Source organism: Eupeodes corollae, chromosome 3 (genome assembly GCF_945859685.1).
Source record: "Eupeodes corollae chromosome 3, idEupCoro1.1, whole genome shotgun sequence".
Classification (NCBI taxonomy): Eukaryota; Metazoa; Arthropoda; class Insecta; order Diptera; family Syrphidae; genus Eupeodes; species Eupeodes corollae.
Window position 1 is genome coordinate 33,807,308 of NC_079149.1, and position 72,089 is coordinate 33,879,396.

The following is a 72,089-nucleotide window of genomic DNA, read 5'->3' on the forward strand; positions in this document are numbered from 1 at the left end:
TACAATGGCTTAAATTTGTAAACATTTAAAACCTACCATTTAAAAAAACGTTTTTAAATTCGAAGTGGACTCTTAAAATCAGTTTTAGAATGAGGTTTGACTGTTTGATAATTTTAAATCATAAAAAGTATACTTTAATGCTAAAGCACTCGTCCAACTCTAAAAGCAAAAAATGCTTCATTTATGTGTCTGAGTTTCGAAGATGATTTTAGGGAAATACACAGCCGTAGTACGCCCTATCTTAACATATGGATCGATTGTGTGGTGGCCTGCTCTTAGCAAAGCCTATAACATTAATAAGCTAAAGAAGGTTCAGAGAACAGCTTGCGTGGGCACCACAGGGGCCATGCGTACTTGCCCAACGGACGCCTTAAACGTTATTTTGGATCTTCTACCAATCGAACTTTTTATTAAATACATAGTTTCCTGCGGCGCTATTAGGCTGAAGGAATCAAATAGCTGGTTGTCAAAACCTTACGGTCACAGCAACACTACGAAATTAATTCCCTCAGATATTATCTCGGTAGACACTGACTACTGCACTCCTACTTTAAACCTTAGTAAGGATTTAAAGGTTATTTTTCCATCGAGAGAAGATTGGGAGGATGACATCGTGTCGATAGGTTTCGACACAACCATCTTAACTGACGGCTCAAAGATGGAGTGCGGAGTTGGTTCTGGGATCTTTTCTGAGTCCCTAAATGTAGCCAAATCCTTTAGGCTTCCTGACTTTGCTAGCGTTTTTCAGGCTGAACTGCTGGCAATAAGGGAGGCATGTAAGATACTTAAACAAAACCCAAACCAAAACCGAAATGTGGCTATCTTTACAGACAGTCAGGCAGCTGTCAAAGCCATTAACTCTGCCATATCTTCATCTAAACTGGTCCAGCAATGTCGCGATGAGCTTCCGAACCTGAATATTAACCTCGGTGTCACCCTGATCTGGGTTCCGGGCCATAGTGTATCGTGGGAAATGACGGGCAAGGATCGGCCCTTCATAGCTCACTTGCGGAAATGGTTAACATTCCTCTTGGTGCTATGAAGGGTAAAGTCTTTTCTATCTACCAAACTGAATCAAACCGAAGGTGGAGCAATTTACCCAACTGCATTATATCTAGGAAGATATGGCCCACCTATAACAAAACCCGTACAAACGATCTTCTATGCAGGCCAAGGCAAGACATAGCCAGGATTGTTCCGGTTTGTACCGGACATTGGCCTATAGGAGTTCATGCAGAGAAGTTAGGTATCTCTTACAATACCTTTTGCCGTAGCTGTAGTGACCAAAGAGAAAGTGAAACCATAATCCATTTCCTCTGCAAATGTCCTGCTTTGGCAAACACCAGAATGAAATGCTTTGGAAAAGCATTCTTTCAAGAACTTGATGAGCTATCTGAGACAAAGATTAGAGACCTAATCTTTTTTCTCAATGCGACAAAATGGCTCTAACATAATCGCTATGAAGCTTCTCTATAAATCTATCCCTTTCAATCAAAGGTCAAACGAGTTTTTGGTATCAAAGCGGAGCACTACAGCGCTAACTGGATCTCAGGCTAGGTTGCCTTGAGATCGCCATTTCTACCTACCTATCTATGAGTCTGAGGTTTATCATTTCATAAAAAATAATGTTTCCCGAAAATAAAGACTCTGATATTTTCGAAGATTTTAAGCTATTTGGAAAGCCAGCCAAAATTGTTTAAACCTCAAGATTGTCCTTTAAAAAAGCGTGAAGATCTTGAATTTTACTCAAGATACCGTTTTGACAAGACTACGGTCTTGAACAACTAAAAAAGCAGACTTTATTTACAAATTGCATAATCACATCTCAGGGACATATTTCCTGTTGACCTATGCTTAATGAATGTGCCAGAAAATAATTGATAATTGAAGCTAATAAAACAATTTATTCAAATGAGGGCAAATTACATAAAATTAATTTGTGTTTCCAAATTCAAGAACATTCCATCGTAATCTAATAATAATCAGTAGTTATATTTACAATGTCCATTAAGTCCCCTTTTCGATCACCTTAATAGTGTCAGCTAATTCAATTCATAGGACTTAAAGGTATATCAAAAGGTACAAACTTCTCCTTGGCTTCTCTACAACAACACCATCATCATCATAAGAGTTATCAAAATAAATCTTAATCTTTGTGGTTAAACATTTCATCGCCCACAAAAGCTCATTCCTTTACCCTCTTTACTTGTCTCTCTATATTAAATAATATATTTACCCTCTGGAAAGCCCTCTTAAACCCCAATGACAATGTTGTGGGTAATCATAAAATTATTTTACCACTTTGTTATCGCCCACCCGAACACCCTCTGGAGAGCACTTCATACACTATATATGTATGTATCTATAAGAGTACGTAACGCACCAACAATCTAGTGAATGTTTCATTACGATAAGCTCCATAACAATCATTATTTGGGGGGTGTTTGTTTAGATGGCTATAATGGCTGCTAGCTCCTGGCTGTTGATTTCATCCCCTTTTCAAAAGTTCGGGATGATGATGAAGTTTGGCTTCCTTGGAGATTTTCCGTTTATTGAATTTTAAGGATGTAAGTTGAGTCAACAACAGCACAAAGTAAATTGTAGCTGTTACAAGAAGATTATGCCACAACGCTGCAAAAGGGGGTGGCATATGTTTCACGCCTTCATAAAATATATTACTCACCCAACATAATAATATTTACACTTTATATTTAGGACATTTGGACGACCGATTGACAACGTTACATACGTACATTGTATAAGGGAAGATTTTGTAAGGGAGATTATTTGTGTAAGCTCAAAACCATTGAAGTGATTGGGGACATGAGAAGAAGGGGTGGTGAAGTATGTGTTCTGGTATTCAATGCAATTAGTTTGAACATGGATCAAATATTATATTACAAATCGATAAACCAAGTGTGAACGGGGTAATTAATCTCTACAAAGATATAAACTCGCCGCCTTCACGAGATAGTTGTATAGAAGGTGTGGGGTATTGCCATCATAGCCATATAACCATTAGCCGCGTATAACCATCAAACGTGATATTTCTATTAAGATAGAATTATTATTGAAGTCAAGTTGTTTCAGCAGGGGGTACATAAAGCTTCTATAGTGACATTTGCAAATGCTGCTAATAAAACATAATATCGGCTGAAACCGAAATAACTGATAGCTTTTGTGTTGAATTTGCATTTAGATTTGAATTTGTACAATTTATGCATATTTTCTCACGAATTTGTTGCAACAAACTTATTGCTCTGATAGATATGGAGGCTTTTAGAATAGAGGTATGGGTAACTGTGCAAGGTGTGAAAAAGTGTTTTGTATTTTTTCACGCAATGAGATAAAGTATATGTCTGAACGTGTAAGATACTTTTTAGTTCACACCTGACGAAGTGGCGATGCGTTTGAAATAAGTTTTTTGAAATATAATATCTAACTTAGGTGTTGGATAACTATTTCTTTTTTTCTTGCGTGATGCTCTGGTACATGCGGGTCTTGCAACTTTTGATCTCAGTACTTCACAATATGCGTGCTTGATTTCTTTGGTTGCTGATGTCTGGATTGTTGGTTAAAGTTGAAATCAACCGTGACTTAATTTTCAATGAACTTTGATAATATTTTAAACTAATAATTGTTTCAGTAAAATGAGATTTTCTTAGAAGATTTTTTTTTGTGAAAAATAATCATTTTTAAGAATATATGGTTAATAAACAGGGTTATTTTGTTTTGTTGAAACTTACTATTATGGGATGTGGTAAATGTAATAGTAGTTTCAAGAAATATCGTTTAACAGCTTCCAAAAGACTGACTTTGCAAGATCAATTTTTGAACATGCTACAAATTTTTCCAACATTATGTTGCTATACCTTGATAGGTTAAAGTGGCTCTCCGCGATGGAGTAGGACACACTTAGGCCAGTTTAATAGCCTATTGTGATATCACATAAAACTTGAGGCTTTCCTCTAAGCTCAAAGAAACCCAGTTTCCCTTACGAAACGTGAGCGACTGATTATGTAAATATGATTGAAGATAGTTAAGATCATTGTGGAAGAATTCTCCTAGGTAATTCTTCAGTTTTTGAGCTAGAGAAAGGCATGTACAGAAGAGGTGGAAAACTGTCCGGAGCATTGTACAAACAAGGTACAATGGGTTGTACTGTACTATTTCTGCCTTAAAATTTTGTGAAATGTTTCTATGCTATGGCCCAGCACCCAGCAAAGGTGAATATTAAACTGTTGTGCCATTTCAACATGTTCAACAGTTGTAAAGTTTGTAAAGACAAAGTCTAGAGATTTGATAGCGTCCTGAATATTTGAGAAAATACGGATATCAGATGTTGTTATCACATTTTCTTTAAGCTAACTCAAGACTTCTTTTATCGCCAAAAGTTCCTGGAACACGCTACAGTGATTGAGGAGAGGGAATGAGAGACTTAATTTCAGTCATTCAGAATACTCTCTTCTCTCTTTGTTCCCGGCTGCTAGTAGCAGCACTTTAACTCCTACTGGAGCATAGTTCCTTCCATTTCTCTCTATTCCTAGCACGATATCTGAGTTGGGACCATGTCTCTAAGTTTTGGGACCGAGCTTCCTTCATGACAGATGGTCTCCATGTTTCTCTTGGCCTTCCAGGCCACCTTCTACCTTGAAGATTCCATTGAAAGCACTGCTTTGCTATGTTGTAGTCCGGCTTCCTCAATGTATAGCCAATCCAGCGCCACTTTCTCTGCGCGATGTCAACATCCACTTTTGTTTGCTCAGTCCTGAGCTACAGTTCATCGTTAGATATGATTTGTGGCCATCAGATGTTCAGGATGTAACGTAGACAGCGGTTGACAAAAGTTTGCAACCTTCTCGAGATGTTAGCAGATCACTTCCACGTTTTGCAGGCATATAGCAGCACGGATTTTACGTTGGACTCAAACAACTTTAACTTGGAACGGAGCGTTATTTTCCAAAAGTTCCACACTTTAGAAACCATTCCAAATGCACTACGGGCTTTATTTATTGTATTGGTGACATCCAGGTCCGTTCCACCATCAAGTGCCAAATAGCTTCCCAGATAGTTGATATGGATGACCTCTTCTACTGCGTTGTTGTAAGAATCTTTTACTATAGCAACAATTTTATCAGGAATGCCTCTAGCACCAAGCGATCTCCAGACAACTCCACAAACCAATTTTTTTGTTTTCGATCCATCTTTATAAAAGTGGACAGACTTGTGTACCAGTAATGTCCTATCCTTCACTTCAATTCTTCAATTGGATTGCTTAAATATTAACCCTCCCTAAATGGGATTTTGTAATTCCTCGAAAACAGAACTAATTTGGTTTTGTGTGTTAACTATCAGTCCACACCGATTAGCCCAAAGTATTAGTATGTCTAAAGCATTTGGTAAGAGTTCTTTCAGGGTGTTAAGATGCTTTCCTAAAACCGCTTTGGAAACGTCATTTACAAAGGCAATCACTCTGAAACCCTCTGCATCTAGACCAGTTAGGATTTCATTTACAATCAGGTTCCAGAAGAGAGGTGATAGAACACCACCTTACGGTGTACCTCTACTAACGAAGCTTTTGCCCAGTTTTGAGTCTCTTCTAGTCATCAGCAGAACCCCAAGCGAATTTTCTAGTTTAAAAGATGTTTGTCGACCTTTGAAAATCATGATAACCGTTTTCATGGCGTTTTTATGAAGATCGTATGACTTGGAGTATGTTTCTAAGCTATTTGTTTGAAGTTGGAGTGCCATTAGCAAAAGCAAGTCGTTGTTAGATTTTCAGCAAAGTTAATTCCACCAAGAAGAAAATCAGTGACATTAATAATGAAGAAGGCAAATAAAATAGGGCATAATATGCATCCTTGTGGGACTCCTGAATAAGTAACAAACCAATTTGTCATCTGTGAACCATCCCACTCCGGAACACTTGAAGATGACAGAAATTTTAAAATACACCATTTAGAACTTCTGGAATACTTCAAGCGATGCCAAAATGATAAAACTTCCGTTAGGAAAGACTGTGAAACTAGCTCTTATATACCTATACCCCTTATATGTTAAAACATCGCTGGATCTCCTCGACTTCACGCTGCTCATGGGCTTTCTTTTTCTTCTCATCTCTTCTCTTGTCGACGTAGAGCTGGCGGGAAGATCGTGTCCTCCTTTGCTGCTACAATCTGTATGACTCTGTTTTGGCTTTGTTTGCCTGAGCACAATCGGAGTCAAACTAGGGGTTCCTTGGTGGCGGCTGTGAGAAACCTAGCACCTCTTCTGCAGCATTAATGATGGATTGTTTGCAAAGCTGCCAGTGGGTCTCTGGGCACATCTCGTCCGTTGTTGGGTTTCTCGTAAGGTCTAGAGATATTCGGTCGACAAAGGAATTGGTTGTATCCTCCTGATGTAGTCTTCCAATTTTGAATCTTCTCCTCGAGGTTGTTGTGCGCCTAAGAGGTTCCATGGATATTCGTGAGCACAGTTTAGCACCAACTAGTTAGTGGTCGGAATCTAGTTGGCTGATCTGTATGTACGAACGCTAAGTATGCTAGAGGAGTGTCTTCCGTCAATAGCAACATGATCGATTTGGTTGCATGTTCGATCATCGGGGGACCGCCAAGTACCTTTGTGGATATCTGGCCGATTGAATCTATTACTACTCAACACTATGTTGTTCTCTGCTAAGAAGGCGATTAGCCTGAGTCCGTTTCCAGATGTGATTTCGTGTAGGCTATGTCTTCCGGTTGACCTACCAAATTCTCCCAGGAGTATTTTAACGTCGTTTTTTGGACATTGCTCACATGTTTTGGTGGGGAGCTCGTAGAATTCGTCTTTGGTATTGTCATCCTTCTTTTCCTTCGGGGCATGCGCGCTGATAAGGCTCAGGTGGTAAAATTTGGCCTTAATGCGGATTGTCGTCACTCTTTCGCTTACTTCCCAAAAGCTTAAAACTCCTTGCGTTAATTTTCTTCTGACAGGAAAACCACATTCAAATAAGCGTAATTGATTTACCTAAGCATAAATCAATAAAGATTAAAATCGAAAAAACTTTTACAAAACGTGAAGATGTATTCCCAAAATTAAGGGTCTTTTATCCAAACTTATGTATATCACTTTTATCATCAAATTATCTTCTAGTACTCTAGACTCCATTAAATCCAGGGAAAAAGGTATTGAATGGCCTGGAAAAGCAACAGCCTTGTCACTCAATGGTAAAGCGTCAGTTCCTGACGATTATCGAAGAATTCAATGGAAATATTAAGGAAATCTGCAATTTTAATGACTTAAAAGTTTCCCACAAGAGTGCTTCAAATCACAACCCATGAGACTATTTACTCCCAATAATTTCTCTTCCTCAATCGCAGCCTAAACAAACAAAAAAAATCCACGTCCTTATTCCAATCATACCAAAGATACTTTTCAAATTGTTTCATTACATTCCGAAACATGATATTAAATGTCTATTAATCTTACAAATTCCTATTCAGTCACTTTGCCATTTTGTATATTTTATTTCTTCCATTTTTAAAAGAGAGAAATCCGGTGTAACATAAAATTTAAAAAAACAAAAAATCACACAATTTACTTTTACGTGTATCTTCAAGACTTTACTTTTTCCATTGGAATTTTTCCGACATTTATTTGTTAAACGTGTAACACGCCTAAAACAAAAAATAGTATTAAATCAACTTAAATAATATTGGAGACTTGCAACTTTTTCAATTCCCAAAGTGCATGAAATTACCAACTTGTTGGCTTGTATACCTTTTGAAACATATGCTCTCAGCTCGCCACACAAATCTATTGCTTGTAATTCGAACATCATGTATACGAGTGCAATTGCATCCTAATGAGCTCATTACATCCAGATTCATAGAGCGCTTTGTGCGTTGAGAGTTGGGGCTTCAAATCCAATCACAGAAAACGCAACATTTTTACTCGTGGTTGATGATGAGAGCAGAGCGCAGATCCCAACACAAAACTGTTCCTCTATATAGCCGACCAGTAGTTTCGCGGTATCTTGCAGCGGAAAGAAAAACTTGTCAACATCACCACCACATTCCATATGGAGTCAGACGTCTTCTTCATCAGACTTCGGATCGGAATAAAAGAAGAACAAAAACCAAAACAAAACTCCTTTGCTTGCGTTTTGCAGAGTCGTCCTTTTTATTGTGGTTTTGTTTTAATTTTATTTGTCTGAGCTTGAGAGCAGCCGATTTGGCCACTGATACCCATAGTGGCCTTATTTCCCCCCGGGGGCAGAGCAATATAATTAAAATGCCATCGAAATACAAATGAACGCCTGTCATAAATCCTCTTACGGGCAGCCAGTGAGTTGCTGTGTTCGGCGGCGCGGCGGCGAAGACGATGACGATGATGACGACGACGGCGATATGGCAATGACTATAGCTATGTCCGTCGTTATATGAAGGTACGAGTATATGTACCATGGATATCCTCCTATGGATCCGTGACATACCACATCAGTGACTGGGAATATACAAACAAAAGCAGCGACAGACTCCCGAGAAAACATGAGCAAAACCAAATCCGGACCTCCCAAAAATGGATCACATGGACACAGATGCAGTTTACTGCTGCTGCTGCCGGAGTTGTTGTTCCCTTTGGTATACAACCAAGCTTCCTTAATAGACCTCTTGGGAAGATGTGTGAGATTCTCAAAGGGAATCCCATCAGTAATAGCTCGGACGAGACCGAGACTGAGACCGAAACCGAAACCGAGACGAAGACGACCCTCACTTGCTCTCTGTCCAGTCCATAATTTGATGACGAAGAGACGACGACCGACGACGATGAACCAAACCAGACGGAATAAGATTTAAAGGGGCACGGGAAGGACGGTAGAGCTCCCACCAAACTTAACATACATCACAATCACCACACAGATGCTGGGCTGCTGCTGGCCGCTCCTGACCGGCTTTCTTCTAGCGACTTCCATTGGTATGATTGATGGGGCACATATACCTTGGCGAACAGGTTCACTCTGGCGGATAATCGGAGCAATGTTAAAACCCATAATAGAGCGACAGACACGCTCTGTGAGAAGATGTCTTCATTTGGTCCAGTGACTCTTGGTGGAGGCCTTCTGAGTTCTGATGGCTCTATGGCTCTTGTATATGCCTTCAGCCGCTTTGCATTATTTATGTGCGGCCGAAAGCAGCGCACAGGTAGGTCAAAAAAACGGATATCTGAATATGTGAATGGTTTGGTTTGGTGGTTGGATCTGGATTAGGTGCGGGCTCCCGAATAGAGGATATGCTGATGATGCACTTCTGATGCCAACGTCAAAACCATAGCAGTATGGTGGCGCACACCGAATATGAGATATTAATTTGTTTATGCGGCAATAGGTCGGCCCGTTGGAAGGACGACCAAGGTCCGTCCGTCGTCATGGGTCTTAGGGGATTTTTAAATGGAGCAAAAGGGAAGAGGAGTGATGCCATGGGCGCCAGTGTGTTTAGATGGGCTATAAAATGAGTTTTCGGACTCACAAAGAGCGGTCTGATATGTGTGTGGTTTGAGGTCTTTTATATTTTTGCAAATTTTGGCTCTGCCCAAGGCGGGCTGAGGGGGAGGATTTTAAAAACAGCTATTAGTGTGGTCGAATTTATAATAGTAACCAATTATCAGTTTTTGCCCCAAATTGTGTGTATTTTTTTTTGAATGGAAAGAATTTAAGACTTCAAACAATTTGTTTTTGGTTCTTTTTATTTTTAGCAAGAAAGTGATCGTTCAAGTTCTTTTCGGGAACACAATGGGTCTGTAGAGATCCGAGGAAGATGTGTTTTCAGCAATAGCTGATGAATCACTCTTTTAAATTTAGTTTTAAAAATAAAAGGAACATTTTAAGTTCATACACTTAGAAGATAATATATTCTTTGTGAATCTTATTAAAAGCGTACGGTGGCGTATGTGGAACATTTTTTCATTCAATAATAAAATCAGTAAAAGTTATGGAGTTGTTTCGTAAGGTTCTTTATATTATATAAAACAAGCTATTTGTAGATTAGATTAGCTTAAATGAGCTGGTATTAAGAAGCTTTTAAATCATCCTGATTATTACACAAAAGGTTAAGTTCCATTTCACATTCACTTGCCAAATTTTTCCAATCATTCCACCAACTTGTTTTGGTTTGTATTACTTGAAGCGCTGCTATCTTCGGAAGCCTATTATTGCTTATCTTCAGAACTCTCAAGATGTAATCGACTTGCATTTTTAGAGTTCGTACGAACATAGTTAATAATCCTGGTTCCAACATAATATCACAGTTGGGTGTATTTGATTTCAGTCTAAAAATTCGCTTAATAAAGTATCGGAGAAGTTTCTCAACTGTTTCGTATTGTTTCGTTCCCCAGACTCAGATACTGCTTGAAGTATCTTAAACTTGCTGCTATGTGCTATACTTTTGTTAGAAAAACATTTTTTCCAAGTTTTAATAATTGCAGATTAAGCTTTAACTAGTTTCTCTATTTTCATGCTCGAAGTTTTCGTTAAGTGAACTCTTAGATATTTGAGTTCCTTGACAACTCAATGACCTCTCAATTTTAGAACCATTTTTCTTTCGCTGAATTGCGGCCTCCTCCTCGTCTAAAAATCAAAATTTTGGACTTATTAAGATTCTTCATCAAACTCCAAAGCTGACAATATTGACACAAGCGGTTTATCATTAATTGCAATGAGTCAGGTGATGCTGCCAAAAAAACAGTGTCGTCTGCTAACAGCAATACCTTTATTATTTGTCCCGCAAAGGATCTTCAATAAACAGGGAAAACAGACTCGGACTCAATGTGCAGCCTTGTCTGACTACTGAATGTGTTTCAAACCCTCTCGACAACTCTTCTGAACTTTTGTGACATTCGCTTACTACAAAGCTTGTAGATAAGCGCATGTCTACCGATCATATCAAATGCAGATTTAAAGTCAACGAAATACGTTTATAGCTTATTGTCTTTATTCAGGAATATTTCTGCGATACTTTTAAGGGTAAAAATGTGGTCAACTGTCGAACAATCTGTCTTAAAGCCTGCTTAAAAACTCCCCTAAGAGCTTGTTGTCTTCTATCCATTTATTAAAACGTTTTTGAAAAATCAGCGTGAATATTTTATATGAAGCATTTAGAAAGGATATTCCTCTACAATAAGACAACTCGGCCAAGCTCCCTTTCTTATAAATCCGGAAAATGATGGACTCTTTTCATTCTAGTGGTATCATTCCTGTTTCCATGTCATTGTTATATTATGGTTGTCAGTCGATTGATTAGCTCTGCTGTGTCATACTTATAAAATTCTGCTGGTATGCCATTCGGTCCGCAAGCTTTCCCATCCTTAAGTTCCATTACAGCTGAAATCACTTCTTGGTGTCTTATTGCATCATCAAGTTTCCCTTCTGTTGGATTCAACAAACTCTGAAAGTGATTTACCAGCTAATCAGAGCCTATAATAAAATGGATTGAAAACTTTTTTAGGTTTAGCTGCTTTGCCAGGTTCCAAAACTTCATTCCGCTTTTACAAGATGCTAATCTCTTGGATTCAGCTTCGACGAATTCTGCTTTTTTTAGCGTACATACTGCCCTGAAAGATCTATTAGCCAACAAATATTGATTTTTGAAGTAACTATCATTCGAACTTCTCTATGCTCTAAGCCAGCTAAACGATTATTCCCGTTCCTTCCAACAGTCTACATAAAACCATGACTCTATGAAGTTCTCCCGGGCTTTACCGGTGGCAGCTACACTCCTTGATACGACTCCTTGATTATTTTATCCAGCTTGGATAGATCACAATTTCTTTGACTCAGCAGTGAGATATCAAGTCTTGATATTTCATCTCGTTTGTCCGTTTCTATTTCCCTGGAGTCTTGAGCTTCTCTGGAAATCAGTCCGAACGTTATTATCATTGGAAAGTTGTCTGAATACGGTACAGTCTCTATTTTCATGTCAATCGTATGCTCAACCCATTCGTTGCCTAGTATTTCACAGAGCTTCCCTGACTACTGACAAAATCTGACAAGCTTGTACCATTTTGTATTCTTAACCCGCACGCGTAACAAAGGTCAATAAGCTTTAAACCTCTTGCGTTTCAGACTAAATCCTTCGATTTTCTCTCGATTCCCAGTACACTGTTCTCATTTCCAGTTCTTGCATTCATGTCACCCACAACAAGCAGATTAGAAACACTTGTAGACATTATTCCTTCCATTTTTTCAGAATCATTGTTCCATTGATTGCAATTGATATATGTTGGAAGGATGCGATAAATCTTTCCATTAATTTCTAGTTTAACATACGTAACGCTTTCATATACTTCTAACCTAAAATATACATGTTTTAGAATTTTCTTGAAACCAAATAAACATCCCCCACTAGCTCTTCCCTGTGATTGTTTTCACATAGCTGGTAGCCATTTTAATTCATAATTAATAACTTTGTTTTCATAAAGACTAAAGTTAGTTTCAGTATTTCGATCTTCAAGAGCTGTCAAATCATAAGTGCCACCAACCATTTTCTTCATCAGAAATTAAATTTCCATTTTTCTCGAAACAAAACTTTTACCAATTGCTGTCTAGATAACATCGATCCTGCTGACTGCATGTCACTCTATTTAGGCCAAATTGGTTACTTATTATTATACAAATCGTTGACTTTTATGGTTTTACTGACGTCGTTTTTAAGAAGTTTCTACTAATGAATATTACCGCAATCCCAAAGTTCACATCAAATAGGTTTTTATTCTTTCCAGTTTTAAAATAAGAAGTTCCATTTTTATCCTTAAAAAATGGAAAAAAAAAACATCAACACAATTTTCCAATGGTACCTTTCTTTTAGCAGAAAACGGACTATTGCAAAAATTTCTCATACCGACAATACAGCTTTCAATTCTTCACATAACCAACTGCTCATATTCGAATTTCTGTCACCAGTCCTCAGGACACCCCACATCACGTCAGGTACCATAGTTAGCCAACTTTACTAGATTAACAAAGTCAATCTGAAGTGGAAGAAGCACTTTTAAATGTGAATTATGACTATCGTCCGTGTGCTGCAGTACTAAATCCTTCGATTTTCTCTCTTTCTAAAAGTGAATTTTTTTCCGAATGAAAAAAATCTTTTATAATTAACATTCATAAAGCAGTACCGAAACATGAAATATCTAATTACCGTGAAATCTGCAAACTGTCCACCTTTCGCCTTTTCAGCATGGCTTTGTATCGGGCAGGTCAACAACTACTAATCTTTCCATTTTCACAAGCTACGTTCTCCATAAAATAGAGGCAGGGTATCAGGTTGACGTCATCTATACTGACTTTGGAAAAGCCTTTGATAGAGTCAGACACGCTATTCTACTGAACAAACTATCAACAATATTTTGCAATGGTTGAAATATTATCTTATAGGACGCATTCAATTTGTTTCCATTGGTAATGTTCTCTCTACTCCTGTAAATGTGTCATCAGGAGTCCCTCAAGGTAGTCACCTAGGACCCTTACTTTTTCTTATATTTATTAATGACGTTTCGGATATTTTTCATAGTCCTCTTTTTTTTTTGCTGACGATCTTATTGATGCATAAAACAAACTGATGATTGCCTCCGTTTGCAAGATGACCTTAATATGCTTATTTATTTCTAAGTGAATGTTTTTCATTCTATCGTTTTTACTATCCTACTTTCTTCGAATATAAAATTGGTATTAGTGTTCTTCAAAGAGTCAATGAAAAGAAAGATCTTGGTGTTGCCTTTGCACTCAAACTCAATTTTATCAAACATGTTTGGTTTCATTAAAAGAAATGCAACCGATTTTTCAGACCCTTTTACTACTAAATCTTTTATTTTGTTCATACGTAAGATCGATTTTAAAATATTGTTGAGTGGTTTGAAACCCATTCTATAGAATCTATTTTTTAAGAATTTAAAGAGTCCAAAAAAAAAATTTCACTAGGTTTGTTGTATGGAAACTTAGATGGAATATTGAGTTTCCTTCATATGTTACGAGATGAAAACTTATCGGTTTATAGTCACTTGAAAATTTTCTCTGTTTTTCGTGATATTCAGTCGCATTCTTCTTCTTTCTTTAATTGAGTTAAATATATCTTCTCGTCAACTTGGACATTTTGATCTATTTCACGTAAAATAATAAACAATAAAAACTAAAAGGGGCAATTACCCGATTTCAAAACATTACTTATTTCTGTTCCGCTGGTATTAGTCTTAGTATGATGTTAGCCTACAAGCTTCTCCAATAAATGGGCTGTATGGTACTGAAAAAATTTTTCTAATCGGACCAGCAGTTATGAAGATAAGTGCGTTCAAACAAACAAACAAACAAACAAGCAAACTCTTCAACTAATGTAATGAAATACAAGGATTCAAAAATTGAAATATGGTCAAATAATGAGATTGTCTATTTATAAAACTTGTTTTCTGTCTATAGATGGCCTTAAATTTACAAACTTATTAACTTAACTAGTTTGTATCCCAATTACTGATCTAAATCACCATTACACAAATACTTTGTCTGTTTTATATGAACTAAGCAACATAAAAGACAACCCACATTATCTACATACATCTTCGTGTTTATAATTGATGTCTGCTCCCTCAATAAAAAAAAAACTATGTATGACAACAAAATCAACTAACTATTTATATTTTCACTAAAAAAACAAACTGAATAACCAACAACAACAACAACAACAACAAAAATCACATAATAACTCATTTAAAGTTCGCCCTTTAGCAAAATAACTCAATCAAATGAACACAGCAGCGCATACAACAAACTATATACTCACTATAATAGTTGTTCTTAGGCTTACCCACTAAAGCCTACTTGTGTATGCTACAACCTCCGACAAACTGTATAAAACCTGACGATTATATTTATTTTTAACCGTGTGCACTGAATTACATCAATATTATAACCAAGTAAGTCGGTCTTTGCTTTAATTTTCTTTTTTTTTTCGAACTTCTATTTTTCAAAGCAAGCTAAGGTAAGGTAAGGTAGTAGAGTGGTTGCAAAGTTTAACTATCAAAGAGAGATAAAATCGCTTTGGGGTGATAGTGTGATAGTTGAAGCGCAGCAGTCACAAGCAACTGAAAGACTTACATACAACCTCTTACCGACATACCTATTCATCGCACGAATGCAGAATAATTAGTTATGCACAAGAGATTAGCTGTGCAGTGCAACAAAATTACCGACGAACGACCAACGACAACAACTAGAAAAACAACAACAATTATCTACTTTTCTATATGCAATCTTTTCTCAAGCTGTATTTAATAACAATGCCTCGTTCACCGCCCATATTTAAGCGTTTTTTTGTATTTATTTGTATATAATTAGCAGAAGCCGAGGCACGGCTCTATAGCGATTAACAACTTTCAAACCATCACTAAAGACAATCCATTATGATCCTCAACTAATAATCTTTAATTTATAAAAAACAAATCACTTTAATTGTTTAAAAAAAATATGCTTTTATAATAAAATCAAGCCCAATCGGTAATTTATGTCCATTAACAAAGGCGGGACAATTTCTAAGAACTTCTAAGGTGAACTCTTCAAAGTATCATAACACGACATATTATAGGTTTTGACAGGTTTTTGACAGCTAAGTATTTGTTTGATGTGTGCGGTATGCCTTAACTCGACACTAGTTTTATAGCTTGTAGAAAATAGTAAAAAATAATGTATAACCAACCAACATAGTTAATGCTGGCATACGTGCTTACAAGCACGTGCTTTCAATCTTCTATAAAGAGGTTGGTTCTTGTCGTAGCTTATTAATGAACAGAATTAAATGGCACGTTCCTTAGCAAGCAAGTCGGCGATGGTAATGTTATTCATCCGGCAACACAATTGCAACATTTATGTTTAGCTTTGCACAACTCCCATGGAGCCAAACTAGGAGTTAGAATTTCTTTAAGGACCGCTAGAAGATTCAGTCACGTTGTATAGAGATCTAAAGGTTCCGGCCATACAGGGGGTTTTCAAATTATCTTTTTTTCTTTGTTTAAAAGGATCCTTGAGTCTATTTTTGAGACATTCAAACAGATCAACACATTTTTTGTAGCATTCAAAACTTCGGGATTGTTTAAATATCAACGATCTTTTGGCTCAAATCGATGCATGTTACGATACGACAAAATTTGACAAAAAAAAATTGACATTTTGTTCAGTTTTCATGAAGTCCAATACATTTTTACAAATAAAACTTGTTAATTAAAATGCTATTGTCAATTTTTTTAATAGCTCTTAGCGAACCAGGGCAACTAATTCTGCTTGCAAGTCATGTGAAAGATGACCTACAGTTTGTATGCAAATCTGAACGACTAATTTGAGAAAGCCATTTTCATGACAAGAATAAGTCTTGGAGGATTTTGCAAATTCTTGCAAGAGGCAGTAACTTCGAAGAAAACTTTAGGTGGCACAGGTAGGAATTGAACCCAAGATTTCTTGCATAACAGACCATAACGCCACAGATACTACAAAACAATGAACTTACTTCTTTCGAAAACCATATTTTTCTTCAAAATCAATCATATTTGTTTTATTAAGAATCAGTGACCAATTTTGAGTTTTGTTATAGCTATCATTGGTTCTCATCATTGAAACCAATTATTGAAAATTTAATGAGTCGCTTATAGCGGATATTCAAAATACCTGTCATTATATGGCTCCCCGTTCTTGGAGTTATACTAAGGATCTGGCCCTCCAGGTCGGGGGTTGTGTCGTCGTCGGGGTGATTTCCTGGCCACGTAAAAACCTCAAAGTTGCGAAGCACCAACAATCCTCGGATACGGACGGATTAACTGTTGACAACCTACGCAAACAAATTAAGGACAACAAACTTCGGATAGGTATGCACGTGGAATGCTAGGTCCCTTAACAGACCACGTGCGGCCGAAGAATTAGCGGAGGCCTTAGGCTGCTATAAAGCAGGCATCACCGACATCCTAGAAATACGATGGGATGGGCCGGGAAAAAAGAGGATACAAAACTGCGACATTTACTGCGACTGCTACCGAGAAAACCAACAGCGCTTATTTTGATGCGGCTTTGTCATTGGAGCCAAAGGAGACCCTCTAAACTGCACCAACTATCAGTCTACTTAACATCGCCTATAAAATCTTCTCTGCCGTAATATGTGAACGTCTAAAGCCCATCGTCAACAACCTGATAGGTCCTTATCAGTGTGGTTTTAGACCAGGAAAGTCCACAGTTGATCGAATATTCACATTACAGCAGATCCTGAAAAAAAAAACAAAAGAACACTAAATCGACACCCACCATCTTTTCATCAATTTCAAGGCAGCATATGACAGCATCTATAGGAACGAGCTGTATAGAGCAATTTCGAGTTTTAGCATCCCCGCCATTCTGCAGTTTGTGCAGAATGACCATGGAGAATTCACCCTGCTCCATAAAGGTTGGAAACAACTTCACAGAACCTTTCGATGTCAAAAAAGGTTTTAGACAAGGTGATGCGCTGTCATGTGATTTTTTTAACATCGTGCTTGAAAGAATAGTGCAGAGCTCACACGTCAACACTAGAGACACTATATTTCAAAAGTCTGTCCAATTTCTAGCATATGCTGATGACATTGACATAATCGGAAGATCTCAGCGTGATGTCAATTTTGTGAGTATTGAGGCAGAGGCGGGAAAAATAGGTTAAACGGTTAATGAGGGCAAAACAAAGTACATGCTGCCATCAAGAAAGGACATACAACACCGACGTCTTGGTCAAAACGTCACAATCGACAGACGTAACTTTAAGGTAGTCAAGGACTTCGTCTACCTAGGCTCCGCTGTAAACGCAGAAAACAACACCAGCGCTGAAAAACGCAGAATTACTGTTTCTTTGGGCTAAAAAAGCAATTGAGTGGTAAAGTCCTCTCTCGAGGGACCAAAGTGTCGCTATACAAGACCCTTATCATTCCCGTACTGCTATACGGTGCAGAAGCATAGACTATGACAAAAGCGGATGAAAACACCTTGGGTCTGTTTGAAAGAAAAGTTCTACGTGTGATATACGGAGGAGTGGATGAGAAGATGAACGACGAGCTGTACGGGCTGTACAGCGACGAAGACTTAGCCAGAAGGGTAAAAGTCCAACGACTAAGATGGCTGGGTCACGTAGAGCGCATGGAAACCAATGCTCCGGCCCGCAAAGTCTTAGAATCCACTCCCACAAGACCGCGGATCAGTTAGTACGCACAAGTAGAAAGTGACCTCACCCAACTTGGAGCACGAAACTGGAGACATCTAGCTAGGGACCGAGCTAGATGGAGAAGTTTGTTGGGTGAGGCCCTAGTTCACACAGGACTGTAGAGCTACCATAAGTAAGTAAGTAAGTAATTGAAATCAAAATTCCTAGGTAAGTATAGAAAGGGAGTGAAATGCCTTCATAAGAAGTGATTTGATCTTTAAAAATATTAAGTTAAACTAAGAAAAAAGTTCTATTTAACCTCGAACGTATTTTCATTGGTCAAAAAATTCTATAACCATTTAACTTGATTTTCATAACAAACATAACAATTTTATAATTCTTAATAGTTTTAAGATCTCAAAACAAAATTTTAATGAATGGAAACCAAAAATAAAAGCTCGACCCTTACTATCAGTTTTTACCTCATTTACATGGGGTATTATCGATTATTACATCCGAAGCCTTCTATTACTTTTTTAATTTTGGAGAACTTATTTACTGCAAAAACAATTGAGTCTTCATTTTTGAACAAACATCATCAAATGCTCTCCTCACAATTTTTATCGGTTGAAACCTTATTTACAAGAAGACTGTTCGATTTTGGCGGCCGAATACTTTTTCTATGAAAATAGTAGAAATTCAGAAACGCATAAGTTCTCTTCATTTTAAAACCATTGTTTAGGGTATTTACTACAATTCAGCAATTTAGGTTTCATGTTTGATCATTTTTTATGACCGAAGATTAAGAAAAGAATAAAGTTAACTGTGAAAAATTAATAAAAGGGTTTTCCAAAGAGGGGTTTAATTTTGAATATCCCGCTGTTTGGGCAGCGTCATGGAGAACATTCTCGACTGGTAATTTGCAATATTGAAACTTGAAGATACATTTGAGTTGCAGAGATAAATTAGTGATGTGAGGCATTGAAACCGTGTAAGTCTCCAAGAACAGAATTAGTATCAATAAAAACCCAGGTTTGTCGATTCGTCTTCGATTTCTGGAAATAGGCATTCCAAAAACGTCATTGAACCGTATTTAATTTAATGAAATAAATAAATTTAAATTTCAAAGCTTTAAGAGTTGACTTTCGCTGATTGGGTCCTTAAAATGCTATAAAATCATTCAGAAGGTTACGTTCGTCGGAGGCTACGTTTAAAAGTAGAACTGTCGCATTTCGGTTTCGGAAAATCCAAGCACGATGGTTAAAAAGTCTTCATCCTCAACGTGACTGATACTTTCTTATATCTTTCCTAACCGTGTTATTTATTGAGCAGTTTATCGCAACTGCCCTCGAGATATTTTCGACGTTTTTCTTTTGAACCACGTGAAAGACAGAGTCTAATAATCAACAATGGATTCAAGATTCAGGAATGATAAATAATTGATTTTGATTTTTATTGATTTGAAGATTATCAAACTTGATTTGAAGGTGATCAAAAATCATAATAGCTTGATTGACAAATTTAATAAATTAAATAACAGTATTTAACAATAAAAAAAATACTTTAAAAAGGCCAATTTAACAACAAAGAAAAGAAAATGATTATAGAAAATTGAAAGCGTCAGAAGTCTTCATTCATTATTCTGGATCTATATCGTAACGCAACTTTGCAAAAGTTATAGAGCTTGGAGACATCCATCTCATTCAGCATGCTAAGAACTTGTTCCTCTGATAAAGAATATTTCTTCTAGTTTCCCTTAAAGTTGGACACGTTCCACAAAATGTACGACGTTCTCTCTTTCTGCTGAATTAAAAATAGTACACTCCAGGGGTAAATCGGGTCTGTGCGGTATGAAGTTCAGGTTGAGTAGTTCGCTTGCTAACTTGACCATTGTAGCAATGACGTTCACATTATTTGCATCATGGAAGTAGTTCCTTTCTACGAGATTATGGTTGAGCCTACTGTTGGGTTGTTCTGAATAAGGACCCAACTGCTTCAGCTGCATATTCTGCTCTACGCCTCTCATCTACCGCTGGCGCTGCTATAACATTGTACATAATAGCTTAACTGTGAGATACATCTTCCACATTTAAATTAAAGTTTAAATTGGATCCTTTTGCTTGACTTGACCACTCACTGTACCAGTGACTTTCATCTTCTACAGCTTTTACTACTATTTTTGCAACAAGTCGGCATTCGTTCATACTAAAAACGTGCAAGAGATAACCCGCTGCATATTTAGGGTCTATAAAAAGAGGTGATAGTCCGGTTTCCAGCATAATCACGTAATTTGGAGTATTTTTAGGCAGACGAAATATTTTCTTCACATAACGTGTTAGGAGTTTTTCCACCGTGTGAAACTTTTTCCACCCCCATACTTGTGAGCCATAAACAAGTATACTTTCTGCTAATTCTTTGAATACTTTATATTTACTACCATGAGCTAAGTTTTCGTTTATAAAGCATCTTTTCCATGAAATATTAATAGCAGCTTTTGCCTTTTGGAGTTTCTCGCTAAAATGTTTCTCCAAATTCAGGTTTCTTCTCAGCTAAGATTTTTGCTTATTGTTTGTAAGGTTCCAAGTGCATCAGCAGTGGTATACTCTATTTATCATAAGTTGTAGTGTTTCTGGAGAATGCGCAAAAATTACAATGTCATCAGCAAACATTAATGCCTTAATACGAAATACTGCTTAATCAACACCACCTGGAAGGTCATCTATGAAGAGCGAAAACTCAATGTACACCCCTGTCTTACTCCCGAGATGGTTGTAAACCAATCCGTTCCACACTGCAGCCTGTGTTCCTTTATACAGCTCTTCTAGATCGCGTCCGAATTTCAGAGACAAGCCCAGACCATATAGCTTGTAGAATAAAGCACCTCGGTTGATTGAGTGGATAGAATGTTTTGCACATAGTTTCTTATGCACTGCAAATTGTTTACCATTTAATTCCCACGCAAGTTTTCAAAAATCGGTGGTGGTTTTGCAGGTTGCCAGTTTAGAAGCCTGCAGTTCTTCATAATTCTTCTTTTTGTTTTTACATAGCTTCTTATATTGAGAGTTGGCCTCTTAGTAGTTTCTTCTGAATAATCCTTGGGAATTCCGGAAATTTCTCAACCATGTAAAGGATTTCTTACGGGCTTCTTGAAATTCTTCATCAAACCAAGGCTCCTTTATAAATATGCTCCTTTTTCCACAGCCTTGTTGTTGCGGTTAAGATGACTTTATAATTTGCTTTTAGATTCAGGATATTATCATTCAGCAAATTGTTAATGCCTTATTTTCTTCTTTAGGAACACATAAATATTGATTTCTCTAAAAAATTACTCGTTCCTTTAAATTTTAAAATGAAACCTCTTCTTGTGAAACCCTTCATTCAATCGAGCCCTTAACCATGTATACCTTTATTAATCCTGCAAACATATGATAAGTTTATTTATACCTTTTCTATTTTAAACCCTTTTACATATCTTTAAGCCCATTAGACACACAATTTCTACCAGCTTGTTTTTTTTTCAAAACCTTAATGAACCTCGTTATTTTTATCATGCATTCGATTTGTACCGCAATTCAACACTTCATATAATACAATTTGTTATTTGATCCCTTATCGTCTTCACAAAAACATCACAGCTTTTTACATTTCACACTGACAATGTTCAATTTTTCACCCCTTCTCATCACTTTTGACGCTTCAATAAAAATAACCAACAAATAAAACACGTGTTCAACCCCGATATAGAAATTTAAAACCCATTCAGATGTTTTCAACACCCACCTACACCCAAATCTTAATGCCTTTTTTATCCCAACAAAATTGATTTGTTCAATTTTTCCAACGATTAAACTTTGTTCTCGCGGAAAATTCGTTGCAGACCATTTACTATATAACTTAGGTACGTTGGTAGGTAAGGTTAAGATATGTGAAACCCTCTTGTATCATATCAGCCCCCTTTTTTTGTCGGGTTCAAATTTAAAATAAGTAAGAAAAAAACATCTTCGCTATTTGGGTTGCATTGCCCCCTCATTTTTCTTCCTTCTTTTTCTAAGTGAAACAAATCTGAAGACAAGCAAAAAAAAGCTTTTCCAAGGGGGTGGATGATGGAAAATAAAAAAATAAATTCCTTCACGTACCGAAGGACTAAATTCATGATTGGAGGAAATAAAATTTTCCGATTTCTTTCGTTTTTTTTCTGATTCTCTTGTTGTTCAATTTTCCTCTTTTGAAGTTTTATCGCACAAACGTTGAAGAATTTTATCAATTAATTTTCTTTACTGTTTTTTTTTTCTTATAAGGTTTATTTTCTTCTTTTTCTCCTTAAACTGTAACTTTATTGATTTTTCTTATATTTTTTCTTATTCCCTTGACTAATTAAAATCTTTGTTTTCTTATCTCTTTACAGGAAGAAGTAAGTAATAATACATTTTGGAATTTAAATGTGATGATATGCAAAGACTTTGAAAGGGAGGTGGTAAGTTTAGAGTTTAAGTTGGTTTTTATGTTTAACATTTATTTTCAGGACATTTTTGTGTTTCATTATTTTTTTGAGGAAACACTGAACTCAAAATATTGATTTGACTTGCCATTACAATGATAGGGAACCCCAAAAAAACCGTTTCCATTTTTATATTAAGTGCACTTTAAAGGAGGTATAAATGCCCCTATAATAATTAGAAACTGTGCGAGCAATTAAGAAAAGACGATAGGATTAGAAAAGAAAAACCGATGAAGATGGTTTTGAATGTCTGTACATTGTAATTAGTTGGAAATATTGAGCCTGGTAAACCATTCCACATTCGTGTAGTGCGGCTAAAGAAAGTATCCGTGTACTTAAAACTACGTCCGAAATATGGCTCAAGGGTAAACTGGTTGAATTAGAAGAATAAAAGCTTTTTAAATTATTGCCAGATCAGAAGGGTAAAGAAGTTCTTGCATCATTTGAGAAAACTTAAACACTTAGTATCTCGAATATGTGATCAATCCACAACAAGTGGTGTGTGGTGGACATACCTCGATGCAAGTATCAACCATGAAAAGTAATTGGTTTATGGTAAAAAAAAATATATTTATTATATGGCTAATACGCTTGCACTTGAAGCAGCAAGTGTATTAGCGATATATGTTGCACGGGCTCGATGATTATGATCAGTCCTTACGACGTTATCGATTCTTCTATACAATTTTACCGATTTCTTGCGTAGTCAGTATTCAGCACAATGAGACTACGTATGAATCTTTACTTATTTTTAATAAATTTTGATCATTTTAACATGTTAATCGGAGCTAAGTGATCCATTATCGTAAATAGTAAGCATTAAATTAATATTATTCCGCTTCAAATTACAACTGATAGGCAGCGATGTTCTCGCCATCCGTCTCCGTTCGTCCTTCTGTACCTTAACTACGCTCTTTACATGTTTCTCGGCTTAAAAATACTGTCAATAAAAACGACATTACGAAATTTGTAGCACAAAAGCTAAATCTGCCAGCATAGAACCTTGTTTGCGCTAAATTGGTGAAGAAAGATGCAGATGGGTTGATCTTGTTAACTTGCAGTTATCTGTAGACAATGTCTTACAAATACTTTTATATCTTGAAAAAAGTTTTTCTATTTCCCCGGACAGTATTCCACAAATTCCTCTAAATGCTAATATACTTTCTACACTACTTTATACAATATTTAACCTTCCTTTAAGTAATGGTGAGTTCTTAGATGAATTGAAATACACAATAATAACTCTCCATCATAAATCAGGTACAACAAGTTCAATTGAAAATTACAGACCAATTGCAAAACTGATGTTAATTCCTAAGGTTTTCAAAGCTGTACTAAAAAACAAATTGTAAGATCTTCTTCACAATAACATTTCAGTTTACCAACATGGTTTCTTAAAAAGGTAGATCCACTGCTACAAATTTATTAATATTTTCAAATTTTTGTCCATCACACTATTCTGTTCTGTTAAGGAAACTAGCGATATATGGATTTTACTCTCAGCTGCTAAAGTGGATAAAGAGCTATTTAGTAGGTAGAAAACAGGTGTTGAAAACTGATAATGACTTGCCTTGAAATTATAAATTTTTCGGGTGTTCCTCAAGGTAGTCACCTTGGACCACTTCTTATTACCATTTTTATAAACGACTTGTCATTACATCCTACTTTTTCTAAATGTCTTCTATTTTTTTTTTTTTTTTTTTTTTTTTTTTTTTATATCCGATGGAAATCTTCAAAAGACACTCGGTAAGAATCGGTACCGAGTAGTGTGGGACTCTTACCGCACTAAAACCACCGGTGAATCAGGACCAATCTATGAAAGATCGACAAATGATTTTTATTTCTTAATTTTTAAAATCGCATTGGGGGAAGTTTAAGGTTATAACACTTTCCCGTAGCTTTTAGCCCATCAGCTCATGAGGCTTGGTTCTTCTTAATCTCCGAACATTGTCTCGTACATTTAATACGGTCTCCATTTCAGAGTTAGTATGACTTTGCAGTCGCTGATTGTGTGATACAGCGTGTTTCTTAACCACTTCTGTAACCATTTCAATTTGAAGGTCACGATGTAGATCGCTATTTCTTGTATACCAAGGGGCATTTATTATTCCACGAAGGACCTTGCTTTGGAATTTTTGGATGGGTTCAGCATTTGTTTTCTTTGTACAGCCCCATAGTTGGATGCCATATGTCCAAACGGGTTTCAATACTTGCTTATATAACATTAGTTTGTTCTGGATAGATAGGTCAGAGTTCTTTCCTATTAACCAGTACATTTTTCTGTACTTCAAGTTTAGTTCTTCTCTTTTCTTTTTGATGTGTTCTTTCCATTTAACCTTTGCATCCAAATTCATTCCAAGGTTTTTGGCGGTATTGGAGTAAGGTACTTCTGTACTGTTTATAAAAATTGGAACATTGTTTATGTTTTTGTTTGTAAAGTTTATATGCGTCGATTTTGTTTCGTTTAATTTGATACGCCATTTGTGCGTCCAATCACTAACTTTATCGACTGCATTTTGCAATTTTTGTGTAGCCTTCGTAACGGATTTATCTGGCACCAATATTGCAGTATCATCAGCAAAGGTGGCCATGATAGCGTTGATGTCCACTGGAATATCCCTTGTATATAACAGATACAGGGTTGGTCTTAGGACACTTCCTTGTGGTACACCGGCTTCAATTTTCTTAAGTTCCGAGTAATTTTGGTCGTACCATACTCTAAAGAGTCGGTTCGTAATGTAGGATTTCAGTATTTCGTAGTACTGCCTGGGGAAGTCCCTATGCAGTTTGTACTCAAGTCCCAAGTGCCAAACCTTGTCAAAAGCTTGAGCAACATCTAAGAATACAGACGAGCATACTTGTTTTTCTTCAAGTGCCTTTTCCACAACATCCGTAATTCGATGCACTTGGTCTATCGTGGAATGTTTATTTCTAAATCCAAACTGATTGCTCGGAATAAGTCTTCTTTCTTCAATTATTTTGTTAAGCCTTTTAAGTAGCAGTTTTTCAAAAACTTTTGCCATGATTGGTATAAGCGATATTGGTCTGTAAGATGTAACTTCTGTTGGTGGCTTACCTTGTTTAGGTATAGCAATGACTTCCGCAATTTTCCAATGATGTGGCACATATCTTAGTTTAAGGCATGCGTTTATTATAAATTGGAGTTTCTTGAAGGCTATAAGAGGCATTTCTTTCAGAACCTGAGCAGTTATAAGATCGTACCCTGGTGATTTTTTGTTTGACAACTTATGTTGACACATGCTTCTTACTTCTTTGAGCGTGACAAAACGTATTTCACATTCGTCGTTTCTGTCAACAAACTGTAAGGGATCTGTAGCTGTGCTTGCTGGGAATGGCTTGAAAACATTCGCGAGATGTTCAGCAAAGAGATCAGCCTTTTGTTTCGGGTTTCCGATCCATTTACCATCTTGAGATTTTATCGGCGGGTTTTGTGTCTGAGGTCTTTTTAGGCGCTTAGTTGCTTTCCATAAGGAGTATTCTGTAGAAGCATCCGTCGTCAGACTTTTCAGGAATCTACTTAGTGAATCATTTTTAAACTCACAGATTCTTTTCTTTAATTCGTTGTTAAGACGGTTAAAAACTACCTTATCATCTGGGAATCTCGTGGATTGCCATTTTCTTCTAGCTCTTCTTTTTTCCAATATCAACTCCTTTATTTCGATAGGATATTTTATTTCTTTTTCTCTTGCATTCGAAATAGTTTGAGTACTTTCTTCTGCAGCCTGCTGCACATCAGCAATAAATTGTTCTACGTCATGATCAATTTGTTCAATTGTTTGCATAGGGGATCTTAGGTTTATAAAATTTTCAAGTTTGTCTCTGAATTCGTTCCAGTTTGTTCTGTATGTCTTCTATTGACGATTTAAAAATATTCAGTTTCATAAATTTACTTAACGATGGAAAAAAATTCAATCAATATTTTAAAAATAAGAAATGTAGCGTTCTGACATTTTCTAAAAATCACAGTCCATTAAATTATAACTATAAACTTGAAAACGACATTTTACAAAGACTTGATAGCTAGGGTTTGTTTTTCGAAATTCAAAAGATTTTGAAGACGTTAAAAGCTCCGACTACATTTAAAATATTGTATTCTTATACGGAGCCCCTTTACAGCGTCTAGCTTTTGTCTTATAGAAAAGGTTCACAAAGTTTGCCTTACGAAAAATATTTGGTTATTCAAATGTTGTATCTTATGAGACGAGGTGTATTTTAATTGATCTAAATCCTCTTGCTCAGAGGAGAAAATTAAACTCAATACTTTTATCTTTTGATGTCTTGCATTTTAATATTGACTGTTCATTTTTGTTATCTATGTTTTTTATTTGTGCGCCTTCTAGAAACGTGTGCCTCGTGACTGCGATTGGATAGTTTATTTAATTAAAATTGTTTGTTGTACAAAAATATAAATTTTTGTTTGAAAAGTTATTCGAAGTGTTTTACAGCAGAAATGTTTGACTAACATATAAAACATCCATAGGGGAATTACCACAGATAAAAGGTAAAGTGATAACCTGCTTCGGATAGAGATTAGAGTTTGGACTTTTTGTACGTTTGAAACCTTTTTGAGGCTCGAACGCATCGTTCGTAGAAAAGTGGTTTATTTATTCGTCATGTAAATGTATATTTTTAATGTTTGTGTAATCCTGTTGACTCCGTATCAACTTGAGTTTTTGAAAATAGAACCTACAAAGTAGTTTGACAGTTTTAAAAAAAAAGATTTAGTTCAAGAAAATTCAAATCCTTCTTTTCATTACGGTTTTCACGGTTACTTAGCATAAAATCGTTCTTAGAGTTCTCTGTACGTCATTTTATAATTAATTGTAAAACTAAAGAAAGATGTAGTTTTGTTTTGCAAACTGACACAACTAAGTTGCTTAAATAAACGGTGACTTTTTAAGAGCTTAAGAACTTAAAAAAAAAAGCGCATAAAATTTGCAAAATCTCATCGATTCTTTATTTGAAACGTTAGATTGGTCCATGACATTTACTTTTTGAAGATAATTTCATTTAAGTGTTGACCGCGGCTGCGTCTTAGGTGGTCCATTCGGAAAGTCCAATTTTGGGTAACTTTTTCGAGCATTTCGGCCGGAATAGCCCGAATTTCTTCGGAAATGTTGTCTTCCAAAGCTGGAATAGTTGCTGGCTTATTTGTGTAGACTTTAGACTTGACGTAGCCCTACAAAAAATAGTCTAAAGGCGTCAAATCGCATGATCTTGGTGACCAACTTACCGGTCCATTCCTTGAGATGAATTGTTCTCCGAAGTTTTCCCTCAAAATGGCCAAAGAATCGCGAGCTGTGTGGCATGTAGCGCCATCTTGTTGAAACCACATGTCAACCAAGTTCAGTTCTTCCATTTTTGGCAACAAAAAGTTTGTTAGCATTGAACGATAGCGATCGCCATTCACCGTAACGTTGCGTCCAACAGCATCTTTGAAAAAATACGGTCCAATGATTCCATCAGCGTACAAACCACACCAAACAGTGCATTTTTCGGGATGCATGGGCAGTTCTTGAACGGCTTCTGGTTGCTCCTCACTCCAAATGCGGCAATTTTGCTTATTTACGTAGCCATTCAACCAGAAATGAGCCTCATCGCTGAACAAAATTTGTCGATAAAAAAGCGGATTTTCTGCCAACTTTTCTAGGGCCCATTCACTAAAAATTCAGATCGTTCGGCTTCAGTTCTTGCACGAGCTGTATTTTATACGGTTTTACACCAAGATCTTTGCGTAAAATCTTCCTTGTGGTCGAATAACACAAACCCAATTGCTGCGAACGGCGACGAATCGACATTTCACGGTCTTCAGCAACACTCTCAGAAACAGACGCAATATTCTCTTCTGTACGCACTGTACGCATTCGTGTGGTTAGTTTAATGTCCAATAAAGTAAACTGAGTGCGAAATTTGGTCACAATCGCATTAATTGTTTGCTCACTTGGTCGATTATGTAGACCATAAATCGGACGTAAAGCGCGAAACACATTTCGGACCGAACACTGATTTTGGTAATAAAATTCAATGATTTGCAAGAGTTGCTCGTTAGTAAGTCTATTCATGATGAAATGTCAAAGCATACTGAGCATCTTTCTCTTTGACACCATGTCTGAAATCCCGCGTGATCTGTCAAATACTAATGCATGAAAATCCTAACCTCAAAAAAATCACCCTTTATAATTAAAAAGACGTAAGCACTAATATTTATTGATATCTTGCAAAAAGTTGCACGCGAAGATCTAAACATAGTAAGACAATATTTTACGAACGAACCTCTTTAAAAAATGGAAAACATTTTGATATTTTCTTAACACATCCTCTTTAAAATTGTGCAGTGTCGTCAAATTATTTACCAACTTTGTTTCAAATTATTTTAACGAACATGGAATCCCAAAAACACGGCGTGGTAAAGTTTCAGCAGTAAAATATTTTACTCAAAAGCACACATTCTGCTCTTAAATTTTTTTAGGAGCTATATGAGTTTCACCTGAGTGAAATTTCAATTTGAACTAAAAATATGATTCCGTAAAGTCTCTAACACTGGACTTTATAAACAAATCAGTCTTCTTCATCTTTCATAGCCAGCATTTTGGGAAGCTGGGTAAGTGTTTTATCGCATAGAGGTGATCACAATTAGCCACCAAGGTCTTGTTTTTTAACACCTTTAGACTTTTTGTTTTTTAGACACTGTAAAGAGGTATGCCAAACGAAATTCGAAAAAGTCTTTTAGGACAACCATTAATGGGTTAGACTGAAAATGCTCTAAAAATTCACTAGCCAAATTCACTGTAACGAAAAACAATTCCAACTTTCAAAAATTTACGACTTTATCTTGAAAAAATTCATATAAACAAATTATAGTAAGGTACTGACAGTTTTTGGTAAATCATTTGTCGGCTTTTTTTTGTATAAACGAATTTTAGTTAGACATTAACTGAACACAAAAACTATTTACTAGAATTCGTGGTCAGTTTTATTAAGTAATTTCGTTAGTCCTTTGAAAGATAACCCTAATACCTTCTATCCTACATTCTTTAAACCCATTTCACTAAACAGAATAAACAATTAAAGAAAACAAATTACTTTAACAATTCATATCTTTCGAAACCCTTTAACTATACATAAACTAAAATTATCTACCTATTTTGTACATATTTTCTTTTTGTACATTCCAAGAAACCCTTAAGATCCAAAAGCCAACCACAAGATTTGCATTATCTCCAAGGAACTTCGATACCATACTATTCTACCTATACCATATTTTTGAACCGAAAAACTTGTAAGGAAATATTTTTGTCAAAACCAAGAAAATCTCATTAGACAAACCAATAACTGCTTAATTCTTTGGACTTAAAATAGTTAACTCTTTCATATTATAGACGTAGATGAACACCATAGTCAAAGCGGAATGTATAGTTTTCCACCCAAAACGACCCTCCTTCTGCGAGTGGAGTGTCCGCTATTTTCGACGTTTGTGGGTTTTAGTTTCTTGGGGCTTGAATATTTAGCGCGAACCAAAATGAAGTAATATTTTAAACTGGGACAGTTATTAGAAATTTTATTGCTTATTTTGGGTAACATTCCATTTGAAAAGTTTACCAAATAGCCTGGCAGAGTTTCCTGCCGCGATACCCTGAATTTCTATACACCACCTACCCCAGCGCCCTCATCATCGCAACACCAAAAGACCGACCAAATAGCTATCATCGTAGCATCAGAGAACGTGTTGGTCGGTTCTTTGATGGTAATGAAAATAGGCAATTCGCAATGCTTTCCGTGTTAATTACTTTGAAACATCTTTTTCTATTTCAAACAAAGTTCCAACATCAAAACATTAAAAAACAGTTTTCCAGTGATTTGAAAACTCACTCATTCTAAAAACACGGAGTGGCTCGGTTCAGCGCGGCAGGCAACACTTGGAGAAGGGAGAAGGCTTCAAAGACGAAATGAAGGCAAAAGAAATTAGCTACACTTAGTCACGATGAAATGGCGATGATAAGCATTATTTTTCTAGAGTATGAGGGGGTTGGAGGGGTTGTTGTTTTGTTTAATTATTTCTTAGAAAACTTAAATTGAACATTATTTGGGTCGGAGGGTGGAAGTGATGATGATGATGATACAAAAACAACTTAGGAAAGAAAAAGAATAGAGACGAGTACAAGGACCAGAAGCGAATACAATGCCAACGGTTTAAAAATGTAATAAAGTGCTTTTGTATTAGCGGCGTTAGAGGTAGAGGTTGAGGGAGGTTTTCTCTTTAAATTTGAGGAATTTGCTTTGCAATTGATCTTTCGTTACTTAAAACATTATAATTTACTCGGAATATAATTTTTTAAAACCCATTTAATTGTTGCTTTAGCTATGAGTGTGAATGCGAAACAATTATAAGACAGGAAACGTAAATGCCATAAATTAATTATATGAGTATTAAAACATTCCTTTTTTATTTGTAAATACATTTTAAAGTTCAATAAGCTATATGATTCATACAACATTCTCAAAAAGGCCATAATTTTCTGTTAAAAATAGAACTTTGTTGAAAAACGATTTTGGTCTATTGAAATGGTTAATGTCAATAATATTTAAATTATATCTTAAAGTAAACTTACAGGGAACGTTAAAAAAATAATGGCATCTTAAATTATTAGGAATGTAAAATATTTTCAAAGCTTTCTAATCACAACAACATATCAGAGTTTAGTATTACACCTAAATCGCTTATCTTTGAGATTCGATTAAGAGGTTTGGATTCAATTTGTTCAAATAACAAGCAAAAAGTTCAAATTACATTTTTTAATGTCAAGTTTAAGACCACTGAGATGACACCACTGACCACTATTGAGGTCAGATTGAACGTTCTTACAATCTTCAAATCTTTATTCTTTTAAAAACTGTTTAAGATCAACTGCATACATCAGATAATCACAGTAAATAATCACTTAAAGAATATCATTAGTAAAAATGATGAAAAGAAGTGGACCAAGGTGGCTTCCTTGGGGAACACCTGACGTTCATAAATTGTCCTTAGAGCATACGTTATTTATCTTTACATTGAGTTTCGTGTCTGTTCGCCTTGTGTATAGACTTCGTTGGAAAAATAATAAAAGCATTGCTGTTTGCTTACGACATTGTTCTTTTGGCAGCATCACCTGAATCATTGCAGTTAATAATAAACCGCTTGTATCAATATTGTCAGCTTTGGAGTTTCATGGTGAATCTTAATAAGTCCAAAATTTTGATTTTTAAACAAGGAGGAGGCCGCAATTCAGCGAAAGAAAAATGGTTCTATAATGGAGAGGTCATTAAAGTTGTCAAGGAATTCAAATACCTTGGAGTTCACTTAAGGAACAAATTTGAGCATTTAAATTTGTTTAAGAGGGAAACTATTTAAGGCTAAAGGTGCAATTATTGCAACTTGGAAAAAACGTTTTCTAACAAAAGTATAGCACATAGCAGCAAGTTTAAGATATTTGAAGTAGTATCTGAGTCTGGGAAACGAAACAAATCGAAACAGTTAAGAAACTTCTCCGATGCTTTATTAAGCAAATTTTTAGATTGACATCAAATACACCCAACTGTGATATTATGTTGGAATCAGGATTATTAACTATGTTCGTACGAACTCTAAAAATGCAAGTCGATTACATCTTGAGATTTCTGAAGATAAGCAATTATAGGCTTCCGAAGATAGCAGCGCTTCAAGTTATACGAACCAAAACCAGTTAAAGTGATGATTGGATAAATATGGCAAGAAAAAGTGGAATGGAACTTAACCTTTTATGTAATAACCAGGACGATTTAAAAGCTTCTTTATACCAGCTCATTTCCGCAGTGGACATAAAACGACGAGAGAAATACTTGAATGACGCCACATGATCTATATACAGGAAGCTCTACTGTCAACTAAATCACAACTTGGAAGAAAGGAATTATTTAAGGGACGATAATAGCATTGTCTAAATTTCAGTGATGGTTAAATTGAGAGGAGAAGTTATTCAGCTGAATTTTATACCTCATAGAGATGAATTACCAATTATATGCTCATTGTGAAGCCAAGCTTGAAATGAGAACCGAGAGAAAATCGAAGGATTTAGTCTGCAACGCAAGAGGCTTAAATCGTATTGACCTTTGTAACTCGTACGGGTTAAGAATACAAAATGGTACAAGCTTGTCAGAATTTGTCAGTAGTCAGGGAAGCTCTGTGATATACTAGGCAACGAATGGAATGAGCATATGATTGACATGAAAATAGAGACTGTACCATATTCAGACTACTTTTCAATGATCACAACGTTCGGACTGATTTCCAGAGAAGCTCAAGAGTCCAAGGTTATAAATTCCTTACCGAAACTGAAATGGAAATAGACAAACGAGATCAAATATCAAGCAAGGCTTGATATCTACTGAGTCAAAGAAATTGTGATCTATCCAAGCTGGATAAAAAAATTAAGGAGTCGTATCTGACTGTATATCCCAACAGCAAAGCCCGGGAGAACTTCATAGAGCCATGGTTTTATGTAGACTGTAGGAAGGCTCGGGAATTATCGTTTAGTTGGCTTAGAGCATACGGATATTCGAATGATGGCTACTTTAAAAATCAATATTTTTTGGCTAATAGATCTTTCAAGGAAATGTTTAAGCTTAAGAAGGCAGCATTCTTCAAAGCTGAATCCAAGAAATTAGCGTCTTGTAAAAGCGGAAAGAAGTTTTTGAACGTGGCAAAGCAGATAAACGTAAAAAAAGTTTTCAATAAATTTTAGTATATATATAGTATATATAAATCAGCTGATAGATCACTTTCAGAGTTTGTTGAATCCAACAGAAGGGAAACTTGATGCTGTAGTAAGACACTAAGAAGTGATTTCAGCTGTAATGGAACTTAAAGATGGGGAAACATGCCGACCGAATGGCATACGAGCAGAATTTTATAAGTATGGCACAGCAGAGCTAATCAATCGACTGACAACTGTATTATAACAATAACATGGAAACAGGAATGATATCACTAGAATTCAAGGAGTTCATCATTATCCCGATTCACAAGGAGGAATATCCTTTCTAAATGCTTCATATAAAATATTCACGATGATTTTGAAAAAAAAAAAAACGTTTTAATAAATGGACAGAACACAAAAACCTTTTAAAGAAGTTTCAAGCAGGCTTTAGGAAAGGTTTTTCGACGGTCGACACACTTTTACCTTTAAAAGTATCGCAGAAACATTCCTGAATAAGAACAAGAAGCTATATACGTTTTTCGTTGACTGCATTTGATATGATCGATAGACATGCGCCTATCTACAAGCTGTATAGTAACGGAATGTCATGGAAGTTCGGAAGAGTTATACACATTTTATTTGAAGATAAAATCGCTAAGGTATGGAATGGAGAAGAGTTGTCGAGATGGTTTAAAACACAATCGTGAGTCAGACAAGGCTATACATTGAGTTTCGAGTCTGTTCGCCTTGTGTATCCAAACATTTCAAACCTTTTCATTAGTGTGAGGAGGTTCACTGAACCAAACGCTTTGAGATCTTTTTTTCCATAGTATTTGTGGCATATGGTGGGAAATAAGTTAAATTTGTAAACCTACCAGTAACAAAGCTATGCTGTTCTGTTGTCAGATACTTACACGTAGGAAAATCTAATTCTTTTTCAATAAGCCTTCAAATAACTTGGGAATTGCAGAGAGTTTGCAAATACCTCTATAATTTTCAATAATATTTTTCGTATTATAGGCACGGTATTTCAATTTTTTTTTAGATTACGAAGCCATTTATTTCCAAACGAATTTGTCTAGTTCTAATAGCCACATTTTTTAAATAAGTAAATCCAAGTCACAAGGCACCAAACAGTGATAAGTTGGGAATGGATAGGCTTTTCAAAAACCTTGCTTTTATTTTTCGTACCCCGAAGTCGAAGCAAATATAATCTTCATCGCATCATTGATGATCATTTTTTGATAGAAAATTGAAACACTTTAAACCATTGTAAGGACCGAACAAATATAGAAACGAGGTTGCTGGTGTTTGACCGGTGTAATCTCTTGTGTTGTTTATAATCTGCTTTTAAATAAGATATAAATAAGTTAAAAATAGTTGAGGTTACGTAAGACTTGTGTCTTAAAAAAAAATACCTATGATATATAAAACTTATAGTCCTTTCTTAATCTTTTAATGCATTAAGTTATTCATTAGTTAAAAATAAATATTTGCATTTAGTTATAAAAATTCCCTAACTTATTGTTATTATTTTTTTCAACAGGCCCCCGTACACGAAAACCGAAAAAATCACCTGGTGAAAAAGGTATCCAACCTGTCAATGAAGATAAAAGACCTCGTACCGCATTCAGTGGATCTCAGTTGGCTCGATTAAAAGTAAGTCTCCTCACCCCTCCCTCCCTTAAAAAAAACACAATTTCTTATTTGTATCTTTTATCACACAGCACGAATTTACAGAAAACCGCTATCTCACAGAAAAGCGACGTCAACAATTAAGCGGTGAACTCGGTCTAAATGAAGCTCAGATAAAAATCTGGTTTCAAAATAAACGTGCCAAGATTAAGAAGTCAAGTGGTACTAAAAATCCATTAGCTCTACAATTGATGGCTCAGGGTCTATACAATCACTCAACAATTCCATTAACAAAAGAAGAGGAAGAGCTGCAAGAGCTTCAAGCTAAAGCAGCATCGAGTGCATAGAAATAATAACAAAAACAAAAAAAAGAGTTCCTTTTCACATAAATCTTTTATGTAAGAAACTCATCTTTACAACGAAAGTATTAGACAAACGAATAAAAATATAAAACAAAATACAAACAACAAAAAAACTATAAACAATTGTATATTTTAACCACCTATTCTTGTACAAAAATTAAATTAAATAAATAATAAAATAAAAATAAATTTTAAAAAAAGCAATATTTAACTTTTAAGATAAAACAGATCGATTATAGTTTATATGTAAAAATAAAAATGTGTAAATATATTTTTTTCTCACTTGTTTTTTCCACGAAGTTTTTTTTTTGTTCTTATCTTATAAACAAAAAATAAAAATTATTAAAATAAAACATAATTTTCTAGTCCTTGCAAAAAAATATTTATAAGCAAAATAAAATTATTAATTTTAAATATACTCATAAATAAGAAATAATAATAAAAAAATAAAATATGTAATGTATTCAATTGTATATTTATTTAAATCAAACTGAATAATATTTTGAGTTACTCTTATGTATTTTGTATCATAAAACATTATTGAACTGTTAGTAGGTATATTTAATTAAAGAAGAAAAAAAAAAAACAGAATATAAAAGAAAACAAAAATAAAATAAAACTTATTTAAATTAAATAATAAATCGTTGTGTTTTGATTTCTTAATTAAAATAGATATTTTTGCTGTTTGACAATGAGATACTATGGTGTCAGTTGTTTAGACTTAAAAAAGGGTAAGCTTAAGTTATTTATTTATTCATGAGTGGCTTTTTTTATTTAAGACAATCATAATTCACCAAACTACATTATTTACATAGATATTTGGGAACTTCTGATAAGAGAAAAAGTTAAGGCACAAAGATTGAGCCATTGAACTCGAAAATACCATTCTCTTGAACAAATATAGGAAATATTTAAATTTCGTATTTGCATTTTTTTTATGTGAGTTATGAATAAGTCGTGCCTACAAACTTGGAAACATATGTATCCAGAAGATAGTTTAAGATCAATTTGATAACATAAAGTTTTGATTCGATTATAATCTTGTTAATGGGATTTTATGAGCTTAAGACAACTTTTCCAGTCTTTATCTTACGAAAGTCTATTCTGGATGTTTAACTTCGAATACAACATGAGTTTTTAAAAAAAAAGCTGTGCATAAATATTAAATAAATCTAAGTCTTGAAATACTTTTACTTTAGAAAAATTTACTACAAGGAGAAAAGGTAAGCAGTGTATAGGTATCAATAGTGCAGTTTTCTAAAGAAGAATTTTCAAACGCAATGTTTAAAAAATAATTAAAGGCTATCAACTTATTTTGAATGAATTTTTAGAAAATTGTCTTTTTGGAAATTACTCAAAAATCTGTAATTTTTTGGTTGTTTGAAAACAACTTTCTGGTATCTGGTTAACAATTTTAAGCAAAAAATTTTAAGCACACTCAAGGGGCTATTAGTACCCTTATTGGAAAGACACAGTGTGGACACTAGGAAGAGGAGAGACAGGTTGAAAGGAGGTGCCGGTGGTTTTGAATTCCTAAATATTGCAATGGCTGGAAAAGACAGAGTGTGGTAAGGGATTCCACATTCGCGTAGTACGGCTAAAGAAAGAATTTCTGTACTTGATAGCACGAGGGTATATTGATGAGCGTTCCTAGAGCTGGAGTAAAACGGTTGAATTGTTTAAGGGGAGGAATGCAGCTGGCTATTTCTCTTGAGCATAAACCATTAAAATAACGGTAAAAGAGGGTCAGACAAGGAATATTTTGACGATGTTCAAGTGACGTAAATGATCTTATGATGGTAATATCACCAATTAATCTAAATGCTCTACGTTCAATACTGTCCAAGAGGCTTAAATAAGTTGCAGGAGCACAGGCCCAGATATGGGAGTTATACTCAAGCTTTGGACGTACTTATATAAATCTTTTAGATAACAGCCAGATCAGAGGGGGAGAAAATCTCCTTGCATCACCTTAGAAAACCCAAATATTTTGCGGCATTTTTAGCGACATGTATGTGATCGTTTCACAGAAGGTGGTTGGCGGTACACACACCGAAAATATCGAAATGCTCAGTCTTCTCGATGCAAGTGCCATTTATGGATAATGGCAAGGGGCTATATCTCGTTTTAACGATACAAGACAGCATTGGGTTTTCGAAGCATTAAATTCCACGTGTTTTTTTATTCCCCATTGTAGAATGCTGTTAAGGTCAGAATTTAATGAGCCTATCATATTTTGTCGTTGCAGTTCCACGTCCAAAGAAGAGGGATGTGAGTCTGAAAACGAATATGAAACTAAGAGTACTATCGTCAGGGAAACAATGTATTGGGTAAGAAGTAGCAGACAGGAGATCATTAATAAAAATGAGAAAGAGTGCTGGAGATAAATCAGAGCCCTGGGGCACACTAGCATTTATTTTGTGGTTTGAGACTTGAACGCATCTAATACTACTTGTATAGAAAGATACGGAATGTAATTACTAATCCAATGAAGCAGGGATTCGTGAAAACCAAAAGCACGCATTTTCGATAAAAGAGCCTGATGCCAAACCCTATCAAATGCTTTTGAAATATCAAGTGCAATAATCTTACTTTCTCCAAAACTATGTAAAGATTTTCTCCACTGTTCGGTGAGATGAACTATGAGATCACCAGTTGACCTATTGCTACGAAGAAGCTTTCGATCTTCGAGATATTTCTTGAGCTGAATCAGCGTGTCCATGAACTTGGAAGGAAAAGACGTGAGTGTAATCGGGCGAGAATTGATGGGTGAGAAAGATTTGCCTTTTTTGGGAATAGGCTGGACAAATGCAGTTTTCCATCCGCTAGGAACGAGATCTGAGGAGTAGGAAAGACAAAAAAGCTTACGCAGTGGTTTTTCAGCGTTGAAGAACACCTCTTCAGAACAAAAGCGGGGTTACTATCCGGACCAGCGGATTTATGTGTGTTTAGATCTCCTTGCCACAGTACGGGTGCGAAAAAAGATTGGTCCCATAGAATCACTTACTCGCTCAAGTACTCACTACACTGCAAGCGTAGAATTGGCTTCGAACTGCCTAGCAAAGAGATTAGCTTTCTCTAATTAGCTAACAAGTGGAGTGTCATTCACAACGATCGTAGGAACCGAGGAGAAGGAAGAATTCCTCATAGGTTTTACAAATGACCAAAAATGTTTAATGCCGTTGGGACATTGTAGTATTTTTTGCAGTAATTTTTGGTCATGTAAAAATTTGGTTCGACGAATATGGGAGTTGCAGGCCTTCCTGGCTTGCTTGAACTTATTCTGGTTTTCCTCAATTCGATTGGCTTTAAAACAACGGAAACTTACCTTCTGGTCCCTAATAACCTCCTTACAGCTCTCATCGAACCATGCGTTTTCCTTAACCCCTTTCGGGATAAAAGTTCTCATTCCCAAGAGAATCAAACTTGTGATCATATCAGCGATAGCGTCAACGTCACTATCGAGGAAGCATAGTGACCAGTTAAAGGTCCTAAAATAATTATTGGGACTGTCCTAGTTGGCTTTCTCGTATTGCCAAACGGTTTTCTTAGGAGCTTTTTCTTTGACTGGAGAGTTTTGACACTAGAAATTTGCTGAATTTGAGATATAACACTAACAGTGTACTTACCATGGTCAGAGGAAAGGAACAAGTCAAGAGTGTTTTCTGCTTCTTTTACCACGTCCGATATTCGAGTGGGATTCTAGATTTATTTTCAACAACATTTTTCGAGAACAACCTCCAGGCAATAAATCTTTATACTAACATTATCAAGCTGAAGAAGTTTGTTTGTTTTTTTGTTTGAATGCGCTAATCTCAGGAAGTTTTGGTCAGATCTAAATTCTTACAGTCTTAGAATATTGAGGAAGGCTATTTAACCTATTTAACATCACGCTAAGACTATTACGAAGGGAGCGCCAATAAAGGATGTTTCAATATCAGGGATTTGTTTCGCTTTTCAGAGCTTCACCGCGTGCATTAAAATGTTGGTAAAATAATGTATGATATAATTTTTCCCCTTTAATAATTCTAACAAAAAGTCCGAGGCAGCATATGTCTATCTTTTGGCTCGTTATATACTTTTTCATGCTAAAATAAAGCATGTGAGTAACGCCGCGAAGGCAGCTATAGTCTTCTTTAAAATGATACATTTTTGACTTGAAATTTTTCTGTTATATCTCAAACACAAAAGCTTTTTTTTTGTGTGGTCTCAACCGTTTTTGTAGCGCTTTGACTAATTTTTGAAAAAAGTTTCATATCACCAAGTGTGTCAATCCTGGAGCATTATACTTCCCGCACACTTTATCGGTTGTAAATATTCAAGAACTTGGAATAGCCTTTTTTTTGGAAATCTGTCACTGATGCAATAATTTAGGCTTTTGATGTGAAGAATCAAAACCATGTGTGTTGTTTAAGAACAACTGAGAAAAGTTATGCTGTATCATTATCATCGGTTCGTCAGTCATGATACGGACCTTGGCTAATTCAAGAAATCTCTGTCATTTTGTCCTATAGTGTACACCATATCAAAAAAAAAATTTCCGGGCAGGTTAGACCGGAGCTTACGAGGCTTAATTTTTGTCAGGAAGATTACATACAGTTCCTGATTGTATAGTCTTCAGTCCTTCCTCACATAAGGGACCAACAATTCTTAGTAAGACTCCCCTCTCGATGGTCCTTAAGACGTTGGAGTGCTTTTAACTAATCACATGGATCTCGGATCCATATTATGTGAATACTAGCAGAACCATCGTCCTGTTCAGCAGCAGCTTAGAAGTTGTGGTAAGGTTTTTCGATTTAAAAAGCATTGAAAGACTAAAGAAGGCTCTCTTGGCTTTAAACAGCCTTATTTCTTCTTTTATGTTGTTATCGGCTGCTAATGGCTCGTAGTATTGACAAAAAACAATTTTTTTTCGATTTTTTATCGATCTTTCGAATAAGACATTTCACAAACTACATTATACTGTAGACGTTTTTTTTAATCTTACGACTTTTGAAGTATAGTAAACACAAAAACTCAAGCCGGTCGATAACCAACAATTCAGCAATTGAGTCACCTTGTATCTTCGCTGATAACTTCGTTAAAATTTCTCAAAATTATCGGAATTTCCTTAGAAAAAGTATCTTATTTTCCCCTCGAAGGCTTTTAAGGCTCAGAATGAGCAACAATCATTCTTGCTTCTCCATTCTGAATCTGTCGATTTTAATTGAACTTTCCAACTGTCGATTGATTTTTTATCATTTTTAACAATACTTTTACCACACAAGAAAAAAAAATGCAGATTTTTGGATTAAAAGTTTGGTGACTGTGCTATTTTTTCAAAAAGGTTAACCACAATTCGATACAGAAATCTTATTTCTTCTTTTTTGGTATAATGTACAGCCACTCAAGGGGTTATTAAATACCTTTAACATTATTGCGTTTAAACACAGTGCGGATGTTAGGAAAATAGGGAAGTATCGTAGAGGAGATACCGGTGTACATTAGGCTAAAAATTTTGAATATTAAGATAGGAGGGAAAAACGGAGTTCGGTAAAGCATTCCACATCTTAAATAAGTGCTTTAAAAAAGAATCTCTAAACTTAAAAGTATGTCCTAAATTGAGCTCAAGAGTAAACTGATGACCATTCGTGGAAGTGCAAGTATGAAGTCTGAATTGTTTTGGGGGGTGGGGGGTAATGCATTTAGCTGATTCGACAAAACATTGTTTACAAAAATAAAAAGGCAAGAAATATTGTGGCGGTGTTCGAGTGATGTAAATGGTTCGGTTATAGTTCTATCGCCTATCATTTTAAGGTCCTTTTTAACAGGCCTAAGGTTGTTTTAAGGGCACTTGTATGTGAATTACTCGTATATTCAAGTTTTGGATCAATGAAGTCTTTGTAAATTACAGCCAAATCAGAATGGGACAAACATTTCTTGCACCTGCGGAGAAATCCTAAGCACCTTGCAGCGTTTTTGGCGATATCGAATATGGAAGCATTCGATAAGAATTAATCTGATACCGAGTACTAAAAAATTAATAGTTTACTGGATGCAAGTGCCGCGTCGGGGGTGGGTTACGCTTTAACGACAAAAGTCAGCATTGATTTTTTGAAAGACGGTTCTTAATTCGCTGTCGAGGAGGACAAGTATGTGAATTTAGGAACGGGAATGAAAAGCTGAAGGTATACTTTCCTCAGCGAAAAAGTTCAATTTATTAGAAGTGACAGACAAGAGATAGTTTTTGAATATGAGAAAGAGATTCGGAGACATAACGGAGCCTTGAGGGACACCAGCATTTACGAGTATTTTATGATATTCAGATTTGAAATCATCCAATAGAACTTGTATTGAATGGTTCGAGGGGTAGTTTCTAATCCAACGAAAAAGAGATTCATCAATTAACCTAACGTTTTTCATTGATAATGGCACATATTCCTAAATACAAGTTTTTAACACGTCTATTGAAGAATATTCTTAATTTTTAGGTCCACCAACTATTCTTAAAATTATTTTTTTTATTTGGAGTGTCTCCTGGCAAATGGATAACTTTTATTCTATTTCGTTCTCAACTATAAAAAAGTTATTATCGAATTTTCTTGAAATTTGAACAACGTAAAGAACTCATGGTAGTTAAATATTCTCTTTTTTTTAGGAATGGAATTTTTCCAAGAAATTAAAAAATTTCAAAATTATCAACGAAGCAAGCAAAAATAATGAACAATTTATCGTCACAATGAAGAAATATAAGTTAAAAATACATACAAACTCAAAAATTGTGGTATTAGAATAAAAACATCAAATAATTCTTTAGATGACCCACTATATATAGACTTTCTTTTATACTAAAAAAGTAAAGTGTGCGTTTTCCGGAAAAAGTTCAAAGTATTATTTGGAAAAAATAAATATTATAATTTTCAAAGAATTCATTTTAATGTACAGGGAACTTAAAATAAACAAAAAAGATATTCGTAAAAAAGTATTTTAGAAGACACACTTTATAGTCTAATTCATTGAAGTTTTGGTAGAACTACGACAAATACTTTTAAATTTAAAATGTTTAAGTAATTGATGTTTTCACGGAAACAAATGAGTTAGGATATTTAAAACTTTGAAATATTTAAATATTTTATTCCTTAAGAAATTTGATGATTTACTATTATTTTTATTTTGATAATATTGTTAAGGTATGGAACTTGAAAGCCTAAATGTTAAATCGCAGAAAACTCGAATCGCTTCTCTACGACATCATTAAACAACCCGGCATACAGTCGTGTGGTATTGCGAAAGTATCCATTCGTGATGAAATTCATGCCGCGAACCTGGCTGCTGACCCTCTGGAACAAACCAGGTCAGTAAATACCATTGCGAAAGACGAAGTAACTAACAAGTGTGGCCATTCCTGGAAGTTATCCAATTGAAATTTAAGAATCAGCAGGCTTGAATCTGCTAACAACACATGGTTCGTGATGAACAATTGTTCCGGATATGCTGATGCTACATGGATTTTCTCCTATTTTAAACGAGAATTCTGTGTCAATATCTGCGAATGTCTTCAATTGTCTGGAAGAAGATTCAAGTTCCTGATTCCCTCAAAATATAACTGGATGTTTCATCACCAAAGAGGATATATACGACTTGGTCGAATGCGGCTTTCCAGAATGAGTAGCAATAATTATACCATTAAGTGCAACAAACCCAAACCTAACCCCAACAAAAATATTGAACTCAACTGGACTCTTAAAACACGAATATTTCCAAAATTTTCCTTCCTTAACCAACTTTCGTCCCTTAAACGAAAAAACTTCTTCTACCTCTTTAAAGCCTCCATCCAAACGAGTTACTTTCACCCCTTCTCATCCGGGACTCGGTTTTCGCCTTCCGATGGTTGATCCTCCTGTCAAAAAATTAGCGTATCCAAATTTTATTCATTCACACACCTTAAACCCTGCATAATCTTTATTATCAGTTTCTCAAGAACCACAAGGATTCCTTAACGACAAACCAGATTCTTTTTGCTTTGCAAAAGAAAACAAAAAGGTTATAATCAAGAAAGCCTCTTCTTAAAATTTCATGATGTCCTTGAAATTTCTCCTCATAATGTGCGAGAAGACTCAACCTCTTTCGCGTCCTTCATCTTTTCAAAACGATTATCTCATATCCAAAAATCCCGTGCAGATATGAACAAATACTATCGCTCCTAACCTGAAGACCACAAAACCTAAATGTCTTAGCCTATGCTATCAAAATGTAAGAGGGTTAAGGTCTAAAACGTCTGCCGTCTTTAATAGCTTATGACATATTTGCCCTTACCGAAACCTAACATCCGATATCCTTAGTACGGAACTCTTCACTAACGACTATTCCATCTATCGAATGGATATCGTGGAATGTGCGAGTAATACACATGGCCGTTGTGTACTTTTAGCTATCAATTGTAATTTTGAAAGTTAATTACTCCATATTCCTACTTCAATCAAATTTGAAGGTGTATCAGCTAAGGTTACACTCCCTAAGTTTTGTCTTTTTGTCCTTTGTTGTTATATTCGACCAGCCAAACAAATTACAGCTGCTGTTAATGCCATTGATTATCTGCTTGAACAAGTGCAACCTAACAATTTGATCACCGTTCTTATCGACTTTAATCTTCCCCATCTCAATTGGTCCACCTCGGATGATCAGAGATCCTTCTTTCAAACTCATCTCCTCTGAATCTGAAACGTTTTTCATTGATCGTCTGTCTGACTGTGGTTTTTTTTCAACTAAATCTAGTAGCAAACTTTATAGGGAGACACCTTGATCTCATATTCTCAGATTCTCATCTGATCTCATCGTTCTCTCAACCTTGTATCGCTATCATCCTCCCCTTAATCTCTCCTTCCCAATTAAATTTGAAAACAACCTATTATTTCACAACGTCGAACACCATTCACAGTAACTGTTTGATCGGCCATATTTTGGAAAGAAATACGGCTCGGCATCATCGGCGAACCCTTTAACCAAATATGGCAAATCTGCTTATTGGTGAATCTACTAAGGTAAAAAAAAGCTTCATCATTGAAGATGATTTTCCTAGAAAATTAATTTTATGTTGCCATATCTTGCCATCATTCCCACCATTGATGACAGTTGAAATGATCACAACTTGTAAGCGTGTAAATGCAAGTCTTTAAGCAAAATTTCCATCAACAACAAGCGTGAGAGGTGCATTTGTTGGGCACGACGACAGGTTGAGATGAACAGCTCTTTAGCCACACTATCGCGAACAGCAGCAATAATTTCTGCAGTATGATCTTTACGAGCATGCACTGATCTTTTCATATTTTTGGAAAAAGTAAGATTATTACATTTTTCAAAGGCATTTGCTAAAGTTTGGCTCTCTTATCGAAAATGCGTGCTTTTGGTATTGATGAATCTCTTTTTTGTTAGGTTAGAAATTAACTTTCGGACCGTTCAATTCAAGTAGTATTGGACGGGTTCAAATCTGATATCCACTATATAAACGTTGGTGTGCTAGAAGGCTCCGTTTTGTCTCCAACTCTCTTACTTACATTCATAAATGATCTTTTCTCTGAAACTTCTAACCCACTACATTGTTTCGCTGATGACAGTATCCTTTGATTTTCATATTCGTTTTTAGATTCTCATCCTTGCTCGTCGGATGTGGACTGCCAACGAGAGCGTTCTGATATTGACAGCATTTTTCAATGGGGATTCAAAAACCATGTAGAATTTAATGCTTCGAAAGCTCAATGCTGTCTACTATCACAAAAGCGTAACCCTCCCCAATGCCACTATCCATGGGTGGTACTTGCATCGAGGAGACCGAACAGCTTTCAGTCCTAGGTACCACTTGTTGTGGAGTGATCACATATTTGACATCGCTACAAATGCTGCTAAATGTTTAGGTTTTTTCCGACGATACAAGAAGTTTTTTACCCCTTCTGATCTGGCTACAATTTAAAAAGCTTTCATTCGTCCAAAACTTGACATGCCTGTCATTGTTTTATCGTTATTTTTATAAACAATAATTTAGCGAAATAGCCAGTTGCATTCCTACCCTTAAACAATTCAACCGTAATACCCGTACTGCTAGGAATGCTCTTCAGTTTACCCTAGAGAAAAATATCGGACGTACTGTTTAGTACAGATATTCTTTCTTCAGCCGCACTACACGAATGTCGAATGTTTTACCAGGCTCAATATATCCCGTTCATTACGATGTGCAGACATTCAAAACCAATGTGCATCGATTTCTTCTTTCTAATCCTATCCTCCTTTCCTAATAATTGCTCGCACTGTATTTAATCATTATAAGGGTGTTCATAACCCCTTAAGTGCGCACATAATATAAAAAAGTCTTCTACAGACCCGATTTGCTTAAACTGTTGCACGATTTTCTCGATTGTACACACATTGGACGACTAAATTGACCGAAAAAAATCACTAATAACTTCAAAACTTTGCTCCAAAGTTCCATGATTTAAATTGAATAAGTTAAAAATTGAGAAATGTCAAATAAAATCCAGAAAAAAAACTTGACGTTTAGATGTGGTTCGCATTTAACATCGGTCTTGAAAGTTTAACCATCCTTTCTATTAATTAAAAAATTTAAGTATCTTGTATTAAGTAAAAGGTAAAGTATCGCAAAAATAATTATTTATAAAAATTCAAAACGTATATACTCATCGTCATCTTCTTTAATTTATGTTAAGGTTGGTTCTTAAAAAAAAACCTATTCATTAGGACGATATAAACATTTTTCATTAATGAACAAACCCTGACAACAACCCATATCCCAAACTCATTGGGTTTATTATACTCATGAGTTATAAGGTTCGATTTTGAATGCATTTTATTGGGTATCGCCCTATCCCACCATTTTAATCCAGCCTGGATATTATTGATGGGTGCGTCAAAATATAATAATCATCAAAAAAAGAAAAAGGAAAAACAAAACAATGAAAACAGTGGCATTATCCTATTAAGAAAAAGAGTTATTTTAATATCAACGACGCCATATTGTCAGCTCCTTCAGTTTTTATTCTTATACGTTTTAATACATCGCAGCGCCACTCCACGTCGTCGTTGTCGGTCGTCGTCGTAGCAAATTGTGTGACAAAAGGACATCATTCTCTATGATTATGTCGTTGAATTTCGAGCAGCAACACGCGGACATTGTTAAAGAAAGAAAAGGAGTTGTTTCTTTTTGTCTTCATCATTCTTTCATCGTCATTCGTGGATCGGTGTAATTATAAAAGAAAATAAAAAATAACTCAGGAAACAAAGGAAGGAAGTTAAAGCTATTAGAAACTGCGCTTAATGTCCTGTCGAAGGCAAGTTGTTCATACATATATATTTCTACTTATGTGTCCCTCTTTATTCCTGGACGAGGTTCAGCACCTCACAAACCTCTTGGTTCTTGTGGGATTATGAGTGTGTTTTTTTTACGCTAATTGAAAGGAATTCTGCAGGTGAGGTTTGGGTCAGTTCTTTCTTTTTCTTTAACTTCTTTTGAGAAAAATAAAAATAGAATCAACCTAAATGTTAATAATGTAATAAATTCTAATGTGGATATTTAAGAATATTCATAATTTTTGTTAAAAAATACTTAAAATATTCAAAAGACGTGTTTGTTTCGTAAAAGGAATTCCATCAAGGATTTCTTCGTGTGTAAACCAATTTGGCATTTTTTGGACATTAAGTATGTGTTTGAATATGAGTGAATGTTTTGTCGTTAATTTGGCTTTTATCCTGATGTAAACATGAAAATTATGTTGTGAAAACAACTCATATGAGTAAATGGAAAGTCTATTATGTGTCACGAACTGAAAGTTATTTGGGAACGAAATATTTTCAGTATCAGGAGATTTACCGTCCATATTTCGAAAAATATCCATATTGAATAGTAAATATGCATTTTAATTTATATTATTGAATTAAAATTCTCATCAATTTTCAATTCTGTAATAAAAAATAGAAATAAAATTATCATACAAAAGTACGCATACGCCCAAGTGAATCACTATATTAAAATAGTCTATTGTCTGATTGAACTATCAAAATGTTAAGTTAAAAATAAAGCTCCTCTAGTTTTTTCAATGTGCCAATCGTTTGCTTTATTTTTCCATCTATACTTATATTAGAAAGCTGAAGAGTTTTTTTGTTTGCTTGCTTGTTTGTTTGTTTGAACTCGATAATCTCAGGAACTACTGGTCTGATTTAAAAAATTCTTTCAGTGTCACATCGCCTATTTAATCTTAGAAACTACTGGTCTGACTTGAAAAAATCTTTCAGTGTTAGATAGCCCATTTATTGAGAAAAGCTTTAGGTATATGACATCACGCTTGAACTAATATGAGCGGAGTACTAATAAGGAATGTTGAAATGGCTATTTTCCCCCCTTTTCAGAGCTTTCAGTCATATGCTGCGGAAAAAGTTAAAGTTTTGCTAAAATAATGTATGACAGAACTCTTTTCTAAGGAAAAGTCCATACTAACAAATATCTATCTTTTAAAATATTGGTACACTATAAATTTGTATGCTAACCAAGTTTGTTGTAAAACAAAGCATGGGAGTAACATGCTTTTCCTTTGCGAACTCCTTAAGGGGCATAGTGCCTCTAGTACGCCTACGCGCCATCGTTTGTGGTTTCCGGAGATGTTTTTCAGCTCAATGCAGTCGTTACCTTTTCAAAGCGTATGTCCAATCCATTGCCATTTACGCCTTCGTATTATAGAGTCTATAGGATCCTGGACTGTGCTTCTATGAAGGACCTCATTTGATATACGGTTTGGCCAGAAAATCCTTAGGATATTACGAAGACATCTATTCACAAAGGTTTGTAGCATTCTTTTAATGTCTGAAGTAACCTTCCAGAAGCACAGATTCGACATTTGTGCGAAACAGTCTTAGCTTTGTTTTTAAGCTGAAAGAATTATAAATTCAAATTTTCGACAACATACCGAACGCCGCTTTTGCTACGCTGATGCGGCAGATGACGTCTTATTCGGTTCTGCCTTCGATGGAGACGATACTTTTAAGGTATTGAAAGATCTCCACTTTTCCCACTGGTTTCGAGAAAATAATTATTTGAAAATATGGTCGGGTTCTGAGACTAATCTTTTTTGTTTTGTTGGAATTAATTTTCAGCCCCAGGACTTTTGCTTCTCTCTCCACACTTGTTGTCATTTGATGGAGATCCATGATTCTATGAGATAGTAAGCAAACATCATCCGCGTAATCCAAATGCCTTAAATTGGATGTCAACGTCCATTAGATCCCTTCGCTGCCTGACAAAGCTACGGGCTTATCACCAACAAAAACAATTTGCCGACAAAATACAGCCCTATCTGACTCCGCTACGGATTTCAAAATCCTCTGACAACACATACCATCCATCGTGCAGAAGGTGACACTTGAATCAATCGTATGTTCCTTTATCATAGCAAATACGTAGTTTTTCTGGAATGCCTCTCCTCCGCAAAGCTAACCCGATGTACTCTCTGTTGACGCTATCAAATGCCTTCTCGAAGTCGATGAACAGGTGAAGTAGTAATCGATATTTAACGCACTATTCAATAATGATCAGCAGGGTGTTGATATGATAAATACAGGAGGATCCAGCGCGAAATCCTGCTTGTACTACGGCATCGAGTTTGACCTCAAGGTGTTCTTTGATGCGTTCCAGTATGACTTTTGCTACTATTTTGGCAACGGCAGGTAGAACGCAAATTCCTTTCCAATTTTTGCACTTTGTCAGACCTCTTTTTTTGAGAGCTTGCTGATAATTCCTTTCTTCGGTGGTCCATTCTTCTTTTATGAGCGGATGAAGCAGTTCGCTTGATGACGTTGATGCTGCTTGTAAAAGCTCTGCGGGAATTCCACCAAGTGCTACCGCTTTGCTGTTCTTAAGTGATTTAACTGCGCAACGACCTCATTTTTATTAGAAAGTGCGATGCGAATTCGGTTATTTGTTTGTTCAGGAGCTTCAAAAGGTATCGGCTGCACATTGTTTGCAAACACTCGACTTAAGGCCGAGGAGAAGTGTTCTTTCCACGTTCTGACTTGCTCATCCACCGAAATTATCACAGTTCCGTCTACTTCTTTCACCAGCTGTTGCTTTGAACTGTGTGCAGCGGTCAACGGTTGGTTATTCTGTAAACGGACTTGCTGTCGCAACTGTTTGCAGCATCTTCTGCTTCTTGCGCCAATGTGCTGATGCAATTACGCTTGTCACGGCGCACACTGCGGTAAACCTCTCTTTTTTTCATGTGGTACGAGAAATCTTCTTGGAGTATTGGACATCTTATGGTTGTAAAGATTACAATTATGGTTTATATCAACCCTATGAGGTCTGTAATTTAGCTCTAGCATTTCAGTTTGGATCTTAAATTTTAAACTCATCTCGCTAACTGTGAATTCTTTTCGAATATAATTAGATTCCGCCAAACAATGATCCAGTTTGCTGTATATCGTTCTTGACATGGACTCTTTAGCACGGTTCAGAGAATTTTGAAATATTTGTTCGTCAATTGCTGAGATGCGGTCATAGAATTCATCCTTCCATGAACCAAATTTATTTAAGGCTAAATTCAATGTCGTATTATCTTTAGCAGCCAATTCTTGCCAATCTTTAAACAACGCTGAAGTGTAATCATGAGTACTTTTCTTTGAAGATTATTATCACATCTCTTTAAAACTTTGACAATATAGTCCGCATTTGCCTTAAGGTTTTTTTAAAGAAAATTGGAGGTAGTCCAGATTCAACATATATTACATAGTCAAGTGTGTTTAAAGGGGCCTTAAATACACGTTTGAAGAAGTATGTCTGCATAACTTCAAAGTCTTCACATATTTCGTAACCATACACTTCATTAGCATAATAAAGTGAACTTTTAATTGTTGCATCCAATACTTTGAATTTTACCATCGGTTCGATACATTTGTTATTAAAAAAAACTTGACCAAATGCACTTAGATTTCGCAACTGATGTCTTATCTTTTATATGAAGTCCGATGTTTAATTTTTGTGTTATTGTAAAACCTAAGTATTTAAATTTTTTAACTACCTCTATTCTTTCACCATTAAGGTTCCAAGAACGATCATTTCTAACATTATGATTGTGAGATCTAAAAATCATAATCTTCGACTTCGAAGTATTTATTTGAAGATCCCAAGAATTACAATACTGGTTAAGTTTGTTAATTTGCAGTTGTAGATTTACCGAACTATCAGTAAGAATGACAAGGTCAACCGCATATAAAAGCACCTTAATACGCAAATCACTATAATATAAACCCCCTGGCACACTGTCTCCAATGTCGTTAATAAAAAGTGAAAAGAGCAAAGGGCTCAAAATGCAACCTTGCGGGACACCCACTTCTGTTTTAAATTGCTGCGAAAAGATTCTACTATTAGAAACTACTACTGTTGTATTTGAAAGAAGTTTCTCATATATTACAAAAAATTAGTTTAATAATCCAAAACCTGCTAGTTTGAAAAGTAATAGTTTTCTGTTGATAGTATCAAAGGCAGCTTTAGAATCTACAAAAAAAGCATAGAGATTAGTTTTCTTATCCAAAAAACGTTTACCGACATTAGACATTTATAGATCGCTAAAATGGATAACTCTTTGAAGTTCGGTTAAGAAACAACACTATATGTTCTAAAATTTGTGAGCTGGCATTTTTCAAAAACTTGGCTGGGATGCCATCTACCCCCAAAGCCTTATTGTTTTTCATTTTTCTAAGGCGAAAAGTAGTATTGGTATTAAGAACGGAGTGTCTAGTTCTTCGATGTAAATAAAAGGTTACGCAAAACATAAGTAAGACTGCTAAGGATCTACTTTTTTTTTTAAAGTTTTTCGAAATATGAGCCCATCATACTGATTGGAAAAACATTCGACCTGTTTCGGTTACCGAAAATTTGTAAATTTTTCCAGAATTCTTAGCATCCCTGCATTGAATTATATTAAGAGCTATTTTTTGCACACATGATTGTTTTTATAGAGGCATAGGTTTTTTTAAGTATTATTCGGCTTCAGATAAAGATATTTCAAGGCTGCGTTTTCCTAAAGAGTTTCAACTATTTAAAAGTTATTTCTCTGCTTTTCCTACAGGCATCATCATACCAGCTGCAATTGTAAAAAACGCCTTTGACACTTGACTCTCTTATGATTGCAATAATAGACTTAGTTCATGCATCGGTTGTTTTGTCAAACGATAGCGAAAGATGGATTAAATGTTGATTCAGATTTTGCTTTAAATAGCATCTTTTTTTATTAATCCAGCGCAATTTTGAATAACTGGTATCGTTTTGTTCTTGAAAATTAATTAGTTGGAATTTAAACTTACAAGAGACACAATTGAGAAGATGTGATAAATAGTTAGCATAATTGAAATCTTTTACAATATCAATCTAGTAACCTTTGGCTAGGCAATAATCGATAACAGAGCAACCTTGACTGCTAATAAAAGTAAAGTTTTCTAGATTATCACTTTTTGATACTCCGTTCAAGACAAAAACCCAAAATCCTCAATTAACTCGATTAAGTAATAACCATTCGAGTTTGTACAGTTATCAGAAGAGTTTCTTCTGCACGGGAGATGCTCAACATTCATAAAAGGTGTGTTTTGGAATTTACATATCCGACCTTTAGATCCCCGATTGTTAAAATGTTTTCATTATCCTCTGTTAACAAAAGTTTTTGTAAGGCTTCGAGGTTCCATTTACCTAAATTCCAATAAATTGGGATTATTAGTAAATGTTTCGTGTTGACGAAACAATTTATTACAACTTTGTTTTCACTAACTTCATACTTAATTTGATTTTTTGTCGTAATATTTTCAATTCCACATAAAATTCCTCCACTAACAAGACCCTGATTATTTTTTCTTATTGCTGGAATCCATTTAAGATTAAGTCCTCAAAATATTTTAGCTATTGAATCTCTTTACCCTCTTCCACAAATGTTTCTAACAAAATAAATAAATCATAGTTTTAAATGAACTAACACAATTATGGCATTAATAATTTGTTTTTTAACATTATAGCAACAAATATTTAAATTAAAACAATTTAAAGAAATCGAATTATTGCCATTTAAGATAATATTTGGTACGTAATTGCCAACAAACGACTCCAATCACAGTAAAAAAAATTCTAAAACTTTGTACTTCGGCGGGAATTTATTCGAGCCAACAAACGAACAAAATTATTTTTAAAACATAATGGCAGCCCTTATCTTAATAATTAAGCAATAATTCACAATTTAATTATATACACGTTTCTTCTTCTTGAAAACCATACGATTAAGAAAAACACCCTTTACTTCGAAAAATAACGTTTATGAAACTTGATCAAATTTAAATAAGAAATAAAATAAAAACATTTAAAAAAAAATATGTACAAAATCAATACTTCTCTCTATTTTTCTAAAGGTTGATAAAAATTATTTAATTTTAACTCCACTTTCAATTTTATTGGAAAAAAGACAACGATCTTGACTTCGGGTAAACTTATAACTTAAAAGATTGGATTAGCGCTGTAGTGCGCCGTTTTGATACCAAAAACTCGTTTGACACGTAATAGAAAGGGAAAGATTTATAGAGAAGCTTCATAGTGATTATGTTATGCCATTTTGTCGCATTGAGAAAAAAGATTAGGTCTCAGATAGCTCATCAAATTTTATGAAAGAATGCTTTTCCAAAGTATTTCATTCTAGTGTTTGCCAAAGCAGGACATTTGCAGAGGAAATGGATTATCGTTTCACTTTCTCTTTGGTCACTTAAACTACGGCAAAAGTTGTTGTAGGAGATACCCATCTTCTCCGCATAAACTCCTATAGGCCAATGTCCGGTACAAACCGCAACAATCCTGGCTATGTCTTGCCTTGGCCTGCATAGAATATCGTTTGTACATGTTTTGTTATAGGTGGGCCATATCTTCCTAGATATAATGCAGTTGGGTAAATTGCTCCACCTTCGGTTTGATTCAGTTTGGTATATAGAAAAGATTTTAACCTTCATAGCACCAAGAAGAATGTTAACCATTTCCGCAAGTGAGCTATGAAGGGCCGATCCTTGCCTGGCTAGCACGTCAGCCCGTTCATTTTCCACGGTACCACTATGGCCTGGAACCCAGTTCAGGGTGACACCGAGGTTAATATTCAGGCTCGCAAGCTCATCGTGACATTGCTGGACCAATTTAGATGAGGATATGGCCGAGTTAATGGCTTTGACAGCTGCCTGACTGTCTGTTAAGATAGCCGCAGTTCGGTTTTGATGTGAGCTTTGTTTAAGTATCTTACATGCCTCCCTTATTTGCCAGCAGTTCAGCCTGAAAAACGCCAGCAAAGTTAGGAAGCCTAACGGATTTGGCTTCATTTAGGGACTCAGAAAAGATCCCAGAACCAACTCCGCACTCCATCTTTGAGCCGTCAGTTAAGATGGTTGTGTCGAAACCTATCGACACGATGTCATCCTCCCAATCTTCTCTCGATGGGAAAATTACCTAAAAACTCTTAATAAGACTCAAAGTAGGAGTGCAGTTGTCAGTGTCTACCGAGATAATATCTGAGATGATCAATTTCGTTGTGTTGCTGTGACCATAAGGTTTTGACAACCTACTGTTTGATTTCCTCAGCCTAATACTCCTGCAGGAAACTATGTTTTTAAAATAAAAAGGTCAATTGGTAGAAGATCCAAAATAACGTTTAGGGCGTCCGTTGGGAAAGTACGCATGGCCCCTGTGGTGCCCATGCAAGCTGTTCCCTGAACCGTCCATAAAATCATCTTAGACTGAAGTCCACAACTCCTAGTCCACAATTCGTGGCCCAGCTGCTAACTTTCTTCAAAGCTGACTCCGTGATTTCACTAATCACAGAGGTGTACTTTCCTGACACCAATAGCACCAAATCATCCGCATAGGCTACCGCCTTCACTCCACATCTCTCTAGTTTCAAGAGAATTGTATCCATCACCAGAAGCCATAGAAGAGGCGAAAGGACACCACCCTGGGGTGTTCCCCTACTCACGCGCCTAGAGTAGCTCGAATCTTCCTACGAGTACTACTGAGCATGGAGATAATCCCTTCTCGAATGAAGTCTTCTACACCGAACTTAACAAGCGATTCTTCTATGGATTCGGTAAGGACGTTGTTAAAAGCACCTTCTATGTCTAGGGAGGTGACAAGAGTAAATTCTTTATAATGGATTGTTTGCTCTTCAGTACGCACTACCTCATGGAGGGCAGTCTCCGTAGGTTTGCCCTTAAGATAAGCATGCTGAGAACTTTCGAGAGGTCGTCCAACTAGGATTTTTCTAGTATGGTAATTAAGAATGCGCTCCAAGGTTTTAAGCACAAAAGATGTTAAGCTTATTGGTCTGAAATCCTTCGTGGATTCGTGACCTCACCTACCCACTTTCGGGATAAAACCTACTTTGACCTGTCTCCACGACATGGGCACATGTTTGAGAAGGAGGCATCCTTCTCAAACATGTGCCATGGAGCTGCCACATCATGCAACTTTTGCCATCCATGCCTGGGGATTTATATGGAGAAAAAGTATTGATGGCTCACAAAATATTTTCTCTAGTTATAACGGAATTGACTTGCTCCACATGAGCTACGTTTAGCTCTGTGGTTTCAAGCGGTTCGAGGTTATCAATCTCGCAACGCGGAAAGTGCGTCTTCATCAGTAGCTCAATAGATTCGGCTGGAGAGGATGTCCAGGTTCCATCAGGCTTTTTTAGAAATAAAGGATTACAATGTTCCTTCGAAAAAACTTTGCTGAGCCTTGCAGAGTCCTTTACGTCTTCGATTGATTGACAGTATTCTCTCCAGCCTTATCTTTTGGCTTATGACAGGGCTTGCTTGTAAATTTTAAGAAAGTGTTTGAACGGTTGGTAAGACTTATGTTTGTCAGATATTCAAAATTGTCCTCGTCATTTTCCTAAGACTGGACAGTTCTTCAATCCACCAAGAAGGAAGGGTTTTACGGCTATGTTTAACTGGGCAAGAGACTCTAAAAGCTTTACTTATAGAAGTTTCAAAGGTTTTCACCTTTGATTCAAGGTCTCCTATCGATTCAGTGAGATTTTGGATTATGTATACTTTCTGATTCATGCTTTAGTAACAATTAAATTCCGAAAATTTTAAAAATATAAAAAATACTGGTCCTAGGTCACTTACTTGAGGTACACCATATAATTAGCTAAAATATCATTCTTAAAAAAGTTAAGATAAGTTTTTTTAGAAATGAAAGATTACTGGAAAGTACTTTCCAAAAAAAACCTGATTGGTCCTTATCAGTGTGGCTTCAGACCAGGAAAGTCCACTATCGACCAAATATTCACACTACGGCAGATCTTGGAAAAAACCCAGGAGCTTCAAATCGATACCCACCATCTCTTTATCGATTTTAAAGCCGCGTATGACAGCATCTATAGGGAAGAGCTCTACCGAGCAATGTCTAGTTTTGGCATCCCTGTCAAACTTATCCGTTTGTGCAGAATGACGATGGAGAATGCACGCTGCTCTATCAAGGTCGGAAAAGATCTTACCGATGCATTTGATGTCAAAAAAGGTTTTAGGCAAGGCGATGCATTGTCATGCGACTTCTTCAACATCGTTCTGGAAAGAATTGTGCAAAACTCAACCGTCAACACTAGAGGCACAATCTTCCAAAGATCCATCCAATTACTCGGATACGCAGATGATATTGACATAATTGGAAGATCAAAGCGTGATGTCAGTGGAGCGTTTTTGAGCATTGCGACGGAAGCGAAGAAGATGGGTTTAGTGGTCAATGAGGGCAAGACCAAGTATATGCTGTCATCAAAAAAGGACACTGAACAACGACGTCTTGGACAAAACGTCACCATGGACAGCTATAACTTTGAGGTAGTTAAGGACTTTGTCTACCTAGGCACCGCTATTAATGCAGACAACGACACCAGCGCTGAAATCAAACGAAGAATAACTCTTGCAAATCGCTGCTTCTTTGGACTTAGAAGGCAATTGAGAAGTAAAGTCCTCTCTCGAGCATGTAAAATCACCATCTATAAGACACTCATCATCCCGGTTCTCATTTATGGCGCTGAGGCCTGGACCCTGGCAAAGAAAGATGAGAGCGTCTTAGGATGCTTTGAGAGAAAAATTCTTCGGGCGATTTTTGGTCCCGTACGCATAGATGGAGAATGGAGGAGAAGATATAACGACGAGCTGTACGGGCTGTACAGCGACACTGACCTAGTTAGCAGAATCAAAGTCCAACGGCTTAGATGGCTAGGTCATGTAGAGCGGATGGACATCAACGCTCCAGCCCGGAAGGTCTTCGAATCCAATCCCGAGGGACGGCGCAGTAGAGGAAGACCGCGACTCAGGTGGCGCACCCAGGTGGGAGAGGACCTCAACCAACTTGGCGTGCGAAACTGGAGACAGCTAGCTAGGGACCGAGCTGGCTGGAGACGCTTGTTGGTCCGCCCCGGACTGTAGCGCCACCTTAAGTAAGTAAGTAAGTAAGTACTTTCCAAAAAGCTGTTAAGAACATGGCTCATATGTTTATAAGAAACAGTTACAATTTGATTGTATGAATCTTATCAGACCTGATTAAAGTTTAAGAATGTTTTAACATTCTTTTTTTTCGTTTACTAATCTCAGAGAAACATCCAAACAATCCAAATTCTCTGTCAATCTGACCCTGGCAACAAAATTGTAAGCTTGTTAAATAAATCCTCCCGCTTTTTTGAAAAGAAAATGTATGGTATGTATCTCCGTCCGAACTTACTATACTCTTACCAACACACTTGATTGATTTTGCATAAAATTATTGTCTCTCATATCATAATTAATTTGTTTTTCAAGGCTTAATCAATAAGATTGATTTTAAACAATAGAAAAAACCTATCGCACGTGTTATCAAACAAAAAAAACATAAATAGAAATCATTCGATAAAATATTCAAATTCTATGGATAAAATCCCTTCGACATTTGACGATTTATAATCTCTCTAAACCAAATTATATGTATACCTGAATCTGAATGACAGATTTCTTAAGTGGAATTCAATAAAATCGAAAATTTAAGGCTTTGATATAGTCTGACTTATCACCTGCCTACATTTCATGTAAATCCATACATATACCTACAAAAGATATTTATCTAGGTATAACTTAGATACTGTATCTTTAAAGCCTAAGCTTTAAAAGACAAAGACCAAAACAACCCAACTAACAAATTTGTCTTCTTGTCGCAGCTTTATGGTCTTGAATTTTGAATTTATGGTTCACAGGTCGTTGTTCTTATTTCCCAAGACAAATCTTTTAATTTTTTGTATCAATTTTTTTTCGAGGTAGAAAGGCTAAGATACTGATGAAATACAAGTTTTTTGTTTTGTTTTACATATTTAGGATACAAAAGTCCAAAGAGCGAATTAATTATATCGACGACATGATTTACAAGACTAGTTTCGATATAAAGTTTGAACATTCTCAAATTTATGGTCAATATCTTGTGAGGGATGTTGGATTCACCAAAATAAGCATGGTTCCCATGACAGATTGAGGCTTCAAATCACACATTTCGAAGATTAAGTCATAACAATTTTGTTTTTCGTTCCGAATCCCATTTTGATAAAAATCTCAAAGAACAGCTTTTACCCGCCTACGTTCATCATCAAGGAAATTTGCAATTTTATTGCTTGTATCTTTTTTTTGAGAAAAAAGTATAAATATTCACACGGAGATTGGAATAACGAAAAAATTAAAATGTCAAAAACTTAAGAAGTCATAAATCCAGCTTTAAGTTTAATTGCACTTAGGTTGTTCTTTGCGCCCTCTCTCGCTCACTCTCTGAACAAAATTATACCCATACTCGTGTCGAGCGGTCTCACAACAAATAAATCCAGCAACGACAACAACAAAAAAAAATAAGAAAATGAATCTTAATGTGTGCTTTTGTATCTAAAATTGTTGCAACTTAATCTGGCTCACTCCAAAACTGCGCGAAGACTGATTTTGATTCTTATTTCCGTGGTGGCGAGATATAAACGACAACAAGCAAAAAAGCAAAACAGCAAAACATAAAGGCGCACCCACACTCTATGCATTTTGCGACGAATTAAATGCGCTAAAGCAAGTCAAGTTGCGACTTTGGGCGTAGGTGTCGACCCCACTTAATTGTCATGTCTTGTCGGTCGTTTGCTGGAGCAAGAGCTCGAGCTGGAGGACCATTGAGGGAGTTGTATGGGGTTTTTATTATTTGAACGCACATTTTAGCCCGAACTTGAAGTCTTTTTTTTGTTGAAAAATATGTTTATTGCCAAAGCGGTCGGTGATTGTGTTTTTGCTAAAGTTTGAGAGCGGAATTGGTTCACCCCAATCGTCGCACAATCGTTTTCGTCGTCTCTATATGAAGTTGTCTTACATTTAATGAGCTTCAAGCAACAGATTGTTTGCGATTTTATAGAACTTTGCGGATTAGATACTTTGCTTTACACAATTGCTGAAATAATGGCAAACAAGCTCTCGCATATAATTATGTCATTCTATTGGTTATGTGGAAACGAATTTTGTATGCAATGCTGAAAACTGCACCTTTTTATAAGGCTTTGTATATTTATGCCTTAAAGTTATAAAATTGGGAATTTATATAGTTTTTTCAAGGCAATATTCAAATAGACAAGCCACTTAGTAATTTTGTGTTTCTTTAAACTTGCTCAGAAAAATTTAACTCTCATTTGATGGAAAAAAAGAAAAAGAAAAAGAAAACGAAAATCATGCAAATGAGGTAAGTTTTACATTTTTACAATGGGATGAGCTTGAGAATTTGATATGGAGACTGATTTGGTCTAAAGTGGTTTGTTTATGGTGGCAATTTAGTGATATGCCTGATGGAGATTTATTTATTGTTGAATGATTTTATATCGGTAGTTTCCGTCTTCTTGGGTGGTATTCGAATGCAGGCCTTTTTCACAGAGATACTAATACATATACTTTTAAGAGGTTAAATGTGAGTCAAACTTAATTAGGTTTTTGTGAAGTAGAGTTCGAAATTTAATAAGAAATTAACTATAAGACTTAAAGGCACGACTGCAGACTGCTGTAGACTGCACGTTTTTTCTTTATAAACTCTTAAAGTATAAGACTTTTGCTCTTGGCTATTGGTACCCATAAAAAAGCTATATGAGGTTATTAAATATGTTAAGTATTGACTTGTTAAAACAGTGGCCAAGTTGAAAGTTAAACATATAATGTGGGAAATTGAGTATAAGTTCATTATAGTAGCATTCTTTCAAGGTTATTGGATTTTTAAATCCACCATATGAGAAACCTTTTGAACTTTCAAATTCTATTTTAAATTAAAGGCCTTTTTACAGTAAATATGGTAACAGGTGCTTTAGTTGAAAACACTTGGTAGAATAGTTTTCAAACAGCACCTTTTTAAAAAAGTGAAAGGGTAATGTGTGAGTCGACATTTTTTACATCGTTTTTGTTATTACAAAATAGTTGGTCAACGTAAGAACGTATAGATTCTTAAGAATTTCAGAATTTTCATTTCATTTTATTGGTGACGATATTGACAGAAATGCCGTTCTCAAACAAGACGTTTAAAAAATTTATGAAATTACCCATCCTTATTTTAAGCTTAGTTTCTTAAAGATAAGTTTTTACATTCTGTTTCATTACATTTAATTTGGATTACCCTATTCACGGGGTGGTTTGTTGAGAAAAAAAATAACGTCCAACGTTAACTCTATGGTTAACTGTCAAGCCATGGTTTATACTATTGAAGTCGCCTTGATTTTTTTTTTCAAGTATTGCTTTAACGGGTAATGTGTCTATTGGGGAATTGACAAATCCTCCAATATTATTTTGCCATGGAAAGTGTAGTTTACATCCATTCCTGGCATTACTCGTGCAAAGGAATGGTTGAGCGTTGTAAAAGCCTAGGGCCCCATTTGAAGCCGGTATAGTTTAAGGTTTAAAAAATAAAAATAAGACAAGAACTTCAAATTAACACCCACCTTTCATCGATATCAAGGCCGCGTTTGACAGTATCTACATTGACGAACTGTACAGAGCTATTTCCAGTTTTGGAATCTTAGCCAAACGACGGAAATAAATTATCCAAAACTTTTGATATCAAAATGGCCTTAGATAAGATTTCTTTAACATCAACCTTGAAGGAATAGTGCAAAGCTCTACTTTTCTAAAGTCTGTCCAATTACTTGCATATGGTGATGGCATTGATTGTTTTTTTGAGTATTGAGACAGAGACGGCGGAAATGAAGGCAAAACAGAGTACAAACCCCAACATCAATGAAGACGTCTCGGTGAAATCACCATCGACCGTCACGCGTCGTAACTTTGAGATAGTACTGTGAGATCAAAACGAAGAATTACTCTTGTTAACCGCTGTTTCTTTTGGCTAAGAACATAACTGAAAAGCCCTCGAGCAACGAAAGTGAAGATATATAAGACCCTCATGATCCCTGTCCTGCTGAACGGTGCTGAAGTAAAGATTATGTCGAAAGCGAGTCGTTTTGAGAAAAAAGTTATTACCAAGTTATCAACGACAAGCTATACGGGCTGTACATTGACGTAGACTTAGCTGGAAGAACAAAATTCCAACAACTTAGATGGCTGATACATCTAGAGATGCAAACCAATGCTCCATCCCAGAAGTCTACAATTTCACGACCACAGAACAGCGTTTTAGAGGAAGGTCGCAGATCGGGTAAATTGTACAAGTGGAAAGTGACCTTACCCAACTTGAATTGGAGTACCCATCTGGAGACATCTATGAGACCGAGCTAAATGAAAGAGTTTGTTCGGTGAGTTCGTAGTTTACACAGGACTTTAGGGCCACCTTTTATAAGTAAGTAAGAAAAATTACGCCAAATAAAAAATAAATCTATATCTGCCTCAACAACTCATTGAAATTGAAAGTTCACTACAAAACAGGTAACACAATTCGTAAAACACTTTTTTCGCCGGAAATATTGCAACTGGTGAAAAAACTAGAACTCTTGGGATAAAAACTAAGAATTTTACTGCTAAAGCCCGTTTGTTAGGCGATTTCTAGACAATTTGGATAAAGGCTTAGGTCTTGAGGCATTCAAAGTTCAGTTCAGAGCTTGAACCGGTTTATCGCAATCTACGTCGTATCAGGCTCTTGAAATTTTCTGTAATTATAATTTTTACTTAAGGGTAAGAAACTTTTGCATTATCGCTTGAAAATTCAAGAACGATCGTGGGAAAGCTACTTTATTCTCGAAATGTTAATTTTGATTTTACTTAGGTCAAAATTGGGGGTAGCAAACGAGAAAGGGGTGGAGAGGTATTTGATTTAAGGCACCTCTCCTTATCGAGGCGGCAGCGGAGGACCTCCCGAGATGGAATCAACGGTGGCGTCTACAGTTCCAGTAAGGTTGAACTACTTAGTGAAAACCTTATAGGTTTTCTACGATTTATACGGAGCCTAGAACTGTAAGAAGCGCTTTATCCGGGTCCCCGTCCTTGAATTTATACTCAGGATCTGGCCCTCCAGGTTGGGAGTTGTGCCATCGGGGGACTTCCTGGCCACGTATAAATTTCCTAGTTGCGAAGCACCAACAAGCCTCGGATGCGGACGGATTAACTGTCGACAACCTATACAAACGAATTATGAACAACGAACTTCGGATTAGAACGTGGAATGTTAGGTCACTTAACAGACCACGTGTAGCCGATGAATTAGCGGAGGCCCTAGAACGATATAAAGCAGATATCACCGCCATACAGGAAATACGATGGGATGGGCCGGGCAAAAAGAGGATGAAAAACTGCGATATCTACTATGGTGACTGCTATCACGAAAACCAACAGCGCTTATTTGGATGCGGCTTTTTCATTGGAGCCAGACTTAGGCAAGAAGTCTTGAGCTATAGGTGCATCAATGAGCGCCTCATGACCATACGCATCAAGGCTGAATTTGGCAACATTAGCCTGTTATGCGCGCACGCCCCCACAAAAGAGAAAGATGACAACACCAAAGATGTGTTCTTCGAGCTCCTAGACAAAACATATGAGCAGTGCCCTAGCTACGATATTAAAATAGTCCTGGGCGATTTTAATGCCAAGCTAGGAAGGAAAGACATCTTTGGTGGAATAAATGGGAAAAACAACCTGCACGACAACACTTCCGAAAACGGATTCAGGCTCATAGATTTTGCTGCGGGGCGAAACGTCATGGTAGCCAGTACTCGTTTTCCACACCTCAACATCCAAAAAGGAACTTGGAATTCTCCAGATCAATCTACCGTCAACCTGATTGACCAAATTGCGATCGCCAGAAACGCTTCCAGCATCATGGATGTACGAACTTTCCGAAAAGCTAACATCGACTCGGACCACTACTACGTTGTAGCCAAGGTAGCACTAAAGGTTTCCAGCCCCAAGGCAAGACAGCGAGATGCTGGGAGAAGGTACAGCGTCGAACGGCTACAATCGCCAGAGATTGCCAAGTCCTTTTCCGACCGAGTTACAAGTAACCTCTCTCGAAGTTCTCTGCCACCAAAACAATGTATCGAAAACCAGTGGAAACATTGCCAAGATGAAATCAGAGAAGCCGTCAACAGCCATCACCAAGTAACCTTTGGTTTGATGAGGAATGTCGGCAGGCAAATGCAGCCAAACAACAGGCACGCAGAGCCGCGCTGCATAAAAGGACGAGAACTGCTCATGAGCTCTATGAGCAGAAGAGGCGAGAGGAACACCGACTCCTCAGAAGAAAAAAGAGAGAGCATAATAAGCGTGGGGTTGAAGATGATCAGAGATTTAAAAGCAGGAATGAAGTTCGAAAGATTTATGAACAGGTGAATTGAAACACACAGGTATATAAACCTAGAACCGAAAGCTGCAGAGACGAAAGTGGAAACATCATAGTGGAACAGCAGTCAATGCTGAGGATATGGAAGGACCACTTCTGCAGACTGTATAACGGCGAAGACGAACCGAATTGCGTTTTCAGGCAGGATGATACATTCAACAATTGAACATAGACGACGAAAGCCAACAATGACGTCCTCCAAACTTAAACATTTTGTTTCAATATTATGATTAAATTCGTGAAATGAATGACCTCATTCGTCAACATGATTAATGTTTTCATCAATGTAATGAACTGTTAGTTAAAAAATCATTCATATACACTATGAATGATTCCGTCAATATGATGAATAAATCATTCATAAATATGATGATTACTTCCATCAATGTGATGAATGTCAAAAAATCGGTCACAAGTACGATATGATTAAATTTAATGTAATAAAATCAGACATAAATTTAATTAACAAATTCGTCAACATGACGGAATAATAACACTGAATGATAATGTGAAGAAAATGTTCATAAATATGATGAATTTATTAATCAATATGATTTTTAAATACTAATTTTTAAATACTCTTCAAAAATGACGTATAAATCATTCATAAATATAATAATTTCTTTCATAAATATGGTAAATGTTAAAAAACAAGCATAAATATTACGAATGCTTTTGTCAAATTGATGTGATGAAATAATTTATACGTGTATTGATCGCCCTCAAATTTCATGAATGTAAAGAAATCAGTAGTAAATAGGATGATTGCGTGTATACGTGAAATGTTTTGATCAAGTGATGAAAATTCTACTGCAAAGATTTGTATGTAATTTGCTGGTTAAAAAATTGATGAGATTGAAAATTGGTATATTGAGGAACGGTGTGCCAAGTAAATTTGTTTGTCCATCCAATTTCTTCATCAATAATATAAAAAGTACATCCATATGAGGATTTTCATTAATTTGATGAATGTCATTTCCCATCATAAATGTTTGGACGACGCACAGTGGCCCGTTTTAGTTTTGTTGGTTGCAAAAATCATATCTCCAACAAATAAAAATTTTGTTTAAAATTTTTGTATCTTGAAGGAAATTTCCAAGGCTATAAAAATTGGGACTTAAAAAAAAAACTGTTTACAGGATCTTCAGATACTTGTGTTAAAATAAGATGTGTTAACAAATGTGATAAACATGACGATATTTTAGTATGCAATCGTCGAAATCAATTTATTAAGTAATATGAGTGGTTTGAAGGGCAAAAGGAAAAAGGACCAATTTGAGTAAAACAGTAGGAAAACAGTTTTTTTTCTTTAATTTTAAGGCATTTTTTTTATTTTAAAGTATTCAAGAGTACTTTGGTGATATATTATAAGTCAAACAGGGGTTAAAGAAATAAAAAACTATCATCAAAAAAAGCATCAAACATTAATGCTGGAAAGTATAGTTCTAAGAGATCTTTTTGGCTTCTCATATGCCTTAAGGAAGAAATAAGTGCATCCGAAAAAGTTGCAAACATGTTTAATTTAAATAGGTCCTCATTCTGCTGAATCCTTGAAACTCAACAAGTATTCTGATATTGATATTTCTTGTATCCTTTATTTTTGCATTCCTGGGCTTCTTCTGACAGTTCTAAATGTGGTAGTGTTTGATATTCAATGATTTTTTGACTATGAATCAATATTTTGTGTAGAGTTGGTGTGAGTAGTTTTTCATGATACTTCTGTTTTAAAAGCTCTGCCGTTTTCTAAGTATACACCACAAATTTAACTGCATTCACTTCTTCTCTGCAATTCAAAACGTTCAATATTACTTTGAACCTCATAATAACTTCTGCATTGACTTCAGTTATCTGCATCTGGCTGTTTAAAAAATCTTTTTGAAGGTGTAACATCATTAGTGTTTCCGAACCCTTGCTTTGGTTCATCCACATCAAGGCCAAGCTCATCGCCAAAACGCCTTTGGATCTCTTGTTTTCTTCTTTTTTCCGCCTCCTTGGTCCCAATCGATTCATCAGAACCTTCTCCTTCTTGTCGAAGATTATACGCAAGCTTCAAAATAAATTTCAAGCATCTGATTCTAGTGTGCAGTGGAGAGATTCCATATTCGTCCTCAATTGATTCCTCTTTATTGAAGTTTAAATAATGTATTCGAAAATAATGGGCCCACAGAAATGAACTGATGATGGGCGAAAACCCTTTAACTTTGGCCAGCACACCAATAACCCAAATTACTCGAGTTCCAATATTTGTGAATCCAGTGAATTAAAAAGTTTTGCATTATAGACCCACCCGAAAATGAATATTGCAAGTAGTTTTGCATAAACGGACCACTGTGCGACGTTTATGAAGACTTATCAAGTAAAAGATAATGTCTGAGTCAAGGCTTCAAAATAGACCTCAAAGACCTCAAAATGGAATAGAATGAAAATTATTGAGGACAAACATTAGAAAATTATATAAATAGAATGTATGGCCGCAGCCGTAGCCCTGACAGCCATTTGGTTGATACAGTTTTTCAATGTACATTGACATACAACCCTCGTTGTTTTAAATATCAAAAGAAACCTTTTATTAGAAAACCTCTATAATTCTTTGATTAAAAAAGACGAAGACTTTTTATTATTGAGACTTTAAATCAAAATCACTTTAGAACAAAGAGAATAATTTATGAGTTTTCTTTTTATAACTTGTAATTACGGCTTGCATTTTTATTAATTTAATGTAAGATCATTTAAGCAGGTAATTACTTCGTTTCTGCCATCATCAGAAAAACAAACTTAACTAAAAGTTCCAACCCAAAGTTTCCATCCTATAGGGATTTTTTAATAGGTAGGTATATTCTATATAAAATAACTCAAGGTCCTTTTTAATTGCACTACAAGTCGTGTTTTCTATATTAAAAAGAACACTCTCTGGCCTCAGAAAATAGAAGGTATAAAGTTCGTGCTATTGCGAAGGAAAGGGGGTTATTGCATTCAAGAAACAATTAAGTATTTTCGTTTGGACACATTTTTAATTAAACTTTGAACTGGACAAAAAAAAAGAAAAGAATACACCAACCGAGGAAGCTCCAATACCTTCTCTTATGGGTTTATTGGTTCTTCAATATTCAGGTGTAGCCAGAAATTCACACCTTCCTCTAAATACCTTTTTTTTAAGTTCCAGAAGTACTGAGTTTTTTTTTTGTTTTGTAGTCCTTCCACTCCTTGCAAAGAGACAGAGCAGAGTAAGGTAACCCAAACAAATTAAAAGATAGTCCTAGATCTGGTGGTGGAACCATTTAAAAAAAAATAACAAAAAACCTAAAAGCGATTGAAGCAATTAAACTTTTTGATTACTCGCAAGTGTTCAATGTCATGCGAGGAAGCAACAACGACGACGCGACGCGACGACACTTGGAAATGCGAAGCGAATCGCAGATTGCGAGAGGTTTCCATGGAACTAAACCCATATCGGCATCGATGATAGACACAGCAACCCTTCGTCGTCGTAGTGTCGTCGATATATGATTTTATTTCCCGAAATGGAGATGCAATCGTTTCCGTTTGATGATAACCGTGAAAAGAGGGTGCGACAACTCGACGACGGGTGGATAAATCCTTTATTTTGTTTGCCTTTTTAATACTCACATATACATACATACATAAAAAACGAATGTGTGATGTATTTTATTCGATGTTTATTTGAAGTCCAGAACTGTGACTATAAAATGAAATAAGGGTTGGGTTACATCGTTGGCTGGTGGAATTTGGGTCTTTATACCTATGAAGCCGTGCTACTGGCTCCTTTTTTTTCTGTTTGTTTGCTCTATGCAGGATTGAGGGTTTACTAACTGGACATGCGTGACAAATCTCATTAAGTTTATTTGACAAATATTTCATTTATTTTGGAGAAAGGCGAGTGAAATGACAAACAAAATAAAAATACTTATAAAATATATCCTACAAGTACAGACGACAGGGAAGAGGGGGAAATGAAAACAAAAACAAATAAGTATACAAAAGTGGAGTATTGTGTCATCTGGTAAAAGGGTTAAATTATTGGACACTTTTTACTGTTGACAAGTTGATATTTTGTTCTATAATACTGTGTTGGATGGGGTCGAATCGAAATGAAAAGGAAGCAAGGACCATCATCAGGACATTTCTAATAAAAACAATAATTGTCGGTTTTATGTTTGGGTGGATAAATGTACAAGACTCTTACTGTATGAAGGATGTGATAGGTTGAAGACATATGGAATTTATATATGAATTTAACGTTTGATTAACTATTAATTAGACAAGATGATGTCATGATGTTTTAATATATTTTTGGCCTATTTATTTATCCAGTGTTTGATTTTTTATCTGGTATGGGTGCTAATATATGAAGGTGCTAATTATGTTTTAGTTTTGTTTTTAATTATAGAAAAGTGTATTTTCTTGGAATATATGTAAGTCTTTTCTGTGAGGTTGGTAACTATTATAATATTGGTAGATGTCTGTTCTTAACTATTGTAAAGCTTTTTTTTTTTTTTTTTTTTTTTACACTTCAGAATTTCAGAAAGTAGTAAGCTTATAGCAAGCGTCAAACTACGATCAGAGGCTCATCATAAGTGCATGTGTTAGTTGTTAGTAAAAAATAATACAAATATAGCCTAACACACGCACAAAATACAAAACAAAATTAGCATTTAGCTATTACAGAACAAAAAATTACGATAGTGGAGCACTGGTTCTAAACAATGATTTTAATCCCACCTTATTTAAATTTAAATCTATCGATGTTCGATGAACAGTTTAAGTTATATAAAATGCTCATTCGACTTAAAGCTTCATTCTTGCCATAGTTAGTTCTATGGAAGTCAATATGTATAAAATCAAACGTGCGCAGGTGATGAGTTCCGCCCCGGTAATTCAAATGTACACAAGATAGCAAATAAGGTGCATCAATTTCACCATTAATGAGTTGATGAAAAAATACTAAGTCATTATTAACACGCCTTTGATGGAGAGATTGCATTTGAAGAAGTAGAATACGATGTTCATAGGGAGGCAGATCATAGGGATCTTCCCAAGGAAGACCTTTTAGAGCAAAGCGAATGAAATTATGTTGAATTGATTCAATACGTTTTCTATGAATTTCGTAATAGGGAGTCCATACCTGCGAAGCATATTCAAGATGAGGACGAACATGGCAATTATACAAAGAAAGGGTAACATAGGGATCATTGAACTCCTTTGCCCAGCGTTTTATAAAACCAAGCATAGAACTTGCCTTATTAACAATAACATTAATGTGATGTGTAAACTCTAAGTTGGAACAGAAATGTACACCTAAATCTTTAAATGTGGAGACACGACAGAGTTTTTGCTGTGATATACAGTAGTCAAATACGTTACTGGTTAGTTTTTTAGTGAAAGTTATAGTCTGGCATTTTAAAGGGTTGAGTAAAAGGCTATTTTTCCCACACCAAAATGTGAAACTATCAATGTCGGTTTGTAAAAGAATACGATCATGGTTTGACTTTATTATTTTGAAAATCTTCATTTCGTCAGCAAAAATAAGAAGTTCACTTGAGCGTAGACATGACGATACATCGTTAATAGACAGGATGAACAGAAAAGGGCCAAGATGGCTTCCCTGGGGAACACCAGATTGAGCAACGAAAGGTTCAGAATGACAATTTCTAAATTTTACCTCGTAGGATCTGTTTTCAAGGTATGACTTAATCCAAGCTAAGAAAAATGGTGGAAAACCAAGAGCCTTAAGTTTAAATAAAATAATTTCGTGGCTTAGTTGGTCAAAAGCTTTAGAAAAGTCGATGTATACACAATCAACTTCATAACCTTGTTCTAAAGCGTTTGAACATATGTTTGAGAATGTGAGGAGATTAGTAACGGTTGATCTTTTATTCACAAAACCATGTTGCTGTTCGCAAATGATATTTTTACTAAAATATGCTACGCTTTCACAAACAACTTGTTCAAATACTTTAGGAATGCAAGAAAGCTTTGCAATGGGCCTGTAGTTGCTTATATCCGACTTGTTACCTTTCTTGAAAATTGGTGTAAGAAATGACTTCTTCCATATACTGGGAAATTTGACTGTTTTTAGGGAAAGTTTGAATAAAAACGTAAGGGGTTCAACTAAAACATTACTACACTTTTTTAGTACTATCGGGGGAATACCATCAGGACCGGCTGAGCAGTCATCATTCAACGTTTTTAACTACAAGATAAAAGTACATTTATTTATTTAAGTATTTACAACACTTGAAGAATTGCTGTCAGTCCCGTCTTACGTTGTGCGTTTAAATATTTTGTTCATTTATTTTTGCAGTAAACTAGGATTTGTACATGAATGACTATTTAATTATTTTGGCTTGAAAAATCAATATAAAATCGAAAATTGTATTAAAAATGTAATTAAAAACAAAATTTAAGGCCAATATTTGTTTGCACTGAACAAAAATCAATTCAATGTTAGAAGTTTCTTCCAATACAAATAAAATCCTACTTACAAAAGGTCTTCTATTATTTTTAATTGAAGTATTTTTAACATTTATTTCTTCACGAACTCCTGAAATTCGTCATCTATAATATAACTTGATTTAACAATATATGTTTACCGTTAAAAAGAGCAATATCATGAAATTAAAATAAATCTTAGGGGGTGTAGGAATTCAGTCTTCTGACTTCAGCTGATTTTCGATATTAAAGGACATGGAGAGGATGGGATGCGACCCACACTGATAACTTCCCATCCTGTCTTGCGATTTGTCTTGCTTAAAATGTTTGCAGGTTTTCGTGTTTTGTTAAAAAAGTTGTCAATTGAACTATTCTAAATAATTTAAAAATTACCAAAAATAGTTTGTATATGATGAAATAGATTCATTTCAAAATCTATTTTTATTAACGAGATTTTTCAGTCGTTAACCAATTTTTACCAATTTTAATAGCATTTCTTAAAAGCTTTTATTTCTTATATCAGCAAATACAAATTGGATGAATCAAATTAATTTGAAGTCAATTCTTTGTATTGTTCACGTGACATCGAGAACCGAACATCATATTTACCAAATGTTCTTACTGGTTTTTGTAGATTTTATTTTTTTATGAAAAACGGACTGTTGGATTTTTGTCAAAAATTCACTGAATGTTGAAAACAATGTTTTATGTGAGATTAAATTAGTTTGAAACCAATAATTTTAATGTTTGAATAGTTTTTTGAGTCAAGAGTACATTTTTACGAAGTTTTAGTATTGTTTCTTTGTAGGTTTTTATTTTTTGTTAAAAAACTATCAATTCGATTTTCCTCAAAATTTAACAGAAAACAATATTTTCTATAAAAGAAAATTAGTTTGAAAGCAATATTTAAAAGTTTTGAAAAGAAATTAAAGTCGAAAATCAATTTTTAACAACTTTTGTTAATTTTTGCTTCGGTTTTTATTTTTTTTTTAAATAAACAAACGATTTTTCTCAAAATATTACTCAATTTCACAACAATCGTTTTAAAAATATAATTAGTTTAAACCCAATGTCTCAAAGTTTTAAAAAGTTATTTGAGTCGAAAATCTATTTTCACTTAATTTTATTAATTTTTTGTTTAGGTTTTTATTTTTTGTAAAGAAATTGTCAATTCGATTTTTCGCAAAATTGTACTAAATATTGAAAACGATATTTCTTATAAGATAAAATAAGTTGGAAGCCATAAGCTCAAATTTTTCAAGAGATATTTGAGTCAAAATTCAATTTTTATCAACTTTGAGTAATGTTATTTTTAGGTTTTTATTTTGGGGTAAGAAACTGTCAATTTGATTTTTCTCAAAATTTTACCAGATGTTAAAAATGTTTTTTTCGTTGCACAAAATATTTTTGGTGACAATTTTTTTTTTCAGTTTTTTTGATTTCTTAAAAAAACCGTTAATTGCATTTTTTTTTAAATATACTTGTTTGGTATCACGTAACAATTTATTATATAAAATTTAATTCAAGTCTCTAGCGTTTTTGGTTCGTGAGATATTTAGGGTTAACCAAAATGTTCTCCTTTTTTTCAACTGCTATAGTAAAAAAAAAACTACACACGCAATTTATTGAGAGCCCTTTCTGCATCTTTCTGCATTATTATCTGTATAACAAAATTTATTTGAAGTCGATATCTCTTCTGGTTCTTGAGCTATGGACGACGATAAGAACGTCGCAAACTTACGGACGTACGAACGTACGTACACACGCACGCACATCTTTCTAAACAAATTTATTTCGGCTCTCGGGACCTTGAAACGTCGAGAAATGTCAAAATTTTTAATTTAACAAATCGGAACCATTAGAATAACTTCCTAGGGAAAGTTAAAAATTTTAAACAGATTGAACAATTCCCTTTATGTACATATGCGAAAAGTGGGATGGCTGATGGCATTATATTTTTGGTTAAAGCTTAGTTAAGCTTAATTTTCTGGGATTTCAAATCTTGAAATTAAGGTACATCGCGGTTTAATGAGTTCAGAACCACGTGAACATCTGCTGCAATTTGTTTTCTAATTTTATTGGAGTAAATGTATTTCTGTTAGAACTTAATAGAAGTGGTTTCCCTTAAAAAAAATGTCATTACTTAAATTAAAATTTAAAAAAATACACGATTTTTATTGCGCTGACAAACTGTTCAATGGGCTACAAGCTTATTGCTTTAAAATATGTTTATACTCTAGTATCTAAAAGCATTCAATTGCGATATAATTTACTGACATCGGATCTCCGAAGATTTGCTTAAAAAACCCGCGATTGTAATCGTGTCCGTTAGGAAAATGCATCCACCTAGACGTCTGTCATGTACATTTTAGCTATCAGAGATTC

General features: G+C 35.4%; 1 protein-coding gene across 1 annotated transcript; it reads left to right on the top strand.

Moving 5' to 3' along the window:
* Positions 1-9,061: 9,061 nt before the first annotated feature.
* On the top strand, positions 9,062-35,600 carry LOC129950410 (homeobox protein E60). Its single transcript, XM_056062352.1, has 3 exons — positions 9,062-9,182; positions 34,915-35,060; positions 35,129-35,600. The coding sequence occupies exons 1-3, from the start codon at positions 9,062-9,064 to the stop codon at positions 35,381-35,383; spliced, it is 522 nt and encodes a 173-aa protein (XP_055918327.1). The 3' UTR covers positions 35,384-35,600.
* Positions 35,601-72,089: the final 36,489 nt, after the last annotated feature.

Coding starts and splice junctions, on each gene's coding strand:
- LOC129950410 (XM_056062352.1), top strand. CDS start 9,062: ATGTCTTCATTTGGTCCAGTGACTCTTGGTGGAGGCCTTCTGAGTTCT. Junction 9,183..34,914: donor CGGCCGAAAGCAGCGCACAG/GTAGGTCAAAAA, acceptor AGTTATAAAAAT/TCCCTAACTTATTGTTATTA. Junction 35,061..35,128: donor CTCAGTTGGCTCGATTAAAA/GTAAGTCTCCTC, acceptor TTTATCACACAG/CACGAATTTACAGAAAACCG.